We start from the raw sequence: 72089 nt of genomic DNA on the forward strand, positions 1-72089 counted from the left end.
AAACACTTTAATGGGCAACAAAACAAAACAAAAACACTTGACAGAAATGAAGAATGTCTCTGATGAATTTATTAGTAGATTGGCCATGACTGAGGAAAGACTATCTCAGCTTGAGGACATCTCAATGGAAACCTTCCAAACTCAAAGGCAAGCAGAAAAAAGACCGGGAAAGAAAGAAAGAAAGAAAGAAAGAAAGACAGAAAGACAGAAAGAGAAAGAAAGAAAGAAAGAAAGAAAGAAAGAAAGAAAGAAGAAAGAAAAAAAAAAACAGAACAGACTATCTGAGAACTCTGGGGACAAGTACAGAAGATGTAACATATGCATAATGGAAATATCAGAAATAGAAGAGAAGAAGGAACAGAAGAGATCTTTGAAACAATAATCACTGAGAATTTCCCCCAAATTTAATGGTGGACACCAAACCACAGATCCAAAAAGCTCAGAGAACACCAAGAAGAATAAATAGCAAAATACACACACACACACACACACACACACACACACACACACACCCCTTGGCATATCATTTTCCAACTAGAGAAAATCAAAGATTTTTTAAAATCCTGAAAAAATCCAGAGGGGGAAAAGATAAGAATTATATCTGACATCTCCTCAGAAACCATGCAAAGAAGGGAACAAAGTAAAATATTTAAAATGTTGAAAGAAAAAAACCCCATAATTCTGTACCCTGTGAAATTATCCCTCAGAAGTGAAGGAAAAATGCTTTCCTGGACAAACAAAAATGGAAGGAATTTGTTGCCAGTAGACCTGCCTTGCAAGAAATGTTAAAAGAAGTTTTTTAGAGAAAGAAAATGACATAGATCAGAGACTTGGATCTACATAAAGCAAGAGCGTAAGAGAAGGAGAAAGTGAAGGTGCGAAACCTTTTCTCTTTCTTATTCTTTTTTTAATTAAAAAAACTTTTTTAATGCTTATTTTTTTGAGAGACAGAGAGAGACAGAGCATGAGTGGGGGAAGCGCAGAGAGAGAGAGAGAGAGAGAGAGAGAGAGTCACAGAATATGAAGCAGGATCCAGGCTCTGAGTTGTCAGCACAGAGCCTGACATGGGGCTCGAACTCACAAACCACGAGATCATGACCTGAGCCGAAGTCAGATGCTTGACCGACTGAGCCACCCAGGCGCCCCATTTATTCTTTTTTTTAGAGTTTATTTATTTATTTTCAGAGAGACACAGAGTAAGAGCGGGGGAGGGGCAGAGAGACAGGGAGAATCCCAAGCAGGCAATCAGTGCAGAGTCCAACATGGGACAGGAGTCTGGAACCCACATAACTGTGAGATCATGACCTTGACCTGAGCTGAAACCAAGATTCGGGGACACTCAACCACCTGAGCCATCCAGGTGCCCCTCTTTTTCTTATTCTTAACTGATGTCACCGCTAACGCGCTCCATATGGCCTCACTACCCTGTCTGGAAAGTTCACTTGGGATTCCCCAGGGATTTGGGAATCCTGCACATCATCGCACTGTTAATTCCTGTATGACATGAGCCTCGGTGCCCCTGTTACTCTCGGGAGACACGGAACAACTTGGGAAATCTAGCCCTGGGCCCTCTAGGGCAACAGAGTCCAGAAAAATTCCCTACTAAGGTGGCACCCATGTCCATTTCCCATGGGGTCAGAGGCTCTTGGCAGGGGAGGCAGCAGTGCAGCGAGGCCCAGATGAAAGAAGGCCAGGAAGGAAAGGGATCAATGCTCCGCAGAGTCTCTCCCCACTGCCTTCCTCCCGCTCGCCCGCCACGCTCTTACCTCAACATCCTTTACCAGGCTGCTCCAGGGGGTATTTCTGAAAATGAAGATGCTTTTCTTCACTCACTGACTGAATGTAAGCTGAACAACTACTCTGTGCCAGGTGCCTGAAATAATAAAATCAACCACCTAGACCAGCGGGAATTATCAGGGAAGGGGTTGGAGAGAAATGGGGAGAGAGGGGAAGGAGGAGAGCGCGTTCTGCTGGGTCTCCTACGCTTCCGCCAATAATGACATCTTTTTGTAAGAAGTGTCTTCCTGTCCCTTAATTCTGCCTTCCACATGAAAGTGGATTAGAAACCTTAGCATTGCCCTTGGGCAAAGCTGGGCAGTTGGCTATGCCATCAGTAAGTCCCATATATGGCTACCAAAGTGTCCTGTGATAACAGACAACGGTCGCCCCCCACATTTCAGTGTTTATCCCTGAACTAGGCTCTAGCTGTCTCTTACTGGCTGGTGGGAAAGTCTACACCCAGCAACCTTCTTGCTCCTGTGCTCTCTCCCAATGGTAGTGTGATTCCCGGACCCATCCTTTCAGAATACGCCATAGTCCCCGTGCCGGGTGTCTTCCACTGTAGTCTATGAGAGCCAAAGGCTCAGGAATCTTGCTCACCCTTCTGCTGGCCACCAGCAGGTTTATTAACGCGCGGGCACACGCCATCTTAGAACTGACTTAATGGCGGTAGGCGTCCATTTTGACACTTCCTTCTTGTACTTTCAAAGGCAGAGTCTGAGTTGGCAAGAAAGCGCCTGCGTGCACACACACACGTGTGCACACCTACACGCGTGCCACTTCAGTATAAATTATATTTTGGGTCAGTCTCTTAGATCACCCAGAACACAGCCTAATCTACGGCTGCCACGCAGGTCACACTGAGAAGCAGTGCTCCAGGAGGAAGGACAATCTTGGCGGAAAGTGAACACACGGGGGCTCTTTGGTCCTCTGGAAGGCCGAGTCTCAGCTCTCTTGAATGCACGTCTTACCAAAGGATTCTGACAAGCTTTGCTCGGCATCCTTCTATGCCCCATTTATTATTGTAAACAGGTATGTGACATTGCCATCCTCTTCCAGACCCTATTTATAGCAACCCCATACCGAAGAGCTAAGGGATAATGATACTGCCTCGCCCTTTTGAAGAACATCTCACCAAGATCTCAGGGATTCACCAAACAATCTCACCCTGTCCTCCTCCCATTGGACAGGTGGGGAAGCTGAGGCATAGTGAAGCCAGAAGAACAGAGTCAGAAGATGAGTCAGAAACGGAGCAGGGCTGTACCTCGTTACACCTGCTTCCTCACCTGTGGCTTAACCCCTGCCATCGCAGACGTCCTGGAGAGGTGTAGCTTCTGCATGGCTTATCTGTTGAGTAAACACTGCTATGAGCTCTCAGCTATTTCCCCAGGTCTGAGGCGCTTGTGCTCTGTATGATTAAAAGGGCCTCTTGGCCAACGCGGGCTTTCCTGTGCAGGCTTCTTTGCCCTCAGTAGAAGCAGCCCGCCTCCCGGGTCGCTCTGATGCAACCCCTTTTGACGGTTCATTGGTGAGATTCCTGATTAGGAAGCCTACAAAGTCACACCCCTTTCTCCACCCCAGTTTGTAGCAGCAACACTTCTTGGGGGTGTTGGGATCATCTGTTTCACTTTTAGTTTCCATGAAGGTAAGCTTTAGTAAACCTTCTGCCCCTGCCCCACTGTCCGCTCGCCACCAGCTCTGCACCTGGAATCTCTTTCCCACGGAAGCTTTTTGTTCTACCCACGTCTGCAGATAGAATTTGGAGCGTTGACACTCCTCCCTCTACTGAGAATGAGATGTAGGTTTCAAGATCCCACAGAATTCAGGATCTTATAGAGTTAGGAGCGAAGGAGAAATGCTCCCAAGGATAAGAAAACAGAGGGACCTTTGATCCCATCAAAATAACCATTACACCAGACTCCAAAGCAACGTCTTCTGTTGCCAGCTGGCTGCGAGCATTCCTTGCCATTTTCATAGTAAGCAACTGTATGAATATATTTTTAAAAGGTAGGTGTGAGTGAGAGCAGGTTTGGTTTCCATTTTTCCTTTGATAGATAATAAGCTATGAATGCTTTCTTTAAGAATATTTGTAAATGTGCCCAGAGGTTAGTGAAAAATGAGAACATTTGATACAGCCAATAATACCAGCTTTGTGTGTTCTCCCGGAAGTTTCCTAAGCTTGAATCCTAAGCTGGAACAATTTTCTCCGATATCCTAAAAGACTGTATAAAATAAAGGGCAGAGAAACTTGGTATAACCTAGAAAAGTAATGTTTGCAAGCAAATAAAGGCACTCGTCAATTATCTGTAGATAAGTGGACCTTCAGAAAAAAATCACATTCAAAAAAAAAAAATCTCAGAGCAGTTCAAGTAGTTGACCAACCCTAACACTTGAGTAAATCCTGAGAGGACCTTCGATCATTCTTCGTGACTTACTCACTCTTCGTTCGTACACATTTCTACAAGACATAGCTGTCTGACTTCTCAGACCTTGGCCAATGGAAACTGGAAATTTTGAAAAAGGGAGATTTGAGCAAACAAGGGCCAGGCAACAGAAGTGACAGCTAGAAAAGACACAAAAATGATTTTGTTAAAGCCTAATTTAAAAATTGTTAGCCATAACCGTAGTGTGATTCATTAAGAAAAAAGTTAGATCTCATTCGTCATCCTGTGTACATACGTCCCTTTCAGGTCTATGGTTGAAAGGTGGTTCCAAGGATGGGCTGGGAGAGGGTGAAACATTCCCCAAGGTGGAATGTGACAGGTGACTTTGTCTTCAAGGAAGGATTCCCCAGTTTACCACTGTCATGCTAATAGGGTGGACGAGGCACTGGCTTCCTGCCTGATTCACAGTTTTATAGGCAGCCGCTGGCTTCTCAGACCGCTTCCCCTCCAGTAAAAAGGGGGAAGAAGCTCACAGTACTCGGTGGGGAGCCTTGGAGACCTTTGAAGGCTGGTTCCGAAACAAGGCCCGCCTTTATAATAGGGCAATTATGCTGTAGGCTGATGGGTGCAGAGACGCTGTAAAGGCACTTTTTTGGAATGGAGAGAGAATAGCAGGAGGGTGTTTATGTTTGGGGGTAATGCGACAACACCTAGAGGCACAGGAAGCCCACAGGAACCCTGCGGATGGGCCCTGGCCCAGCACAGTGCCCCAGTCCTAGCTAAGATGGAACCACCCAGAAGCACAGCTTCTGGTTGACCCCTTGCTAGTTTCTGTGCGCATCTGTACCTGCCCTGGAGAATTGGCACACCCAAGCAGCCTGCCAGACTCCCTGGTAACATGGGGCAAGCAGACAAAGCACAGGGTCAGGGCCAAGTCTCTGAGCACCCCACCTCCGCCGCTCACCCCCTGCCCACCTGCCATCCCCCTCCCACAGCCACACTGTCTTCCTGGGCTGCGTGTGAGCTTCTGGAGATACCAGTGTGAGGGTAGGAGGTGACATTTCAACAATGTCAGCGCAGGCTTCCCCAACCTCTCCTTGCTCTAATCTGCTCTGTCCAATAGGAAGCCACCTGCCTCGGGTGGCCGTTGAACACTTGCAATGTGGCTGCTGCCAACTGATGTGCTGGAACCACAGTTACTTCTCCATTCACCCACTGACGGACACCTTGGCCGCGAGTTTTGGCAACCACGAATAGAACCGTTGCGAACATTGTGCGCAGGTTTCGGTGCAGAAATACGTTTTCAACTCCTTTGGGTCAATGCCAAGGAACATGGTGGCCGGATCACAAGATAAGGGCATGTTCAGTTTTGTAGGAGACCGTCAAACCACCTTCTAAAGTGGCTTGTACTATTTTCTATTCCCCGCAGCAACGAATGAGGGCTCCTGTTACCGTACATACCCCCCACCCCCCCAGCCTGCGGTGTGGTCGGTGTGCCGGACTTCCGTCATTCTAGTAGGAGTGTCGTGTCCTCTCAATGTTTTAATTTGTATTTCCCCGATACATATGATGTGGGGCATCTTTTCACGTGCTTAGGTGTCGTCCACATATTTTCTCTGGTGAGGTGTCTGTTACGGTCTTTGGCCCACTTTTTTACTCAAGTTGTTTGTTTTCATATTGTTGAGTTTCAAGAGTTCTTCGTGTACGTTGGATCACAGTCCTCTGTGAGACATTCTTTTGCAGGTATTTTCTCCCCCTCCGTCGCTCGTCTGATGGTTCTCTCGACGGTGTCTTCCACAGAGCACAAGTGTTTAATTCCAGTGAAATCCAGCTTGCCGATTATTTCTTTCCAGAATGTGCCTTTGGTGTTGGGCTGAAAAAGTCATCACCACACCCGAGTTCATATAGGTTTTCTCCCATGTTCTCTTCTGGGAGTTTTGTACTTTTGTGTTTCACATCTATGTCTGTGATTCATTTGGAGTTGATTTTTGTGAAGGGTGTAATCTCTGTGTCTAAATTCATTTCTTTTACATGTGGATGTCCAGCTGTTCCAGCACCATTTGTTGAAGAGGACCGTTTATTTATTTATTTTTTAAATTTGTTTCACTGATTTGTAAACGTATTTTATTTACTTATATCTTTCAACTCGCGCTTTTGAGTGTAATTGTCCCTTGGAGATTTTTACTAACACACCAACCCAGGGAGTCTCCCCTTTAAGCTTTAACCAACACTTAGGTTTTCTTGCTATAATTAAAGTTAAAAATGTGTTGTTTAATCTGCCTTGCAGAGAAGCAGGAACCCCGCTGGAATTCTTAAACTGTTTTGTAATAATCTAGTTAGCTTGATACTAGAATTTTCCCTTGTGTTTATAATTCAGGTTTTTCCCTTTAACTTTATTTCATTATGTCTGATTCTATCTGTTACACGGTACTACTTAATTTCTCCGCCGTTCTTTGTGTTTTGAACTAATACATGTTTAACTACTATGTAATTATTCTGCATCTCTCTAACTATATTAGACTGCCCCTGGTCTCCCAGATCTCCACCTTCAGAGCCAGCAGGAACATCTGTGGGCTAAGCTCTGGTCTCTCGTGGGAAGGAACAGGCCTTTAGGGCTTCCTTATTAGGAAGTGGAGCCTGTCCCCCGCCAGGGTGCCTACCGCGGGCATGTCCCCAAACATAGAAGGGAGTTAAAATGGCCCCCGGCCTCCACCTGGCAGAGTGTGACTGTCCCCTGTGGTTAAGAAAGCCTTGAACAGGTATAACTTAACGCCTCCGTGACAGGATGGTGAGGGGCCGATGTGCGATCTGTGGTCTTTCTTTTTTACCTCCATCTGCCACTTCTGGGAAGGGAGAAAATGAGCCATTAAGAGCGTGTACACCTCATCGTTTAAGGGAAAGACCTGGAAACGGCACACATGACTTCTGCGCACAGGCTCACGGGAGGAACTTAGTCACATGACCACTTAGTCATAAGGAAAATGTCGTCATTGGGTGATCATGTACTCAGTTTATCCCCGTCACTGTGGAAAGAAGGGGAGAAGGGACAGCAGGACAACCAGCAGTCAGCCACAGCCATCAAGACCCATTCCCAAAGTCCAGGAGTCAGGAACCCAAGGAGTTAGACACGTTCTCAGAACATCGGCCGCTTCCTTCACCTTGCCTAGTGTCATCTTAAAAACAACAGTTGGCCTCTGAGGCTGTGGCCACTGGAAGATTATTTTTAGGAATGGCCAGTGGACATGTTCTCCACCAAGATTTTTTGAGGATTTAATTCCTTGACATATCTTAGGCATTCTGGCACACCTGATACATTTTATCTGCTTTTTCCTTTGCCTACGATGACCTTATTTTTAGGAAAACGAGGCACACGCCCCACTGACACATGGTTTGATACGGGAACAGAACACCTAAAACTGTGAACAGTCCTGAAAAAATTGGCACGTATGGTCACCCTGCCCACACTCAGATATTATGTTACTCCCGTGACAGCCCACTGAGGGGCCTTTGGGAGTCACCTTCTTTCCCAATAGAGTTGTTATCCCCATAACTCCACACACCTTCTTGGCAAGCCGTGCTTATGCAAAAACACGTGGCATGAAAGCATGAAAGAAATAATAGCTGCCTAAAATAGATTGCTATCCAATTAAAATGTTTGCAAGTCAATATGGAATGCATCCTTTCTAACACAAAGGGAAAAGGAGAGGTTTTGCAACCACAATAGTCATTAAACAATACTGTCTAGAATAAGACAGAGTCAGAAATGTTCAGCAGTAGAGGGCAAAGAAGAGACCCCGACAATTAACTGAAGAGAAAGTCTCATCGCTGGACTGGTTACAGTAAGATTTTCAAAGGTGGTAAAAATATTGATCAAACCTTCATTGGCCCTCAGCCTTCCTCAGCTAAGAAATCCTTAGCCTGTCATTCAAGGGACTTCAAAATTAAGGTCCGAATCACACTTACGAGCATAGATGCAAAAATTCTAAATTAAATATTTTTTAAATAACGCATTAGGACCAAGTAAGTTCAATTTAGGGACGCAAAATGGTTCAACATCAGGAACTCTATTATATAATTCAGTATGTTAAGAGATTAAAGGACGGAAGTCATTTGAGTATCTCAGTAAATGTTGAAAAGCTTTTGATTAAAGCAAATACCTACTGCTATTAAAAACTGGAAACAGCTACTGGGAACACAGAGCAAATGTGATACTTAGGGGTGTGAAGTAATATTTCCACAAAGACAGAGAAGAGATGGTGTTATCTTCTACTTGTGCTACCGTTCACTGGAGCCTACAAAAAGTCTTACTAAATCAGTAAAACTGGGGATGCCTGGGTGGCTCAGCCCGTTAAGCGTCCGACTTCAGCTCAGGTCATGATCTCACGGTTTGTGGGTTCGAGCCCCGTGTCGGGCCCTGTGCTGATGGCTTGGAGCCTGTTTCAGGTTCTGTGTCTCCCTCTCTCTCTGCCCCTCCCGTGCTTGCACTCTGTTTCTCCCTCTCTCTCTCAAAAATAAATAACATGAAATTTTTTTTTAAAAAATCAATAAAACTGTACAAGAAAAGTAGCATAAAGACTGAAGAAAAGGATTTGACTGTCGCTATTTGTAAACAGGTTCACTGTCTCGATACAAAGTGCAAGATAATCAAATGAGAAATGTTTAGAAATTATTAGACTAGTAAGAAATATGCAAAGTCACCACCCCAAAATTCCATTCACGATTGCCAGACACACACAAAAGTACTAATCTAGTTAGGCATAAATATTGTCGGAAGTATGCAAGATATTAATAAAATTATAAAAGTTTATCAAAGGGCGTAAAGAAAGACCAAAAGAAGCAGGAACACATTCTGGCTGCTGAATAAGAGTTGTTACTACATAGATGTCAATTTTCCCTCAAATGGATCTATACGTTCAATCCGGGCCTAATCAAATGTTAATTGAATTTTTTTGATAGCACTTGATAAATTTATCTTAAAGTTCATATATCTGGGCTATTTCTAGAAGGGCAGATAAGAAACTGATAACATCAGTTGTCTCTTGAGGGAGAACCGAATGATAAAATACGGAGGAGGAAGACTTATTCATTCCCTATTTACCCTCCCGTGCCTTTTGTTGTAAACTACCATGTGTGTTTATTCCCTCGACCACAAACCAAATAAAATTAAAATGTACGGGGAGATCTCATTTTTTTTCCAAAAACATTAAGACGTTTTGAAAAAAAAAAAAAGTATAATGATATCAAATAGGAAAACGTACAATAATAAAAGGCTTTGGTGTCGAAGTATAGATAGTTGGATACGTCAATGGAGAGAATAAAGACTTAAAAACAGAGCCCCGTGTATCTGGCAGGTCGCTTTATGATAAAGGAAGCATTTTAAACCAACGGGTAAAAGAATGGACTATTCCGTAAATATCGAACTCTTCGGTCCCTTCTCTGTTAACCTTCACGAGGTTCCTGGGAGGATTAATTGAGATGAAGTATGAAATACTACGCAAAGTGCCCGACTTAACAAATACTACTAGGAGTAGTAGTAACAGTCTTACTGTGATTAGAACTACAAACAAAAATAGTGTAAGAGCGGGGCGCCTGGGTGGCTCAGTTGGTTAAGCGTCCGACTTCAGCTCAGGTCACGATCTTGCGGTCTGTGAGTTCGAGCCCCACATCAGGCTCTGGGCTGATGGTTCAGAGCCTGGAGCCTGCTTCTGATTCTGTGTCTCCCTCCCTCTCTGCCCCTCCCCCGTTCATGCTCTGTCTCTCTCTGTCCCAAAAAAATAAATAAACGTTAAAAAAAAAAAAATTAAGAATAGTGTAAGAGCCAAACCATGTGATATGTATTATTTCCTTTTATGCACATAGGCTATTGGAAGGCCACAACAAGCCCCAAATGTTTAATGCAGCCTTGCATTTCTACCGTGATTTTTGTTTTAAGGCACTTTTCTTGCATCATCTCATTTAGTCCTCTTAACACCTGATCAACCGTGTTTTCGTTTTTCATCCCTCGAAGTATCATTAACAGGGCACAGATAGCAAATGCTCAGGCTCGGGAGGGCATGGATGTAAGGATGGGATCTAGTACCATACTGAGAAGCCCTTCCCCGTTTTTGCTTAAAGATTTCCCCAGGGAGCCTCTGAAGTTGCTTTTCTAAAGGTGGAGATGGGGTGGAGAAGGGGGTTCTGGGGCGGTCACCTAGAGCAGCATTCGGGCTGCGTCTCTACCAAATGACTGTGGGTCTTGATGGCAAAAATACTGGGGAGGGTGGGCAGGTGGGCAGCAGGCCAGACCAACCCCCCGCCCCCCAGCAAGGTTGTGATTAGCATGTGACAAGGAAGGAGGAGAATGGAGCAGGTGTTTGTCACGACTGCCCTTTTGGTGACACTCCCTTGTATCATCACCTTCTCCTATTATTCAGTTTTCCCTCTGGACACTGAGTTTCTTTGTCAGGGTCTCCAGCACTGAGTGAAGAGGAGAAAGCAGACATCTTCACGCAGGTCTTGACCTTTCCCCATGTGTAGGACTGAGTCCATTTCATACCTCTGGCTTCCTTCTCTAGGCTGCGTGTCAGCTTTCCCATAGCCTACCTCCCACCTGCTAAGCCTTCTGGCCCATGGCCCACCCATACCCAAGGACCCCTCAGACCCTGACGTCCCTCCCGCCGCTCATCGTAGTAGGGTATGAACTCACAAAGGCTCTCTGGCCACATGTGTCCCAGGGCCCAAGGAGCTCTGTGGACTGTGGGATTTCCAAAGTGTTTCCCAATCTGAAAGCTGTCGGCTATACTCAATTTACAGAGGGGTAGGGGGGTCACAAAATGACTTAAAAAATAATTGCTCTGGCATCTTTTCCTTCGCTAAATGACATTCTCGGCTCTCAGCAGGGAGTTGAACTAAACCCAAAGTAGGAAACTGATATTTTAATTTGAATTGAAACTGAACTCAAATAATAATATTGTTCTCCCTTTGAAGTTTGAACTGGATCTGACCTGGACAAAATCCAGAAAATTTCCCACCCTATTCCTCCTCTCCAAAAACAACCCACAAGACAAGCCTAGATCTTTCTGAATTCTAAACCTGCTTCATGTTTTGTTATATTTTTCCAACTGAGTAGAGGAATATGTTAAATAATTTTTTAAAAAGTGTTTTATTACCATGATGGAAGCGTGACTTTCTAAAGACAGATTCTATCTTCACTGCTGAAAGAATAATAAAAGGAGTTGGTAAGCTTCAAGAGTTTCCTTTGGTAACCAGAACACTGTTAAACACTCACGTGGAATTTGAGGTTCCGTACTGTTTTCCCAAGTTTTGTGTTTCTTTTTTTAAGTGACGAGTTCAAGCAGTTACACAGAAAATTTTTAACTCGGTGAACATTATATTTGTTGCTAGGTCCTTAAGGAATTTTGGGATGAGAGGGTAAGTCGATAGTAAATGTGGATTTCTTTTTTTTTTTTTTAATGTTTATTTTTGAGAGAGAGCGTGCATGAGCGTGGGGGAGGGGCAGAAAGGGAGACAGAGGATCCCAAGCAGACTCTACGCTGACAGCAGAGAGCCTGATGCAGGGCTCAAACTCATGAACTGTGAGAACACGACTTGAGCCGAAGTCAGACCCTTAGCCGACTGAACCACCCAGGCGCCCCGGATCTTACCTTTTTTAAATAACTCTTTATTAGAAGCTTCAACATCATTTTCTCGTATGCAGTTGTGGGGTTGTTTTTAAATGCACAAGAATAAAGGGACTATGTATGATTGAAGAAATTTCTTTTTTCTTTAGACACCTAACATAGGCCAGCTCTTAGACTGAGCTCAGTTTGACTTCGCAAATTTTTGAAATTTATTTCTTCCGTAGGTATCTTTTATCTATGGTCAGCGCCAGTGCCTTCCCTGGGGCATAGCTAATTGGGGCATTTTTCCGAAATCACAGACGGAAACTCTGAAGAGCGGTGAACAGGAAGAGAAGTGACTTCCCCCCTCTCTTCACGCGCATACCTTCTGCCTTCAGGTGGCTCTTCCTGACATTTCCTCCCACTTCTTTTTACTCACAGTGCTTTCTCGATTTCTAATACTTCCAATCTTAATTCTAACGACCAGTGCTGCTGTAAAATTCACTCCAGTGAGAGCCTACAGGGAAAGCCCAGGTGAGTAAATCTACAAGTGTTCATCTCTTGCACAGCCTCTGTGTCTCCCATCAACCTTCACCGAGACGTTGCCCCCACCCGCTGCCCACAAGCTTGTTGGGGCTGTCACTCAAGGGGCCCCACACCCAACCAAAGATGAACACGTGATCTGAAGGAAGCAAATGAGGATCTTGCCCTGTAGAAATGAGAGCTCGAGCAATGTGACACAAGGGCCCAAAATGGCAAAACAGGTTCAGCCCAAAGGGCAGGGTTGCTCATTAGTTCTTAGTCCCTGGATCTCTGGAGCTGCCCTACTTCCTGTCCCTGCTGGGGCTTTTCCCTGTGATTCTCTGGGCTGCTGATAGTCTTTCAAGACACTTCTTTTTGTCTTCAGTTATCCAGAGCTTATCTCTGTTGTTGGCAACCTAAGAGCCACAAGTGATACAAGGGTTTGCAATTATTTGAGAGCTTCCTCTGTTTCTTCATTGCTGTGTGTCATCCAAGATTCTGCTGCTGCCACATAGATCGGTGTGGATCTTTATCCTTGGCCACCAGGGTGCTGGTCTCTTAAGTCTACTTCCACCGGCTCCTTTCCAGACACCTGGCCACCCTCCTTCGCTTCTCTTGAGCACCATTTTCTTGGGGAGATGTGGAACTATATCGTTTACATTAAAATCGGCTCTCACCCGGGGATGACGGGCTACATTTCGCTGCCATTTGGAGATCAGTCGGAACTCTAGCTCTGTTTATTGACTTAAAGAAAAACCAGCTAAACCAGAATGAAATGAGCCTACCACAGTCCTTCCCACTTTGCTTTCCACCTGGGCTCCCTCTGACAACAGGTGACCTTCGGGTGAAGTTGACACAAAACAGTGAGAGACAGGATTCCCAGTGGGATGACATTTTTAAGCACAGAGCGAGGCTTTGTGAGGCAACACCGTGGAGCCCTTTCACAGGGACCGTCAGGCATCTTGTCTGGGACCCGCACTGCCCGCCTTTCCCTCCCTCTTGCCTCTTTCCCTCTTCCAGGATCTATTTCTGCCTCTCTGTACTTTTGGACGACTGAGGTCCCCTCTCTGGGAAAGGCTCAGGGACTCCTCAGAGGCCTCAGATCAGAGTCTGCACAACCCTTCTGCTTGGCTCTTAGCTAGGCCTGATAGACTTCATGGCCTTCAGCAATAATGGTGGTACTTTTTGCTTTCAATAGTTCCACAGCATCCACCCTGGCAGTCCTGAAGCTTTCAGAGCAAAATGTTCAGTGTAGCTTCGTGTAGCTTCTGGAGGGCCAGGCCTGGGTCTGGTTCCTCTCTCTCCTGCCTGAGGGAATAAACAGTTGGCTGCAGTACAGCAGAGCACGCACACGATTTAACTTTAACCCCTGACCAGCACGGGGACACAAGAATCATCTAAGCAAAGTGGAGACAAAGAACATTCCAGGGCCTTCCAGAGGAGGAAGCGTTTCCCGGCGAGGGGCTAAGAGTGTGAACGCTGCACTCAAACAGATCTGTGCATCAAGTTCAGCTCTGCTACTTCACTGTTAATTTAGGTAAATTACTTAGGTTTTCAGAGCCTTGTCTGTCACGGGGAGATAACGTGAGTACTTATCTCCTGGATCTCCAGTGATGATTAAATGAGATAGAACCAGTATGGAGACTAGTTCATAGTAAGAGCGCCAGAAACATGAGCTATTGTTATTAGTAGTAGGAAAATCATCAGGAACTCACTTCTAGGGGAGGAGCACTCGATGTGCATTTGGCCAGCGCCGGGGCCTTTCTGGGAGCAAAGGCCTCCCAGAGAGCTGGGACTAGAGACCGCAGTGCGGGGACCCCCCCATCCCCCCCACACACATCACAACAGAGACCAGCCGCAGACACATCAAACCAACAAGACTTTGCCCTTCGCCACCAACGTCACGCTACTGCACGGGCCCCGAGAGGTAGAACCAATCGCAGGGAAAAGGAAGAGGAGAGGCTGAATCCCGTAGTTGCGTGAAGTTTGTGGGCAGAAAAGAGCCCTGCTTGCTACACCTGCAAAGGTCTGTCCTCATGGAAGGGAAACAGATGCAGAACTCTTTGGCCCGTGCAACGAAGCAGCCCGCCCCCACCTCCTCGCCACCCTCCTTTGCCATCATGCTCTCCTCAAGGGAAGAACGAAGTCTGGTCAGAGGAATAGCAAGGACCTTGCTGCAAGGGTTCACCGCGATTCAGATATAACAGTCTGCACTTGATCCTGTAGGTAAAGGACTCCGTTGCTGGTGGGGATGGACAGGAAGACATGGGTTCTGCAGACATTCCTGAGTGAAAGCTGTAGGAGACGCACGGAGGGGAGAAGGTAGAAGAGACCGGGATTTTGAGCGAGATGGCTGAGAAAATGAGGACGGTGGAAACTGAGATGTCAGGGTCAGTAGCACGGACGACTACGCTCTCAGTCCAGCCGAGTTAAGGTGCTGACGGCACGTCCGCGTAGAAATATCGGGAACACTATGGAAAAAGGGATTATGAGTCCACAGGAGCGTTTCTCAAACGTTCGGTCTCAGGATTCCTTCACACGCCTAAAAATGATTGAGGGCCTGAAGAACTTTTGAGTCAGTGGGTTTTATCTATCAGGGTTCATTGTATTACAAGTGAGAACTGGGACATATAAAATATTTAGTGATTTGTTTAAAAGTAACAATGACAAACCCATGCCACCTTAACATAAATAACATTACCATATTTACCTAACCCAAAAGAAAAAAAAAAAGAATAATCGTAGCAATTGCTTCGTATTTTTGCAAATCTCTTTAGTGTCCAGCTTACAAGAAGACGGCTGGCCTCTCAGATCTGCTTCTACATTCAATTGTTGTGACAAACTGTTTAAGCTCAAGTATATGAAGGGAATCCGGATTCGTGCAGGTGTTTAGCTGCAAAAAAGGAAGGGTCTCCTCCCTCCTCAAGGATCCCGGAATCCTACTTTGAGAACTGCTGGTCTAGAGAGAGGTCAGGGCTTTAGAGGCATGTTTTGAAGGTCTCTGCCCAGAGATACAAATTGCTGATGTCCGAGTTCTGGCCAGGAGAAGAGAGAAAGAGAAAAGCGCCTAGGGCCAGCGTCTGAGCGTTGGGCACGTTTGTGCAGTTGGTCCTTAGTATTTACCAATTCTGTATCTGCAGATTTGCCTATCTGCTATTGGTGACCCCAGAATCAATACGTGTGACACTTTGGGGTCATTCCCAAACACGGTGCAGGTAAGAGAAAATTTGAGTCCCCTGATGCACATATTCCCAGCTGAGGTCACACCAGGCAAATCCGTGCTTTCTTGTTTTCTGTTCTCATCCCGTCCACACGTGTCCTTTCTGAGTCTACTTAGTGCCACTTTTTTCACCCTTTTGTGCTTTTTGTTTGTGATCGTGCTGCTTAAATAGCCCTCAAGGGTGGCGCCGAAGGGCTGTCTAGTGATCCCAAGCACAAGAAGATGGCGATGTGCCTTCTGGAGAAAATACTTGTTTTAGACGAGCTTCGTTCAGGCACGAGTTACAGTGCTGTTGGCCCTGAGTTCAGTGTTAATCGGTATATTACATATAATATAAATCAGTGTAAAATAACAGGTCACGTGTAAATCAGTATCTTAAATAAGGGGCCTCTGAACAGAATAACACATAAAACAAAGTTATTTATTGGCCAGTTGATGAAACTGCTATGACCAGGGGCTGGCAGAGACCTACACTTGAACTTCCCCAGGTGCTACAGTTCTGTATTCCCGGCAGCTTTATGGAACACAGCTACCATGAATGATGAGACCGTCTTGTACTTGGAGGAGAAGGGAAAGCAGTTGAAGGGCGTGGAGAGCCCACGGAGAGTCGTTCCCAGGGAGGAACGTTTCCAAAAGGAGGTCCTGGTCAACTCGTCAGACACGGTGGTGGAAGCAAGGTGGAAACGTTCGGCCTGTCCTGCCTCCATCGGCACTGGAGGAGGGAGGCTCATGGCCTCCCGCCTGGACAGGTGGCTCCAGGTCGTCCCCCTGCCTCTACAAATGAGGAAAGCCCTCAGGCCGACTGCAAGCAGAGGCCGCCCTCCTTCCTTGGAATGTAATGAGAGGGTAAGGGCTCCCCTGCAAAAAGAGGAGGCGAGGAAAATATGAAGTGACTGAAGACAAAGATGAACTGACTGCAGAGGCGGGTCCTGAGGTTGTGACACTTTTTCCAAGGGCAGGAACTCTTCACTTTCTCAGGGATGGACCGAAGGTGACGGTTTTCGGCCAGAATGCTTTGGGTTACAACGTAGACCTTTAGAGCCAGAAATTGCCAGAAGGGCGAACACCTTTTGACGAACTCCAGGTTGGAAAAGGCTGAAAGGAAAGGCAGGCAGAGCCGTCCCTAGTTTGAAGGTGAGCTCAGCTCCACCCCACCCCCCCCCAACACCACTTAGACTCCACGGTCATGGCACACTTCCACCACCTGGTGACCACACGCTTGAATTGCAAGGCCTGCTTTTAGAAGCCGGAGAAAAATCCCTTGGCCGAATGGAGAAAACCAATGACCTGAGCTTACAGCAAACAGCTTGCTAATTCTTTTTTACCCAAAAGTAATACTTGATCATTCCAGACCACCTGGCAGTGATTCGGTGAGTTGTTTCACCAATATCTAGCAGACGCTGAACTATCCCTGACTTGACAACGGATGTTAAACAAAAGTCAACTGGCTACTCAACGGCAGGGAAGACGTCCAAGTATCTTCTCCTTCTGGGTCCCTGGAGACTTTTAAACCAGGCCCCCAAAGAAGCTGGCACCTGGCTAGCCTCCGCCAAAGACAGAGTTTCATTTTGCTCCCCTGGTGTGATCTGAAAAGCCAAGGTGCCAAGAGCCCTGACATCCTGGTATTAGTAACTAACTCTATTTCCTTTATGAGTGTTCTCTTTGAAAATGTAGATACCCATTGTAAGGTGGGAGCTGTTAAGTCATTAACACTTTAGTGTGAATAACTGTCTTAGCCATGCTCTTGGAGGGTCCCGGGAGGGGGGGAAGGCCCAAAATGGGGAGGTTAGGGCTTCAATTAAGGTCTCTTGGATGATCCTGGGACCAACAGGGCCAGGGAGGACCCTTGGCAAGAACTTGCTTCACTCCAGCCTTCAGGAACACGGACAGAACCCAGGTTGCCAGCTTACCAGAGGAAGCAGTGTGTGATGTGACAGGGAGGACACTGGGGGAAACGCTAAGGAACACTGACGGCCTGAGGATCCCAAAGAGGGAGTCGGATCTCCTAGCTGGGGGACACTTATCTCTCTAAAGTGTTGTGTGCAAGGCTTGTGGGCCCAGTCCTCTCCACAGACAGGATTGGTTTAATCCTCAGTATTTAAAATTGGAGGATTTCACACGGAAATCTTGATTTCCAGCTTTTCCTGAAGCAAGGATAAGAATGAGGAGGAGGAGGAGGAAGAGGAGGAGGAGGAGGAGGGGTCTGGCATTTTTCTGTCACAGGAACTTGCTGGAACTGCCTAGGGGCTGCTCTGCTGGGAAGGATGTGCACACTCCATTTTGCCACAGTCCCCATAAAGCCCAACTGCCTCATTTACCTTCCTGGGCTGGCTCCTAAAAACCTTTAGGGTGCCATCTCTGCCTTCAAATATTAATGATAATAACAAAAACAGTAATAACATTATTAAAAATAATGAATGTATCAGTATGACCAGTTTTTTTTTTTAATGTTTGTTTATTTTTGAGAGAGGGAGAGTGCACACAAGCAGGGGAGTGGCAGACAGAGAAAGAGAGAGAGAGAGAGAGAGAGAGAATCCCAAACAGGCTCCAAGCTGCCAGCACAGAGTCTGACACAGGCCTTGAACTCACGTGCTGTGAGATCATGACCTGAGCTGAAACCAAGAGTCACACGCTCAATGGACTGAGCCACCCAGGCACGCCAGTAACGCCCAGTTATTTAATGCCTGCTGCAAACCAGACATTGTGCTAGTGCTATTGCCCACAAATTTCCCTAATTCTCACGGAAACACTGGTGTTTACATTCCCATGTTAGAGAGACGGAAACCAAGGGACAAGGAAGAGTGTTAGACTCACGCGTTCCTTTTCGTAAATGTGTTAGAGCGACGGCCGCCGTACGTTTTCCTAGCTATCTATTACTTATTTTGTATTTATTTGTCGTTAGTCTCCTGAGAGAGTCACTACATTCCCTTTCAACACTAGCAACCATCTGGCTCTGTCGGTAACACCAAAATTGCCACCCAACTGCTGTCCTGCCGACCTCCCCTCCGCTCTGATTCAAGATTCTGAGCAAGATCCGTCCAGCCTTCTGACCCGGCCCAGGAGATACTGGCATTTCTGTTTAGCTACCCAGACTTATTCTCTAAACTACAAATATTCACGGCTTTCCGTGGTTTGCTAATTCATGAACACCACGCTGTATTTCAGATGATCATGTGCATTTGTGCCAATAGGGGGGGAAAAGAGGTGTTTCCGCGCATGCCAGCTCATTAACAGTGGAAATCCATTTAAGCTGCTGTTTCTCTGACTATGAGGGGCGATCCCTAGGGAGGCCATGGAGAGAGCCTCAGAGGGCAGCAGATAAGGTTTTCCTTTGAAGATGAAAATAATCCTAGTCAATTATTTGGAGTCCCCACCCCTTCCCATAATAGAAACAGACCTCCATGGGCTCTTCTACACGCCATCCTGGAGCGCCATGTACCCAGAGGCATGCATTTCCTCAATCTCTATGCTTTTCTTTCCAGGGAAAAAGCAATGTAGGAGAAAATGAGCCTGTTTTCCCATCACATTAAATTAGTTTGGCCGGGGGCGCCCGGCTGGCGCAATCAGAGTGTGCGATTCTTGATCTCAGGTTTGTGAGTTCAAGCCCCAAGTTGGGTGTAGGGATTGCTTAAAAATAAAAGTATATGTATTAATTAATTAGGCCAACCAATTAGTTTGATCACATATTCTGAGTTTAACTAAAATAATAAATTACCCCAATGACACGTCTTTTGATATTCTACAAACTTCATAATGCCCTTTCCTTCCTTCCCTTTTTATTTGTGTCAGCCCCAGTGATTTTCTTTTTATCAGTTTTCATTCCTATCAAAGTTATCTACGATCATAAAGAGTCCAATACAAGACTTATCATAAAAAACAGTGATCTCTCACTCCATTTCCTGATCAGTTTTAGATCTTATTTACCCACTTCCTACTATGGAAGATAAGGGTTCAGTTCTTTTCTCTGTTTCTCTCTCTCTCCTCTCTCTCTCTCTCTCTCTCTCTCGCACATGCACGTGCACGTGCTCGCGCGCGCGCGCGCACACACACACACACACACACACACACACACACTTTGCAATTTCCCCTCCTCCCCAAATAATTGCATCAATTTTGGTTAGATAAGTATTCCATGCTGAATTCATCAAGGTCCAGGAGATGGAAACCATGCCGCCATTTGTAGAGGGAAAGCGTAATATAAGAATATAATATAAGGAAGTATAATATAGGAACTATTAACACAACATAAGGTTATCTTAGAGGAGAAAGAGAACTGTAAAGAAAGCCCTAGAGATGAGCAAGGCTACTGGAGGAAGGAACACCCCTCCCTGAGGCGGGGCTGGCAGGCCAAGGCTGAGAAGCCAACCACTGTGCTGCTGGCACGATTCGCTGGGAATCTGCTCACTGGAGTGCAGTGGAAACCTGATGGGAGGCTCTCCGTGAGGTGCTGCTGAAACTTAATGGGGGCGAACGCCACCCTGGACGTCTCGACCCCCAACCCACCTGCTGCTGGGAACCAAACAGTGGGAGCAAGAAGAAGGAAAAGTGTTCATCTTTTATGATTGGGAACGCCTTACTGACAGCTGAGCTATGCAGCATATACGGCAATCCCCTTCCCCACTTGACTTATGGGTTCCTCTTGAATTAATAATTGACTTTGTTGGGGCTCCTGGGTGGCTCAGTTGGTTAAGCGTCTGACTTCAGCTCAGGTCACGATCTCACGGTCTGTGAGTTCGAGCCCCGCGTTGGGCTCTGGGCTGATGGCTCAGAGCCTGGAGCCTGCTTCCGGTTCTGTGTCTCCCTCTCTCTGACCCTCCCCCGTTCATGCTCTGTCTCTCTCTGTCTCAAAAATAAACGTTAAAAAAATTTTTTTTAAAATAATAATTGACTTTGTTGTTTTTGCGTCCTTAATTATCATCAGTCCCCAAAACTCTCTCCCTAGTGATTTAAATCTCCCCTCCCACAGGGCAGCAAGAGTCTCAGTCCTAATTCTGGCAACCTTTGGCGCCAGGATCACAGTTAGGGGAGGGACACATGGCAGCAGAGAGCACTGTTGTGATTTGAGGACGTTTAGGCCTCTTCAGCAGGATTCCCCATAGTGGCCTTGGGGCCAGTTCATGGAGTCTTCTCTGCCAAAGGTCATCTCACAAATGCCGTGCCCTCTTCGTCGTTAACTCCCTGCCCTCCTGGCTTCTTGGCATCCCATTTATCAATTAAAACACAACTATAAATATGGCCTGAACCGTGAGGCAACACGTTGTCTTAAAGACAAGGAGGGGAACAAATGTGACATCATTCAGGCCCACACCATCCACCTCTAGCTTCTTGAAAAGGTCCCCAAACCTTTCTGAAATTTCCAAAACAGGCCTGTTCTTCGTACTAACCGTTCAGCTTCCTTAAGAACTATCATTCTAGATAAATCTACCAGGTCTTATTTAGTAGTATTGTTTTTCTCTTGTAAGTGCCAGTGTCATATCAAGAAAGTATTTCTCGTAACAAATGTATACAATTTCAACTCCCTCTCATGGAAACCGCACATAATTTTAGCCAAACAAAAAACGCCTCTAGTTAGCCTGGCTCTCACCTTTACTTAGAATCTTATTTTTATAGTGACATGATTCCTGACTTTGGAACAACTGATTCAAAAACCAATCTTCCAAATTCAACACACTTGTGGCTCGGAAACTGCTCCTTTTCAAGGTCTGACCGTGAAATACTAATAATTGCTTTTATAGTGTTAATTAAAATGTATCTTGCTGGCATCACAACATATACACAACCCATAAATTTGCGTATTAAGTCACCAATTTGTATTGTCTCTCAAAATGCTTTCATCACAAATATTTGTTTTGTGGCCATGCACACTTTTTAGTCCCTCGAAACCCAGGGCAAAGGCACAGGGTAGGGCATACGAAAGACTTTGGATTCAATGGAACTTTTAATCCTGTTGAATATTTAATCATTAAGATTATTTTACACTTGTACTTGTTATATTATTACAGTGTTACTGTTTTATAACGATAATTATTAATGTGTGATATACCAGTATTGCATGTAGCTATTAATCGTTGAGTCTGTTTTACAACATTTAGAACTCACTCTTCTGCTGTATGAAGCTTTGCCCCAAACCTTCACTCCCAGGCACAGACATTTCATGCCAGCCTTGTGCATGAAATGACACTGAGTGGCCCTATCAGATGAAGTCCAAGTGTTTTAAAGTCCAAATATCTAGATAGGTTTCTTCCACAGATAGGTTTTTGCCATGGGTTTCGAAGATCAAATAACTTTAGGATTCAAAAGAATGTGAAAGCCGTTAAGTATACGTTCAGATGAGCTGATCGTGAATGACTATACACAGAATGCTGTTCAAGCTTGAAATATTAAGGAAACTCATTGTTTCCTTAAAAAAAAGTTGGCTTTAGTTTTTGCTCTTTTACCTAATGAATCGATTTTCCAGAGAGACAAAAAATAGTTTTTCTTCAACTAGCACAGAAAGGGGAGGAGAAACAAATTTCAACAGGCCAATCTTCGCATAATGGCAAATCCAGAACTCCAGTCTCTGGTTAAAGGCTTATGTGCTTAGAGACTATTTTGAAACTGGATTCAAAGGATAAAATGTTAACCGAAGGACTTTAAGTGGGCAAAAAACAGAGTCAGACCTTACCCCAAAGTAGATTCCAGAATGATTAAAATTTGCATGTAAAATAAGGCAAATCTCTAAAAGTTTAAGAAGCAAGTGTATATAACATGTTTATGGATCCCTGGTGGGAGAGGCCTTCCTAAGCTAAACATGCCCCTAAAGCCAAAAAGCCTCAGGAATATGATGGATAGATGTGACCGCATGAAAGTCCAAAATCTTCCTGCTAGGGACCAAATGTTTGCACCCCCACAAAAGTCATATGTCGAAGCCCTAACTCTCAGTGTGATGGCATCTGGAGATGGGGCTTTGGGGAGGTAGTCAGGGTTGAATGAGGTCATGAAGGTGAGTCCTCATGATAGAATTAGTGCCCATAAGAAGAGACACCAGAGAGCTTGCTTCCTCCCTGTCATGTGAGGACACAGCAAGGAGGTGGCTGTTTGCAAGCCAGGAAGAAAGCTGTCACGGGAAATTGACCGTGCTGGCACCCTGATCTTGGACTTCTAACCTCCAAAACTCTCAGAAAATAAATTTCTGCTTTTTAAGGCACCCAGTCTATGGTCTTACGTTATGGCAGCCTGAGAAAACCAATAACACAGCCTAAGGAAAGTTTAAAAACCAGAAACATGGGGGGGCGTCTGGACGGCTCAGTCAGTTAAGCATTCAACTCTTGATTTCAGCTCAGGTCATGATCTCATGGTTTGGGAGTTCGAGCCCTGCATCAAGCCCTGCTTGGGATTCTCTCTCTCTCCCTCTTTCTCTGCCCCTCCCTTGTTCGTGCGCTCTCTCTCTCTCGCAAAATAAACAAGCATTAAAAATTTTAATTAAAAAAAAACCAGAAATGTGGGGAAAAAAATTGCAACATATGTAATAGGCAACATGGTTATACTCTAAAATTTATTTTACCAATCAGATAGAAAAATACAAATATTATTTCAGCAAAATGAGTAAAGGACACAGAGATAATTTATGAAAGAACGATAAATTGTCCATCAACAAAAGTGATGGCTTTGAAGATGGAGGAGGGGCCCACAAGCCAATGATGCAGGTGGCTTCTAGAAGCTGGATACGACAAGGAAGTAGATTCTCTACCGGAGCTCCCAGAAGGGAACACAGCCCTGCAGCATGTTGACGAGACCCATGTTGGATTTCTGAGTTCCAGACATGTAAGGTAATAAATCTGTGTTCTTTTAAGTGAACAAGTGGTAATTTGTTACAGCAGCAGTAGAAAACTAATACAGCTACTAATCAAAGAAATACGAATTAAAAGAGTGATATTTTTGCCTTTAGAGCCTTATAACTGAGAAGTGTTGCTGTAGGGGAATATAGGCACACATGCTTTTGTAGGAACGTGTTAGGATGCCCTTTTAGGGGAGAAGTCATTTGGCAGTATGTATCAGATCTTTAACATGCATACCCTGGCCTAACAATTTTCTTTTTCTTTGACTATATCCTAAAAGCACTGGGTTTCCAGCTGCCTTGAGTGGTGGATCTCTTTCTTCACACCAAAAAGAGCAGAGAGAAGTAAGCCTGTGACTGCTGAAGCAGGGTTAGGGGCTGCAGCCCTGATACTTGGCCTTTACCTCACCCCTGCAGGAGCCCCTCAGGCATTCCCATGGGCTCCATGGAACACACTTGGAGAACCACTGTCCTGGGGGAATAACTACCCAAGCAACCCAAAGACCCCAACACACAAGCATGTTTATCACAGCATTGCTTATAATCGCAAAAAAAATTAGAAACAACCTCCATGCCCCTCCAAAAAGTGGCTAACTTATTATAGTTTATTTATAAATAGTATATAAAACTATGCACCTATTTAAAATGATGACATATAAAGAAATAAAATAAATAAATAAATAAATAAAATGATGACACATATCCGTACTGAAATGTAAAGAGTTATGCAAATTATTGAGTGGGAAAATAATCTATAAATATCTCTGCATGGTAAGATTCATCTCTTATTTACACAGACATGTATAGGAAAGACGTATAAAGGACATAAGAAGATGCTCAGCATCACTCACCGTCAGGAAAATACAAATCAAAACCACAATGAGATATCACCTCCCAGCTGTCAGAATGGCTAAAATCAAAACCACAAGAAACAAGTGCCGGTGAGGATGTAGACCTAAAGGAACTCTCATGCACTGTTGGTGGGAATGCAAACTGGTATAGCCACTGTGGAAGACAGTATAAATGTTCCTTAGAAAGTTAAAAGCCAAGGGGCACCTGGGTGGCTCAGTCGGTTAAGCGTCCGACTTCAGCTCAGGTCATGATCTCACCGTTCTCGAGGTCGAGCCCCGCATCGGGCTCTGTGCTGATGGCTCAGAGCCTGGAGCCTGCTTCAGATTCTGTGTGTGTGTCTCTCTCTCTTACCCTCCCCTGCTCACATTTTGTCTCTCTCTCTCAAAATAAATATTTTTTAAAAAGTTAAAAATAGAATTACCATATGATCCAGTAATTCCACTACTGGGTATCTACCCAAACAATATAAAAGAACTAATTTGAAAAGACATATGCACCCTTATGCTTACATGATCTACAACAGCCAAATAACGGAAGCAGCCCAAGTGTCCATTTATCGAGGGACAGATAAAGAAGATGTGGTATATATACACACACACAATGGAATAATACCCAGCCATGGAAAATAATGAAATCTTGCCATCTGCAACGACATGGACGGATCTAGAGAGTTATAATGCTACGTGAAGTAAGGCAGCCAGAGAAAGACAAATACCGTAGGATTTCACTTATGTGCAATTTAAGAAACAAAACAAATGAACAAAGAAAAAAGAAATAAAACAAATAGCCTCTTACCTATAGAGATATTGTGATGAGGAGTAACATATATAATTGCTTAATCACTGCATTAAATACCTGAACCTAGGGGCGCCTGGGTGGCGCAGTCGGTTAAGCGTCCGACTTCAGCCAGGTCACGATCTCGCGGTCCGTGAGTTCGAGCCCCGCGTCAGGCTCTGGGCTGATGGCTCCGAGCCTGGAGCCTGTTTCCGATTCTGTGTCTCCCTCTCTCTCTGCCCCTCCCCCGTTCATGCTCTGTCTCTCTCTGTCCCAAAAATAAATAAAAAACGTTAAAAAAAAATTAAAAAAAAAAATAATAAATAAATACCTGAACCTAGTGCAACACTATGCATTAATTATACTGGAATTTTAAAAAATTTTCAATACATTTTTTTAAAACATAGAAAATAATATAAAAACCCAGTGACCGTAAAAAAAAAAAAGAAGAAAAGAAAAGATGTATAAAGAGATATTAGATGAAAGCATTAACAGAGGTCAATATCTGTGTGACGCAATTAGGATGAGTTTTTCTTCTTTATACCTTTATGTATTTTTAAAAATGAATACATATTACTTTTGTAATCAGAAAAAAAATCTGGTTATACACTGAAACACAATGAGCAACAAATGAATGAATGGCTAGAAATGTGTGTATGACAGAGAGAGAGAGAGAGAGAAGAGGGGAGGGAGAGAAAGTGGGGAGGGAGGGGGTGGGGTGAGACATAGATATTTTATGTGATGAGGTTTGAACAAAGCCATTAATGTTGGGTATCTCCTATTTGCCCCACTAACTCCACTTTATCCCTTTTTCCTTTCTACTCTGTGCCTGGGGAGGCTGACCGACGTGGATGCTATTGATGATCTCCTTGCACTTGGCTTCCACCTGGGTTTTCCAATGGAAGTGCACTGGCAGAGATTAGGGAGTGGGAGTGTGAGATCAAGGTATATGCCCCAAACTCTTTCCCCATATCAATGCCCCGTATTAATGCCAGCTCCTGTTTAGATGCCCTGTCCATGCAGCCGTCCCCTCCACGTCTCCCCCTCTACTCCCTTCAAGTGTGGCGGTGGTAAAGTTTCCTGCTTTGGTTAACCCCAGGGTACCGCATGATCCATTGGTTTCTGGGAATTCTACCCATAACTTTGTAAGTTACTCAATTTGAGTGTGCTGCTTCCAGCTGGGATCCTGACGTGTGTGTGTGTGTGTGTGTGTGTGTGTGTGTAATAGTTTTCTTCCAAATATCCTATAGTCATATCTAAAAGCCCTATTTTGTTCTACAAATATGCAGTCAATACGTAACATACAGCTCAGTCCACAAATACAGATATCAAAAAAAAATATTTTCATCGTTTCCTGTAGCTCAGTTTAATTTCTATTTTGCATCTCCATTCTACTGGGGTGGCAAAATTTAGGGTCACCTAGTTTGGGGCTTGCTCTTCCATTTACTCCCCCCAGTTTCATATCTAAGGAATGGGGAGCTTCCCTGGTGTGGAGGCACTGGTGGATGACATGTCACGTGGCCACACAGGCAACTGCCGGGACACCCCATGCCCCACGCTATTCTCAGTGAGCAATTCAAGAGTTTTGGTGAGCCCTCCTACTTTCATGCTATCCACATACTTCCATGTTGATTTTGAATTATTCTGGGGTGTAGGAAACTCTGGGAGGCTGCCCAAGCCCCATCCGTCAGGTCCTGTGTTACTGACACTTTTTCTCTAGTCCTGCCACTTCCTCCGTGCTCTGCCAGCCAGGGGAGCATGACACAAGTCCCATTGCTGCTTTCACTCTGACACTCTACGGTGTCTCCCCAGGTCTCAGTCTGTGGTCTCTCTGAGACCCAGCAATGCCCACCCTTAAAGTGTTTCCCTTGCAGCGTTATTTCCCCTCCAGCCAGAGAAACTTCTAGTCTCCATCGTGGGGAAGCTTTCTCATGATGTATTCTCCTAAATATTTGGTTTAATAGTTGCTCATGCTATGTAGGTTCAACTGGAAGGCTAATTGGTAATAATTAGGACATTGGTACAAAACCTCATCACATCAAAGAAGTTGAGCTTTGTGACAGGTGAGGATCTAGAGGATGCTAGCGTCATTAGATCCTCATTTTCTCTTTCACAAACTGTACACAATCATGTACATTTAAAACTTTGGGAAGAACAGGCTTAAAGCAGGCGGTACGTTTTATGAAAGGCGGTACAGTACTTTTTATGAAAGAATACTGTACCTTCCTTTTCTTTCAAAGGAGTTTAATGCAAGGTCTTCCAATTTGGGTATGTACAAAAAATTCACAAATTAGGACTTTTTAGAAGTCCCTTGCAGAGGCTAGCCCTGCAGATATAATTTTCGGCCACTAGATGTCTCTAAGTCTTAAAGTAGCACAATAATGAGGTTTGTGTCTATTTATATACGCACATCACCTACCCCCCAGTTAGAGTTTCATAATCCTCTTATGTAATGCTGGGTCGTCAGCTACAGTTGATTATCAGTTGGGAAATGGGCAGGGGGGGCGGATCCCAAAGGCTCTATGCCCCCAAGACAGGGCCGGAGCTGTTGAGAGAGGGGTCTGTGCCTGTATGACCACACAGATCCCCAAGATTCTGAAATTTGCCCATGCATTGGGCAGTGAACGCGTGGGCAGGGAAAGCAAAGAGCTGCCTGTGGTATGTGACCAGCTGGCTGGATTCACAGATTAACTCATCCTCTTTCTTACAGTTTGGAACCAGCAGAGGAGCTAGTGGGCCGAGTAATATCTCAGCCCTGCATCTCTCCCCAGGCTGTAGCACCGCTTAAAACCCTCATGCCGGCCACACCTGCCCCCCAACGCCTGACCCACCAGGGAACCCCACGGCCAGCAAATGCCACAGGATTGTCCCCAATGTCCCCCGCCCTGTCGTCAGGGCATCTCATCAGTCTGTTTTCTGTGGTGCTTTCCTGATATGTGTCTGTCTGCCAGCCTCGACAGGCACTCCCAGAGGGCACAGACCACTCCTGTTCGTCTTTGCAGCCACCCCCCCCCCCCCACCCAGCCTCACATCCAGTACTTTCTGCAATAGGTATACAGTGAATGTCTGTTGCAACCAATGCGCGGTCACAGAGGGTGTGAGAAGGCTGGTGAAATTACTCACCACTGATGAGTTTTTGAATCTTAAAAAAAAAAATCACCCAAAGCCTCTAAGGACAGAAATCACCTTTAATGAATGGCCCTCCCCTGGTTGTTTGGAGGCTGACTTAATGCGGGTCCTTAAACCTATCGTTTCAGTGCGAAGGTTAAGTGTGTGAACCCTACGGTAGGACTGTCTGGCGTAAACCTGAGCCTCCATATTTACCAGTTCTGTGGCCTTGTGGCAAGAGACACTGGCAATCTCCAGCTCGGTTGTGACTTTCATAAAATATGCATAATGACAGTGTATTTATTCATTTCATAGATTTGTTGTGAAGATTCCAGAAGTCAATTCTTATCTGTCGCTGGCAGCAGTCGCTCAATAGTGGTTAAAAGTTGGGGACCAAAGTGAGAATGCCTCCAGTTCAAACCTGTCTCTGTGTAACTTGGACACATTACATAAACTCTCCAGGCCTAAGTTTCCTGTCTGTAAAGTGGGGATAAAGCTACTTAGCTCAACAGGGGGGAGTTGGTACAGGGAGTAACTGACATAGGAAATTTACCAACACACATTAACTAATATCATCCTCGCACTTCAGCACTTACAACAGTAAGTAAACAGCCTGCGGACAGAGTGGTCAAGGGATCGGGTATCTGCCATTCACTACATTCACAATACTGTCAACTCCTAACTTTTCTTTAACTCCTCGCTTCTGTATAATTTTGTAGAGCCTGTTTATATTTATTATTTTACTTGGATCCTAAAACCCTTCCAGCTTATTTTAATCCAGAGGATGATGGTGATTAGTGAAACACATGGCTCCAGGCTCGTCACACATCAGATGACAAGGAAAAGCCAAGAATGAAGAGAGTTGGGCAGAGGGAAGGGGGTGGGGAAGAGAGGTGAGGAGTTGGGAGCTTCCTCTTAGCCAGTGGGTCCTCCTCTGTTCCAGTTAATTGGGTCGTTCAAAGCTCTTTTGAAAATGCAACAAAAGCTATGAATACTCACCCAGAAAACTATACGTGAACACAACACTTTCAAGCATTTGCACGGGGTCAGACTGAGATGTGTTGCAAGCGATAATTTCGCATCCCTTTCAAATTAATTTTTTAACAAATACTTGTTGAGTAGTTATTGCTGGCAGCAGAGAAAAACAAACTTTATATTCATAAAACTCATGTTCCTCTTTGTTTGAGATTAGAAGTTATCACATCCATGCAGTTTTCTATACTTCTGGAACCTCTTTAAAAGTTAAATAAAGGACTAATTTCTGGTAGTCAGTACAACCCCATGGAAAATTCTATTGACTGTGAACAGCGAGCAGCTGCCCGCTGGCTGAGCACCATGCAAAAATGCTCAACAGAAAGACCTCCGGTGAGGGACGTTCTCTTTGTTTGAGGCTGACAGCAAGGGCAATTCAAGTGTTTCCACTAGCCAAGTATTGCCTGTGAAAACCTTAATTAGAAGATACCATCTTTCTGATTTATTCTCATGCTGTCTGGGGCACTTTATAGATAGATACCTCAGCACCTGATGACCTACCCACCCTTTAATCCACACTTGGGTTCAGGGCTCAGGTTAAGACCCCTGGGCCGGAAGGTTGGGTTTAAATACCAACTGGGTTGTGGGGAGCTCTTCCTATATGCAAATACCTCACTCATCACCTGAAGCTCATGGTGATGGGAAGATGGGCTGGGGAGGGGAGAGAACAATAGGAAAATCGGGACCCTGACTGCAAGCCAGGAACGGAGAACTCATTACGCCTCCATGGAGGCTTTGAGAAGGGGACTCATGTCAAGCGGGGCTGCCTCCGAGCTTCCACACATGCTCTGATGTGCTGCCGTCCCCGGACGCAGGCCTGAGCCACCCTCCTCTGCCAGACTGTGCACGTGTCTCTGCTTTAAATACTAGGTCAGGGCACAAGCTGTTCAGGGCCAAGGAGGATCATGCTGGGAAAGCGGCGGGGCACACTTAGTCACGGCTCTACTGTGCGGGGTGTGGGGGGCTCCGGCACAGGAGGCAGCTGGTAGACCTCCGGCCCGGCTGGGGAGGATGGCCGAGGGGTGGGTTGGCTGAGGGCGCAGGGGGAGCTTTCGTGTCAGCTTTCAGAGCCAGGAATCCACGGGTCTAACATGATGAAGGTTTGGTTCATCCCCCAAACACAGGGTGGTGCTTGTCAGCAAGTTCACGCCACAGTGAACACTTTGTGTAGACCGTCAGGATCAACAGCCAGAGGGCCGGGGCCTCCTGGGCTGTCTGGCTTCGAGCGTCCAGGTGGTTTTGCTGATGCTGACCAACTCAGTGAGGGGGCTGGGCAGGAAAGACAGCCTCCAGGCTGCTCCCTGGCCGGTGGACAGCAATGATTTGTCAGTACTGGAATGGTGACGTGCCCTGGAGGAGAAGGCGACGCTCAGTAAAGCAGTGGCCCTCCAAGCAGGGGGAGGGGGAGGGGGCTTCCCAGCAGTGGTAGCTGCATCGGCCGGGAACTTGTATTCTCAGGCCCACTGAGTCAGAAGCCCCGGGGTCGCGGTGTGGTATACTAACCCTCCCAGGGAATTCTGATGCATGCTCGAGATGGGACCCACGGTCATGTCTCAGCTGGCCTTCCCCATGTGCCCGGGGGCTCCCGGGGCAGGCAAGGATCCAGCTGTGCAGTTGCAGTTCTCCCCACCCCCCCCTCCCCCCCGGGCTCCATCCACCATAGGTTTCACTCTTGGGGATCAGTGTCTGTTAATCTTGCACTGTCCACCACAGCCACAGGTGGCAGGACCCAGAAGTGCAGGTGGGAAGGCTGTGTGCCTGAGCAGGTGCACGCAGGCCCCGGCTCCTGGAAGGAGCTGAGGAGGCTGCGTGACCCTACTCACCCAGGTCCTTGGCAGAAGGCGTGGCCGAGGGGCTTCTGAGCGGGAGGGCAGGGTTACAAGTGCTGGGGGATAAGCCTGTTTCCCTCACCCTTTCTGGTGGCCCAACTACTCCAAGGTTAAAGGGACAGGGAAGGTGGCCTGACATTTCTGTGACTTCCCGGTGGCTGAGACAGGACTAATGTTCACTGTTAAAGACCCCAGGCTTTTCCAAGACATGGAGGCACCCTGGGCTTCTGCCTATGAGCCAGGGGAATAGTGCTGGGGGCAAAGCAGACTTTCTTAGCTCATGTCTATACGGCGCAGGCTGCAGACACACTCTCTGGGACTCAGCCCTCAGGAGCCCAGAGCCCGCAGAGAGACAGGAGGAGCACGGAGGGAGCACCCACACTTCCTCCAGAGAGAGCCCACCTCATCCTTCTGAGGGCCGGGCGTGCACTCATGATGCTAAAACAGAGAAATCAAGTGAGAGCAGAATGCAGATTCTCTGAGCAGTCTGTCTGAATCTTGACCCTCTATTTACTGGAACAGATTCCTCAGCGCAAAAAAATTCGACGGAGCATTTCCATTGGGAGAGTCCAAAATAAAAACACAACCAAAGAAACAATTCCCAAAATAAAGTTCTACACCTCACCAGTGTTTCACTCGTAATTACCCATTTGGCCAGAGGGCAACACGATCTTTGCAGAGTGGAATGGTAGAACACACAGACCCCGGAGTCAGACTATCTGGGTTTAAAGCCCAGTTTTGCCGTTTACCAGCTGTGTGACGTTAGGCAGTTTACTTAACCTTTCTGTTCTTGGTTTCGCCCTCTGTAAAATAGGGTCATTAATAACAGCTACCTATAGGGGCATTCTAAAAATGAAATGAGTTAATATACATAAAAAGTTTAGAAGAGAAGTTGGTGCATAGCTATGTGTGTGTTATAGGAGCATTAGATAGATTATGAGTGTTAAATTTCTTTTTTTTTTTTTTTAACATTTATTTATTTTTGAGAGAGAGAGAGAGAGAGCACACGGGGGAGGTGCAGAGAGAGGGGGACAGAGGATCCGAAGCCGCCTCTGAGCTGTCAGCACAGAGCCCGATGCAGGGCTCCAACCCATAAACCATGAGATCATGACCTGAGCCAAAGTCAGACCCTTAACCGACTGAGCCACCCAGGCGCCCCTTAAATTAGATTTCAAAGGAAGTTGTGGCCTTCTAATGTGTCCACAGGCTAGGCTGAACCATATTTCCCAGAATTTCCTTTGCTGTACATTTTGGCCACAAGAGAGATTCTTAAGCCAAGACTTGGGGGGGGGGGGGGCAGTGAATTGGCAACCAATTTGCAGCTCAAATTATCTGCTGGCTCTGCACCTGCCCCACTTCCCCTGCATCCTCCTTCAGCTGCTCTGACCCCCGGGCCAGGTGTGTGTTCGGCCCCGCGACCACAGGCAACCTGCACACCGCACCACCAAGGGCAGAGGTTCCGCTCTGTCCCTGGTGGGGGGTGGGGGGGGAAGCCCGGCTCGTGCTGGGGTTCCACCGTGTCCTCGCTCTTCCTGACGGCCTGCCCTCTGGACTTCCGGCTCATCGATGAGCGTTCCAAGGTGACCACAGAAAATAGAGTCGAAAGAAATTTTTTTCAATGAACAGAAAATAATTTTCTCAAGCTGAAGAACGTAAGTCCTCACTGTGAAATATTTACAATGTGCAAAGAATGCTTTCTAACTGATAAGCCCCCAGAAAGGGGGGAAAGTGGGGGGAAGGGACAACTCAGAAAAGAGCAGATCTCAAAAGCAACAAACTTCCAAAAGAATACACACGCTCGCCAGAGAAACCGCAGATTGAACTTACTTTATATCTAGCAGCCTGGAAACAATTTAGACCCCCAGCGGATGCCTGAAACTGTGTAAAGTGTCGAACCCTGTCTACACCATGTTTTTACCTATACGCTCATACCTATGATACCGCCTGATTTCTAAATTAGGCACAGTAAGAGATCGACAATAAACAGCAGTTAACTAACAATAAAATAGAGCAAGTGTAACAATATGCTGTCAGAGAAGTTATGTGAATGTGGTCTCTCAAAATGCCTTATTGTTCTGTACTCACCCTTCTTGTGATGATGGGAGATGATAAAATACCGGCGTGATGAGACGAAGTGGCGTGAGTGACACACGCGCAGTGACGTAGCGTTAGTCCACCGCTGACCTTCTGACCTTCCAGCAGCAGAAGTGTCATCTGCCTTCAGAGGGCGGTTGATCTCTGGTAACAGAAACCACGGGCAGCGGAACTGCGGATGGGGTGGCCAGGGGGGGGGCGGGCGACTGCAGATGGAACGGGTTTGTTGGCGGTGATGAAGAGCCACGGGGAGTCTCCTGCATTGTTGCTGGAGCTGCAAATGGTTATGGACGTTTGAGAAAGCTGTGTGACAACATCTATTACAATGAAAGATTTGAAGTTTCGACTCAGCAATTCCACTCCTGGGAATCTACCCCCAGAGAAGCGAACACACCCAAGGCTGATGTACAAGGATGTTAATGGCCGCATAATTTGTAATGGCAGAAACGGGGGGGGGGGGGGGGGGGAGGCAGGGTCACTGACCGGGCGTTTGGTTCATTGGCCTATTAGACAGAACAATACTTAATCATCGCAGGCCGGTGAGGCTTTGACCCTATCCTGATGGCTGCTGGGAGAGGAGACCCACCACCTTCATGGGCAGCCCATCCCGTACCTCACAGCCTCCACTTGGACACCGGCTTTTATCGAGACGTCGGCACCGGGAATGTGAGCTGGTTGCCTTTGCTTCTCTTCCCAGGCAAAGGTTTATTTTTAAATAAATCGTTCCTTTCAGAACAAGGCTTGGATCTCGCTGTTTAGTTATTTTATTCCAGAGTGGATACGGTCGTTTACCTTAACTCACCACAGGACTGTGGGTGCTGGGCACAGAGACTGTGGCCCGGGCCTTACTCAGCCACTGGTGCTCCCTCCTCCTGGAGAATTGTCAGAGGTACGTCACGGTGCCCACCGACCGCACAGACCCTCTGCTGCGTACGAAGACTGAGAAGCAAATAAAAATCCTTCTGCGAACCAGCCTGTAGTCGCCGGATCTCACCAGACTCGTCACTCTATCGCACAAGTCGAAAGAAAGGACTTCTAGTTCAACTCACTTGTCAGGGAGGGAGATGTTTATTTGATCCCAAAATGAAACCCGTGGTTCTGCTAAGAACCAACTCTGCTTTGTGAATGTTTCCAGCATCCCTGAGCTTCTTTTTTACTTGGTATTAGACAGCCTGTCTCTCCGCTCCTCCTTGGGGAGACAGTCTGGGATCCAGTCCCAAGTGTTCGAGATGCGGGCATGTGCAGTTCTAATGCAGTGACAGAATCACAGTCACTTCTTCTTCCTAGGGTCTCCCGGCCCAGAGGATAGGGAAGGGCTAGCCCGGAGCCTACTGTGGCTTCTTAGGCCAGGAAAACGTATTCTCTGTGCACTGCTTCCTCCCCTCCGCTGCCCCCCTCCCTCTGCACCCAGACTACTGGTCTAAGCTGTCTAGGCATTGCCCACTGATGAAGCTATTTCCTGGGGCGCCTCGGTGCTTCAGTCGGTTAAGCGTCCGACTCCGGCTCAGGTCATGATCTTGAGGTTTGTGGGCTCAAGCCCTGCATCAGTCTGAGCTGTCAGCGCAGAGCCTGCTTCCGATTCTTTCTTTCTCTGCCCCTCCCCCACTTGCACTCTCTCTCAAAATAAATAAATAAACCCTAAAAAAAAAAAAAAAAGAAAGAAAGCTACTTTCCTAAGATTACTCTACAGGAAGGGAAACTCGTGGAAGGAGGGGTCTCTTCATGGGAACACAGACCAAACGTGCCTGGGCCCGAGCACGCCTTTCTATGGCTGATGGAAGAATCTGGACCCCCGAGATCCCTCTTCTCTGGTTATCTGTTGTTGTCTGCAAGCTGCCCCTCCCTCTGATGAAGCGTATGACTTAATCAAGCCACGTTAATTGCCACGTCAGACAGTGGTCCTGTTAGCACAGCAAGGCTTCCTGGGGCAATAGAGCCATGCCGATGGCACCTGGTCCCTCAGCAGACAACCCTCCCTCATATACACCTGCTACCCATGGAACGTCTGGAGGTGGAGCTTATGACCCCTGGTTTATAGAAGGGCAACCTGAGGTCCGGAAAGGTTAAATGACTTATCCCAGGTCACCTGGCTCTTAAGTGACAAGACTGGGCCTGAAATCCAAAGTTATCTGACTGTAAAGCCTTATTGCTTTCCTTCCTTCCACTGCGCTGCTTTCCTGAACGAGTGTGACTGGAGAACGGCTTTTAAGGACTTAAGGGCTTTGAGGGGCAGGGAGAACCGAAATGTATTTCTTCTCAGAAGTCGGGGAGGAATATGTCCTCTGGAACTAGAAAATGAAAGTGTGAGTGAGCGAATGAGTGTATTCCCTTTATTACATATAGAACCGTCCTCCACAGCTTTCCTCTCTCCTCTCCTGTGACCCAGTTCAGCCATCCTTGGGGGGGGGGGGGGGCGGTGGTCAGCCTCCCCCTTTCTTGGGCAGTATGACGAGGGAGCCCCGAGGAGGGGTGAGAAGCCCACACACCGAGCCCCAAGACAGGTCACTGGGGCTCTCAGGGCTTCAGGCGCCTCGTCTCTAAGGTGGAGTGAGGGCCACACCTCCAGAGGAGCGGTGGGGTTCAGATGAGCTGAAGTGTCAGAGGACAGCTTGATAAGCATGAGGCGTGGCCTCCAGAGGACTTTGGGAACGATTACTGTTCCTGATTCTACACCTCCTCACAGTTGGAGACCCTGCGGTGCAATAGGGGCGGTGCTCAGGAGGGCCAGACCCACTCCCTGCCTCCCGAGTGTAAAAGCGCCCCCCCCAACCCCCGCCCCGGCCTGCCGCCCAGTGTGACCACGTGTACCTTCCACCCTTCCCATTCTGACTCTGCTCAATTACCCCTAGCAGATAGGAGTTTCACAGATGACTCAGAAGTGCAGAAATGCAAGTTTATTCTTCTGAACGTAACTTTGTGCGTACCCTTATTTCTGGGCTAAGTGACCAATTCATCGTCACCTTAACGACCTCCTTTCCCATCAGCCGGTAAGACATCCATCTCCCTTCTCAGAAATGGGGAAACTGCTCTTCATCAACCCCCCCCACGCCCCCCTCCCCCCCCTCCACCCCGTGTTCCTGACTCTGTGGTTTGTAGCAGAGGGTGGCATACTTTTTCTAAGGGCCGGATGTGAAATACTGGTTTTGTGGAACACTCCCTCTCTGTGGCAACTACTCAGCTCTGCCATTGTGGCAGGACGGCAGTCCCTGCAATGTGTAAGTGAACAGGAACGGCTGTGTTCCGAGAAACATTTACAAAAACAGGAGACAGGCCCTTGTTTGCCGCACCTTGGTTTATCCTGAACCCTAGGATCTCAGTCTGGGAAACTGCAGCTTCTCCTACTTAGAGCCAAGCTTTGGAAATCTGGAAATCGAGGACCCTTTTCTCCCTCAAGCCCTGGCCCTTGCACTCTTAAGCCAAGGCTTTTAAGGTTATTGCTTCTCTGCTGGGATTTAAGAATGCCTCCTTAAAAATCAGAGGACAAGAATCTGACGCCGTGATCTTTAAGTGTCTACCCTGTCTCCTCTGAAATCTGAGTGGTGGCAGGAGGGTCCCTGCCAGAAATGCCAGAAAATAACAATTCCTGGTCCCTCAAATCTTAGCCCACTACAGCCGTGGTTCTCAAAGTGTGGACCCCGGACCAGCAGCAGCATCCCCTGGGGGCTTGGGAGAAATGCCAATTACTTCACCCCAAACACACACCTACCGGTCAGAAACCGTGTGGGGCTGCTGACCTGTGTTTTGCCACTCCCTCCAGGTAGTCCCGAGGCAGCCTAAGGTTTAGAACCCTGCACCACAGCTCTGCGTCCCGCACTGTTTTTTTCTTGCCTTTATAAAGTCGTTCATGCTATTTCCTCCTCTCAGATGCTTCTTTGGGTCTCTGCCACCGTCCTTGAAACCATTCTACCTCTACATTTCACCTAAATATTGTGTAGTGCCTGTGACTTGTCCCAAAGTGTCTTCCTTGGTATTTACTTCTTTCCCCATTAGCTTTTTGTGTGTTAATGCTTTGCCTCTGCAATGGACCCAGAAGCATCTCACAAATAAGAATCATATCGTAAACATCTTTGCAGCTCCCACGACACCTAGCAAACTTTCTGTCTCTGGTCAGTGTCCTAGCAGGTATTTTGAAGAAGGACCTCAGAGTCCGTGATTTTTTTGAGGCGGTGCCCAAAGGGAAGGAAGGACACAGAAGGAAAAAAGGCTAAGCAAGGATATGGCTCAGGTCAATGCTAGCCATGATTGCGAGGGGCTTGAAGCACACCCATTTGAGTCAAGGGGTTGGCATCTTGTGCTCCCGACCATCAGCCATGGATGGGCCAGCCTGAGGGGTGCCACTTCCTGGGTGAGGAGGTGCCTGAGGGGTGCCACTTCCTGGGTGAGGAGGTGCCTGTTGGCCAAGGACGCTACTCCAGAGAGGGTGACAACTGAGAGCCACCTGCAACCACCAAGCATAGAGCAGCTGTGGGATGAGCACCCTGACCCAGGCAGGGGACCGGGGCAGGACTGTAACACTAGCTCCATTTTAGGCAAAACAAATGTTCAATAAAGATTTGTGATGGACTGACTCCTTCTACTGTTCCCATCTATGAAAGAGAGAATACTGTAAAAGATACCACCGTGCGAATTCTCTCTCGGGTCCTCATAAAGCATTTTACAGACATGCATTGTTAAACCAGATTCACTTTGTAAACTGAAACAGGAGTGGCCCAGAGAGTCCGTGCCTCCTACATATGGCGGCGAGCATGGCCACGGGGGTGCAGAAGAGAAAACGGACCATCTGGAATCACTGAGAAACAGGAGGAAAAGTTACAGCCCAAGTACCACAACCCTTCTTGAATAAGTACCATTTTTGTGTTTCGTCTGGAGGATGAGTCATTTCCCACTTTCTTCCCCTCAGCCTCCCCAAAGTCCAAGCTAACCAAAAAGGATCTCCAGATGGCTCACCCACGATCAGGTCTCCTTTGATTGTTCCGGGAGGTTTAATTTGTCACCACCATGAGTACGAAGACCAAATCAAGAGGCAATATGGCGGGAGAAGAGAGAGGGAGGGAGATCGTGGCCTGCCCGTGAGAGGACTGCAGAAGGGCGTGTGGATTATACAGATGGCGCGCCATTCAGGAGCCCTTCTGAGAAACGCCAACGTAGGTTGGACCAGGTGTATCACAAGTTCAGCTCGATGACTCACAGTCCTGGCCGCACGCTAGAACCCACGGATGCCCAGGCCCTGCCTGAGATACTGATGCAAGCGGTGCATTGGAGCCTGATTTCCACATTCCTTTTTTTTTTTTTTTTTTAAGCTCCCTGGAGGGGTTCAATGCGCACTTAGTGGTGAAGAGCACTGTTGTAGCATCTGCTATTCATCTGAGCTGCAGTCAAGATTTATTGCTTTTCCCCCAAGTATTTCTTATCTATCTGCCCAGTCCCGCATTTCACGCTACAGAGAAACCAAAGAAATGTGTAACTGGAAGGAACGACGGGTCTGGAGAGTCAGATGGTACGGGTCCAACTCTGCCACTCCCAGCCGCGTGACTTTGGGGAAGTCACTGGAGGCCTTTGGCTCTCGGTTTCCTCACCTCTTAGGGGTTGGGGCAAAGGCCCAGAGATACAAAAATGAGAAAGCCTGGGGTTTACTCCTTCCTCAGCTCTTAACCATCTCAGAGTGCACATCAAGAACAATGGACTGTTTCTAGAATTTACCATCTTACACTGCACAGCATCTTCCTCCCCGTTGGAGCAATGACGTGGGTTTCTTCGGCTTCTCCCGACACTCCGGTGATTTACCAGAGTCTGCTCCCCATAACTCCATGGCTCTGATTTTTCCCCCTCTGCCTCTTTGCTCATGTTAGTATCCCCTCCTCATGTAACCTCCACCTCCCCAACCACCATCCATCCCTTAAAATTTCAAGGCAAGTCCCTCCTCCCCTAAACCACTGATCACATTTGTTTCTCCCTCATCTTAGCAGCTCATTGTCTCCTCACTGCCACATACATTGCGTCCCCCTCTACGCTGCCTCCTTCAGGGTCATAAGGACAAGCGTTCCCACCCTTCTATTACACTCTACCAGTTAGGGAGCACCTACGATGTGCTGGGCACTGGCTAGGTGCTTCACTTCTATCATTTCTAATCCTCAAAGCAGCCTGTAACATAGGCTCTCCGTATCACACACATGCAGAAACTGAGGCTCCAAAAGATCACGTGAACTTATCTGAGAAGGCCCTGGTGTGGGAGTCAGCGCTCCACCCCAGATCTGTCTGGCTCCCGAGTCCATGCTGTTCCCACCACTCGACGCTGCCTCGGCAGTGGAACGTTTGTCCGATGACGGATTGAAGTATCCGCGAGTCAGGAGAAGTAACATACGCCTAAGTGACAACTTGAGGAAAAAGCAGGGAGATCGCTTTGGTTTTTTTTTCTCTAAACAGCAAACTGACACATCTACCCAACCCCAGCCTGACCATCTGCTCGGTGTATTGGCCAATAAGTTTGACAGATTGTGTCCAAGCTGACATAGCCACTAAGCTGACACAGAAATTACAGATTCCTTGCGGGGGTGACATTATGAAGCAGAAAGAGAACAGGACTAAAGTGAAGGGCCCTGGGTTCTAATCCCATCCACCTTTGCTGTTAGCTTGCTATGTGACCTTGGATCAGTCACGCGACTTCTCTGGGCGTCCATTTTTCTGAGGGGACACTACATTAGCAGTTTCAGACTCGGTTTTGAGAGGCAGAACCTTTGCAGTTGGAGCCGTTTGGGTTGAAGGATGGGAAGACAAGGGAACCCATATCCGCAGGGACCCCCACTCATCCTGCCAGGAAATCCCAGCGGTAACTCCAGGGACCTGTTTGAAATCCACTGGGCTAGAAGTTCCCCAAGACCCCTACCAGAACGTCCTGTTGATCCCCTCTCTCACTTGCTCTGGACAACCCCTTCAAGCAGTATTTTCTGCACTTAGGTGCTTACTGAATACTTTCAGTTGACAAGTGGGAACAGTCCCTGCATAATGTCCACCAGGCACTGCTGCTTCCTCCTCCTAGCCTTCTGCCTGCACCCTGTCATCGATTAGTTCTACTTGGCAACTTTGCCTTTATTTCCAATCCTCTCTGCCAAGTTCTGCTTCCATCCTAGGATGAGCTGGCCTTGAGGGCAATGATGCATATGTCCACCGGGGATTCTAAAAGAGGGGACTTCCCAAAGCATGCATTTCCGTGATTTGCATGACCCTTCTCTACCAGCAGCCCTTGGGCCACCTCCCTCGGCCCTGAACGGGAAGAGTAGTATTTACTCCCACCAGTGAAGCCTGCTGTAGACCCCATTAAAGGAGGAAGAGACGGGGTGGGGCGGGGCGGTTCCTAATCGATGATTCCTTTATTAAACTTTTATACCTTGCAAGCTGTTACAGGGCCTAAATCAAAACCAGGAGGGAACGGCTACAGGGAGAAATAAAGGGTTGTTTCCAACTCTTCTGTGTCAGGGTGAGTCTCCTCAGAAGCAGACACCAAAATGGGATCAGATGCACCAGCAATATGTTACGGGAACCGCTTCTAAAGGATAAAGGGGAGAAATCAGGAGTAAGCAGGGAGAGGTTTCAGACCACAGTGCAGGTCTGACATCTGAGACAGGAGAGCGAGAGGGAGGGATACGAGACACAATAACCTCAGACTGCAGTGCAGCTCTGAGAAAGTCTTGGCCAGGCAGTGAGGAACTCCCAAGCAAAGATGGCCCACGGGGCAGGCATTACCCAACTCCAGAATCTCTGTCATGCTCAGTCACTGGCTGGGAGCAGCCCCGTCCAAATGTGGTCTCGGCACGAATGCCATGCGGGAGACACAGGTGGAAAGCTGGAGGCTGTCCCACCTAAGCACCCCCACGGGTTCTCCCAGCAGGACAGAGGGGAACACACTTGGCTGCCACACCCTCACTGTTGGTTCAACTGATTTCACCCAAGTGACTCCCCCCCACCCACCCAAATTACAGCACCCTTGTCACGGGTGATACAGACTCTGTTGGAAGGTAGCCCATTCACTGGCTCTGGGCACAGAGATGATTAGGGTGGCAGCATTTGAGGACCCGGAAGTGCCCGATTCTCTCAAAACATCCCTACATTCACCAGACTTGCTCTCGGACATGTAAGCCATCATGTTGGCTGAAGGTCCTTTTGAAACGCAGACGTAATGATAGCATCTCCCGCACTGAAGAGCACATTTCTGCTTAAATCCACTGAAATTTGATTGGACCAGGACAGCAGCTCTGCAAGAAAGCCTAGGAAGGTATCACTTCTCCCTCGTATAGATGGGAAAATTGGCCCAAAGTCACAGTTCGTAAACGACAGAAGGCTGGCCAGCAAAGTCCTGGCCCCCTTAATTCACTCAACAAACGTTTACTGAGCACCTATTATGTTTCGAGCACTAAGAATACATCTGTGTCATGTTGACAGACAAGATCTCTGCCTTAGGGGAGAGATCTTTTGGGAGAGAGAGGCAATAAACATACACTGATTAATTTCTGATTAATTTCAGATAGGTAAGTGCTACAAAGAAAATAGAGAAACAGGACTAAAAGGGACTGAGAGAGGTGAGAAGTACCCCAGCAAAAGGCCTTGGGGGAGGCTTCTCTGAGAGGAGAGAATGGTCATGGAGAGGACCACACCCTGTGGCAGGAACAGGCTGACCTGGGGATGGTAAAGGGGGAGTGTGGAGACCGAGGGAACAGGGGCAGGAGATGGGCCCAGAGAACTGGCAGGGGCAATGTAGGTCCCGGTGAGTTTGGTTTTTATTCTAATTTCAGTGGAAGCCAATCTATGAGAGATGGTAAAACAAAGGGCAAATACTGTTAGCTGTCATATTTTCAGTAAGTTCCTGCCCTGGGGGTGGGGATCCATCATCTAGAGTGCCTCCAGGTTCAAAGACAATCACTAACCTGTTGTTAGCACACAAATCACTTCACCCAGGGGATTTGTTCCTGGGGAGAAGGGAGGAAAGGAAAAGCAATACCACCGTCCTTCCTCACTCTCCACCCCTACCCTGCAGAGCACTTAGGCTCTCTCTTGAAATCATGCTTCTTAACCTTGACTCTCATGGGAATCATTTGGAGAGTTTAAAAAGTGTGTGTGTGTGTGTGTGTGTGTGTGTGTGTGTGTGTGTGTTTAATTAAGCCTGCTCTCAGCAATTCCGATTCAACTGGTTTAGGTTGAGAGACTGAATATACAAATGGACAACAGCCAGACTTTATATGACAATAGAATTCTGACCCGCTATCTGCAGCAACCAGCCCGGGAAACCAACACAGCCTTTGTAGCAACTGGCCCCAAACACTCAGTACCTAATATCTGCCAGCTTTCCTAATTTTGGGCCCTGCTTCCAACTGAAAATCAACCAGGGAAAGTCAAATATGCACCCCTAACCAATCACATTGCATGCCCCACTTCTGGTCAGCCCCCTTCCAGCTTTCCCATTTCAACAACCCCGAATACGGCATACCTAAAAGCCTTTTTTCTCCACTCTTCTGCCTGACTTTGGGTCTCTCCCTCTCTCTCTCTTTTGAATTTTGTTATTTAAATTAACCGGTTTATTATAGGCTAGCAATGTTTCACATGGTGAAGCTTCTACTGGTCTTCCAACGCCTTCAGTCTTCTGATGGCCGACTTGACTGTGACAGCAGAAAAGGCGATATAGGTCCAGGCACCACCTGTTACGGTTTTCATGCAGAAACCACAATGCCAGATCCCCACAGCTTGTCTTTTCATTTTGGTTTTGCCACAGAAGGAGCAAGTGTACTTGGCATGCTGGCTTATTTCATTTTCCGGAGGGAGGCACCATAACGGGTCCCGCATTTACCCACAATCTGAACCTTCCTGGTGCGTTTAGCCGTGTCGCTGCAAACTAGGTCTGAGCCCAGAGAGCCTGCCTTTGAGTCTCTACCAAATGCACAGGATGGTAGTGTTTGATTCTCCTGCTAGGGCAAGCTCCAAATAAATAGCCTTTGGCCTTACTTGATTGCTCTTCACTTATTTCCAGAGGATACAGCTCAGAAATCGCTTGTTTTTAAAAGTTCTCTGAGTGGTTCTCGAGGCATCTGGGTGGCTCAGTCAGTTAAGCATCTGCCTTCGGCTCACGTCATGATCTCACAGCTCAGCTCGTGGGTTCGAGCCCCACGTTGGGCTCTGTGCTGTCAGCACAGAGACTGCTTGGGATCTCCCCTCTCTCTGCCTGCCCCTGCTTGTGCTCTCACTCTCAAAATAAATAAATAAACTTCAAATAAAAAAAAAAGTTCTCTGAGTGCTCTGATGTACAACCAAGGTTGTGAACCCTGGCTGTAAATACGTGGTTCTTTTTTTCTTCTTCCACGATTTTATTTAAATTCAAGTTAGTTAACATATTATGTAGTATTGGTTTCAGGACTAGAATTTAGTGATTCATCACTTACATGTAACACTCAGCGCTCATCACAAGTTCCCTTCTTAATGCCTGTCACTAATTTAGCCCATCCCCCCACCTCCCCTCCGGCAGTTTAGTTTGTTCTCTCCAATTAAGAGTCTTTTATGGTTTGCCTCCCTCTCTGTTTGTATCTTATTTTAGTTTTCCTCCCCTTCCCCTATGTACGTCTGTTTTGTTTCTTAAATTCTACATATGAGTGAAATCATATGGTATTTGTCTTTCTCTGAATGACTTATTTCACTTAGCATAATATACTCTAGTTTCATCCACATCATTGCAAATGGCAAGAGTTCATTCTCTTTGATGGCTGAGTAATATTCCATTGTGTGTGTGTGTGTGTGTGTGTGTGTGTGCACATGTACACCACATCTTCTTTATCCATTCACCAGTTGATGGACATTCGGGCTCTTTCCATAATTTGACTATTGTTGATAGTGCTGCTAGAAACATCCGGGTGCACGTGACCCTTGAATCAGTATTTTTGTATCCTTTGGATAAACACCTAGTAGTGCCATTGCTAGGTCATAGGCAGTTCTATTTTTAACTTTTTGAAGAACCTCCATATGGTTTTCCAGAGTGGCTACACCAGTTTGCATTCCCACCAATAGTGTAAGAGGGCTCCTCTTTCCGTATCCTCACCAACTGTTGTTATGTGTGTTGTTAGTTTTAGCCCTAAAAAAGTGGTTCTTAAAGTTTAGTCCCCAGACCAGCAAATCAGCATCATCTGGTAACTTGTTACAAATGCAAATCCTATATAACTTTTGTTATTTTCAGGCAATTTCCTTCTATGCTCAGTTTCTTGGGAGTTTTTATCATAAAAGGACATAATTCAAATACTGTTTCTGCATCTGTTGAGATCATGATGTGATTTTGAGCCTTCATTCGTTAATGTGAAGTATCACATTAATTGATTTTCGTATATTGAACCATTGCCGCAGCCCAGAAATAAATCCAACTTAAGTATGGTGCATGATCTTTTTAATGTGCTGTTAAATGCACTTTGCTGGTATTTTACTGAGGATTTTTGCATCTGTATTCATCAGAGCTAATATCATACTCAATGGTGAAAAACTGAAAGCTTTTTCTCTAAGACCAGGAAACAAAGCAATGAGGCTGGCTCTTTGCTACTTCTATTCAGTATAGTACTAGAAGTTTTAGCCAGAGCAATTAGGCAAGAAAAAGAAATAAAAGATATCCAAATAGGAAATGAAAATGTCTATTAGCAGATGACATGACATGATATATTGAAAACCCTAAAGACCACACACACACACGTTAGAATAAATGAATTCAGTAAAGTTGCAGGACACAAAATCAAGATACAAAAATCAGTTGCATTTCTATACATTAAAAATGAACTATCTGAAAAAGGAAATTAATAAAATAATTCCATTTATAATAGCAGTAAAAAGGAAAAAATACTTAGGAATAAACTTAACAAAGGAGGTAAAAGACTTCTATTTTGAAAACTATAAAACACTGACGAAAGACATTAAAGAAGATACAAGAAAGACATCCTCTGTTCATAGACTAGAAGGCTTAATATTGTTAAAACGTCCATACTATCCTAAGCAATCTACAGATTCAATGCAATCCCTATCAAAATCCCAATGGCATTTTTTACAAAAATAAACAAATACTAAAATTCATATGGAACCACAAAAGACCAAGAATTGCCAAAACAATCTTACACACAAAGAACAAAGCTGAAAGTATCACACTTCCTGACTTCAAAATATGTTACAATGTTACAATAACCAAAAAGTATGGACTGGCATAAAAACATATAGACCAATGGGACAGAATAGAGAAGCCAGAAATCACACATATATCACACGTATCCACACATATACGGTCGACTAATCTTTAACAAGAACGCCAAGAACATACAATGGAGAAATGATAGTGGTCATAGAAAGTCAGTAGTCATAGAAAGACAAATATTGCATCATTCCACTTATATGAGGTATCTGGAATGGTCAAACTCATAAAACGAGAGTAGAATTGTGGTTATTTACCAGGGGCAGGGAAGAGGGGGAAATGGGGAGTTGCTAATCAATGGGCATAAAGTCTCCACATGCAAGATGCATAAGCTCTAGAGATCTGCTCTACAACACTGTGCCTATAATTAACATATAATATGGGGCGTCTGGGTGGCTCGGTCGGTCGGTCAAGCATCTGACTCTTGCGGGGAGCCTGCCTGGGATTCTCCCTCTCTCTCTCTGCCCCTCCCCTGCTTGTGCTCTCTCTCTCTCTCTCTCTCTCAAAATAAATAAATAAACATAAAAAATTTAAAAACGTATAATACGTTATACTATGATGCTAAAATAATACTGTATTCTACGCTTAAAACTTTGTTGAGAGGGTAGATCTCATCTCATGTTAAGTGTTCTTACAACAATAAAATAACTAGAAACTTAAAAATAAAAAAGAAATGTAAACCGTAGGCAGTACAAGACATACTGAATCAGACACTTTGAGGGTGAGGCCCAGCTGTCTTTAAAGCCCTCCAGATGATTCTGGTGTGTGCAAAAGGTTGCAAACCACTGCCTAAATAAAGTTTGAACAGATATTTAACAATATCGGTTTGAAGGGTCACCGTATCAATTAGCTTCCTTAGGATGCCCATGTGTCTTCAAGTTGGAGGAATGTTATCTTTACCCACAAATAAGAACTTACTGAGCGCTTTCTGTATGCTTGGTGCTCTTCTGAGTGCCTCACGCGCATTAAATTTTATAACAGTACCCTGAGGTAGAAACCACTGTTTATTTATTTATTAAAAAAATGTTTAATGTTTTTATTTATTTTTGAGAGAGGGATAGAGAGAGTGTGAGCGGAGGAGGGGCAGATAGAGAGGGAGGCACGGAATCCGAAGCACGCTCCAGGTTCTGAGCTGTCAGCATAGAGCCCGGTGTGGGGCTCGAACTCATGGACCACAAAATCATAACCTGAGCCAAAGCCAGACACCCAACCAACTCAACCACCCAGGGCCCCCTAGAAACCATTAGTAATCCTATTCCTAGCAGAATCCAAGCCCAGGGAATCGGACACCAGAGCCGGGTACACAATGTCCCCCTTCTGGCTCAAACTCTCCGGGAGCACGTAGCTCACTGCCTGGCACAGTAAATAATAAATTCTCATTAGTTCATAAAGTGAAATGTCAAAGATATGGGTCCTGAAAGAATTCTGATAGAGTGGCATGTCCGGGGTAGAGGTGGGAGATAGCAGTGGAGGGGGGAGGAGAGAAGAGGAAGGGAAAGGATAGCCAGAAGGAAATGTGGGCCTATCAGGTGCCTGAGAGAGGATCTGAAAGGAGGGAACAGAAACAATGTCAAATGTTCATTCATTGCCAAGTTTTGGGGTGCCCAAGGTCAGCCATGGGGCCCTAATATTCTGGGGCCATGTTAAGTTACTGACCAGAAAGGAAGCAAGGTCAAGCCAGAGCCTATGGGGTGCTTTGAGGGAAGTCCAGAATGAAGGAGTACAGGTTTGATTCCTTGAGGCTCCCTATCTTTCCCTTTCTGCAATAGTCCCATCTTGGGGCTCCTTCTGAAGGCATCTCTACCCCCCACCCATGTACCATGTCTATGCCAAGAATTTTGAGCCACAGACCCTCCTTTGGCCAACATATGTAAGAAATTCTACAGGTTGAGCTACAGACAGTAGGATTGAGAAAATGAGGAAGGCTGCATCCTGCCCGCAGGGAGCTTACAGTCTAATGGGGAGGCAGACATATAAACATGAAGTCAAGAGGGCAAGCTCCAGAACAGGGTATGAACAAAGCCTTGAGACCCCAGGAAGGACTAGCGCAAAGCTTCATGAGGGAAGTAGCATAGGAACAGAGCCTTAAAGGGTGAGTAAGAGTATCTGAGACCAAATAAGATAGGGAAGGGGATTCCAAGCAGAAGGAAGAGCATGCCTAAGGCGGCGTAACGAACGCGGAGCAAACGGTAAGGAATCGAATGCTTTCATGGCTGATGCAAAAGAAGAAAGCACAGAAAGGACAGAGGGAAGGTGGAAGAACTGGTGAGAGATGTGGGGAGGAAAGGTGGGGTCAGATTAGCTGGGTCTTTAATAGCATGTAAATACCCACCGAAGCTGGCTTAAGCTAAGGAGAAAACTTTACTATAAAGAAACAGGAGGGGCGCCTGGGTGGCTCAGTCGGTTGAGTGGCCGACTTCAGCTCAGGTCATGATCTCGCGGTCTGTGAGTTCGAGCCCCGCGTCGGGCTCTGTACTGACAGCTCAGAGCCTGGAGCCTGTTTCAGATTCTGTGTCTCCCTCTCTCTGACCCTCCCCTGTTCATGCTCTGTCTCTCCCTGTCTCAAAAATAAATAAAACGTTAAAAAAAAAGAAAAGCAACAGAAAATCTCTCACGACCCAGAGGCAGGGGCACACCAGGATGCCAGGAAGAACTAAAACTTGGAGGTAGAAGGTCAGGGTGAGTCCAGGCAGTGTTCACTCTCCATCTTTTTCTCTGCTTCTCTCTCTAGACGGGCATCTCTTTCCTTCTCTCTCCCTCCAGACAAGAATTCTGCACAATCCAGTTCATGTCACAGAACACCTGTCCTGCTCATAGCTCTAGAGTTTACATGAGACAGACTCAGGCACAGAGAAAGTAATTCTGTGGTTCCAAATCCAATTTCTTGGGGACAGAACTCTGACTGGTACGGCTCCAGTCACGGGACTACCCCTGGTCCAATCTACTATGGCTAAGAGGTAAGGTCACATTTTTGCAAATATGGTGACTGGCAGCCCAACTCTGCATGGAAGAGGGAACAGTTCCCAGAGGAGGGGGAATCTGTGGCTCATTTTGGGGTGAATATCCTGGAAACTCCAGACCATGGCCTTGTACGCCACAATAAGGAGTTCAGACGTTCAGACTTTATCCTATAGGCAACTGGAGGAACTAAAAGGAATGATAAACATCGCTTCTTGGCCTTTGGGAAGACAGGCAAGACAGTGATGACGCTAAGTGGGACAAGGGCTGCAGAAGAGGAAGAATTGGGGAGGGGCGCACAGAACATGGAGTGTGGGAAAGGGAGGCTAGTTGAGAGCACATTGAATTTGAGAACTGACGAAGAAATCGATGGTTCCCGTCCCGTCTTCCTTCCCCAGGTCTCCTGAAAGAAGCTGCATTGCTAACATAGGAAAATCGGGTGGCGTCATAAAATGATTCTCCTTTTGGTTGATAATTGTGAAATCAGAAGGAAGCTGAGTGTTTGGAGTCGGTCAATGTGTATGCCAGTCAGCTGAGCAAGCTTGAGAAAATTACTCAGCCTGGGGCTCCATTTTCCCATATGTGAAATGGCATGTCCAGCTGACCTTAAAGAATTATCGTGAAGAATCAGTGTGATAAAACCTGTAGAGTCCTTACGATATGGATGGCCCTCGGGAGGTGGTCGTTAAGATCAGACTGTTTTTCTCCATCGCATGAACTGGAACTTTGCCCTGTGCCAGGCAGAAATGCGGCACCCCCCGCCTCAGGCCTGAAGCTGGCTTTCCCTGATAAACAAGCCCATCCACTCCCCACCATAAATGCCTCCGGAAATCAAATTAATCGAACCTACCTACTATTTAACTGATGAACTCGTCTCTACATAGCTGCTGAATCCTAAATGGATTCCAAATTTGGGTCTGTGCTGACCATCAACAGACTCTGATGAATTTGACTATGTCGATCAAACTGATGGTGAAGACAATAACACAGCTACCTATGTTGCCTACTGCCTGTTGAGCACCGTTCTGGGGCTGGACGGAGCATAAACTCATGAAATCCTCACCAACAACTCTATGCAGTCAGAACTCATTACTAGCGTCCTCATTTTGCAGAGGAGGAGACTGAGCTCACAGGCGTATCCAGTCACAAATACCGCATAATTCACCCTCTTGTTTTTCACTGTTCTCCAGAATACATCTCACTGCATTGCTTCCCAAGCCTGCCTCAGCCCAGCGTGACAAATGTCGAACACGACTTCAGGGAGGACTGATTCCCTCTTAAAAACAAAATAGAGCAGTCAGCTCCTTCGCCAATCTTTACGTGTATTTGAATATTCTCTTTTGAGGAGGAAAGAGACTCCTGCTAGGGAAGCAGAGGTAGTCATGGCACGTTTGAGCCATCCTGGTGCTCTATTTCCTGTCACAGTTTAGGGTGGAGGCAGGGGGCTATAAATATCTGAACACACCCATAAGGCGTCACCCCTCAGGTGGAGGCTGCCTACAGTACTTGTCTCAGGAGACCCGGTCTCAGAATTGCTTAACTCCATCAAGATTCTTAACCTTTGAGGGGTCAAGGGCCCCCTTGAGAATCCAGGGAAAGCTGCTGCCTCTGTCCTCATTAAGATGCACGAGGAGGACGTTACACAAAACCCCATGAAGTTTGGGGAGTGCAGGGATGCCCTGAAGCCCAGCCCTGAACCCCAAGTGAAGCGGCTCTGCCACAGAAGACGGACAAGCCAAGGTACTTTAATCATCCCTCCAAATTCAGTCTCAGCTTATTGACTTGTGCTGTAGCTCCCTGGAAATTTCTCTGTAACACTCAAGTTTATATGCTCACTTAGCGTGCTCTGCCCTTGAGACACTTAGGAAATTAGCTGCAGAGACCGATTCGGATGGGCAGGCACAATTTCTCACCCGACGTGGCATTGTATCGGGAATCATGCCCTGCCTTGCCAGCCTGGAGTACAGACTAATGTTGTATCTCTTTGAAAATTTCAGTTAAGGGGCTCTGAATCTTCATCTTGATTGTAATGGAAACTCTCTGTTCTTATTGAAAGGTTGTCCTACCCTAAATAATTTCTGAAACCTCTGAGTAACGGTTACATAGTCTGTGACCAATCCTTCTAGCTGCGCCCAAAGCCCACCCTACCACCTTCTGGACGGACGTTGTGCGGGTCAGTATGTGAAATGCTCCGTGCCCTTGAGCAAGCCAGTAGCTCAAGAAGGAGTTCTCTTCAAGCTCCTTAACTTGAACGGTCACCAATATTATCCCACCCTATGAAATGGCATATGTGAAATGGCATATCCAGCTGATGTGGCTGGATGGTGGCAGCGGTGATGCATGGCGGGGGGGGGGGGGTTCTTAATAGTTTCCATGGACCAGTTCTTCCAGCTAACACATTGCTTCATGTATTGCTCACGTGGTAGATGGTAAAGATGTTCCATTGAATCGAGAGCTACGGAATATAATTGCTCATAAACCCACTAGTCCAGTAACATAGGTATATAAATGCAATGTATTTATTTATGCATTAAACCATTCAAGTGGGAAATTACCTGTAATGGATTCCAAGCTAGCGTACTTTGGGTACCCTTCCTCCAGCTCCTCCCAGCAGGACAATTCTAGTCCACAGATTTAAGTAGGCAGGAGTCAGGGGTCGGGATAGGAAAGGTCTGGTCCAAAGACCTCTCCCTTCTATGCTTCCCCAGGGCCTGAGTTTAATAAACGCAGCACACATGTACCCTAAGAGAGGGTAGGTAACTAGCTGGCTAACATTCTTACTCTCTCTTGTGAATGTGTTTAACTAGACAGCTATCCTCTCAGGGGCTCACAGGTCATTCACAGCTGAGAGTAGAAAGACTAATTGGAGGGTTGAAAGGAAGACCTAAAGCAAAGTTGGGAAACCACAGCAGGATGTTCAGGGCAGCCAGAGAGCAGTGAGTATCCGGAGGGCGAGACTCCCATCAGACGGGAATGATGGAGAGAGGAGAGAGACAGGATGTCTAAGACGAATTTCACCTCATTCATAATTAGGCCCAAGGCCAGTACTTCTCTTCCCAGACTCACCCAAGACGTGCCGAAGATAATAATTTAATGCCTATTTCTACAAGGGTCAGATGAAACGTCTTTCCACAGCGCTTGATGTCACTTAGGTCCTGCCTGATTTCTTCTTCACATTGGACCTGTGATAAATGCTGATTTCCAAAGTCATTCTACAATCCCTTGCAAAACAAACCACCCCAAACTTAGTGGTGAAAACAACAACCATAGCTATCTTGAGTAACGTTTGAACCAAGTATTTGAGCCGTCTATTCTGAAGCTAGACACGAAAATTATCTGTAAACATTGAACTCAGGCCAGTAATTTCACTTTGCTTTTTTTTTTTTCTTTTCCTGCAGAGGTATGGGTTAACAATTTTGAAACTACTTTATGTATATCCTAAGATTAAGAAAATAGAACAATATATCATGGTTCATAGGAACCAGGTTGTTCACTATTGGAAAAGGAAGTCATAAATATGGAGAAGGAGAGAGTTAAAGTGAAGCTCTGTGGTGTTGGATCGGAATTAGAGAAAACAGTATAAACTTATGGTTTGAACCAATGGTTTTTAATACAAAGGGAGAGATAGAAAATAAAGTGTGGGTGTATATGTGTGTGTGTGCATGTGTGTACAGACATATACTTCCTAGATCTGGCCAGTAAGAAAGCCAAAAAGCAAGGACATTCTGGTAGCAATAGGCATCCCAGGAACCCCAATTTTGGTTTCTAAATACTCTCCCTCTGAAAGGAAAGAGGGCTCCTTAGGAAAATGGTCGATTCCAAGGCCGGGGCAGGGGCAGTACAAGATGTACCGGGAACATCTTGTGTCAAAACGGTATGAAAGTGCTCAAAGAATGACGGGAACATATCAAACATCCTAAGAGCCCCAAAGGCCACATCTAGGACAACTTAAGCATCAGAATAATTCATAATAGTAACAGATTGTAACCTATTGAATCAAATAATTAGTTAAAACTGATTTTTATAAATAAATGAGGAAGAAGGAAATCTCTTTCAGTAGAATACTAATAAATGCAGAAGAAAGGATGAAATCAAAAGTCAGCCATCACGGTTCATCAGTTGAATCATCAATGGATACTAAAGCGAGGGGATCAAAGTGTCATGAGAAACACGATATTCACATGATCTCAACATATCACTCTGTGAGATACTTATTAATTACAAAGAAAACGATAGTAACTTTATATGGACAAAACTTTCAGACACCATCATAACCCCATTCAAGTTTCACATCACCTGATCCCTTCTCCCATATTTCTGCCAAAAAATGTATAACCTGAATGTAATCACGGGGAAACACCACATAAACCCAAATTGACAGACATTCTACAAACTAAATGGCCAGTAAGTATTCTTTGCAAGTGTCAAGGTCATGAAAGACAAAGAAGGGAGAGGAACAGGATGGGTCCAGGTTAAAAGAGATTACAGAGAAAGGACAACTGGGTGCAGTGTGCAAACCAGGATTTTTTTTTTGCTAAAAAGGATGGATGTCTGGAGGGCAACTGGCAAAACATGAACAAGGTGTGGAGATCACATGATGGCATTTATTAAAATGTGACTTTTTGATATTATAATTATACTAAGTTTAAGGAAGATAGTGTTCTTGTTCTTAGGAGATACGACTGAATCGTGTAGGGGTGAAGAGATATTGTGACTTCCTCTCAAACGACTGAGAACGGCCGGGTGGTGGGGTGGGAGGAAATGTTATCATCTGGGTGAAAGGGATAGATTTGGGAGGTACTATTTTTAGATCTTTTCTGTAAGCCTGTAATTACGTCACAACAGAAAGGGTTTAAAAACAACCATTTGCTTATTCCTCCTGCTTCTGTGGATTGCCTGGGTTTAGCTGGTCAGTTTTCCTTCTGGACTTACTTGGGCTCACTTGTCTCTACAGTCAGATGTCAGCTGAAACAGGAATGTCCAAGATGCCCCTGCCCTCATCCTGTCTCATCTTCTCTGGTGACAGTGACTGGGGGGCCGGGCTCGGAGGGGCAGTGGGGTCTGGGTCTCAGCCTCAGGGCTTTTCCACATGGCCTCTCCTGCCAGGTAGCTTGACTTCCTTGCTCGGGATTTGGGGCACCCATGAGTGTGCAAGCAGCAGTCACTGTCCCCTTGAGTCATAGGGCCAGAGGAAGCCTGTGCCATTTCCACTGAATTCTGGTGATATAAGAGACCCAGGGAGCCATCCAGGCTCCATGTGGAGGGACTTCACAAAAGGGTGACGATCCAGGTGGTTCCCTAGGCCAGACCTGGAGACCAGTCATAGTAACTAACAGAGTTCGATGAGGGAAGCAGAATCAAGCAGAATTTCTATATGTGCTACAGAACAAGGGGTTTGTTAAATGAGCAAGACCTTATACAACTGAGGGACAAGTTGGAGCTTGCAGGGAACCTGAGAAGACACACACTTCAGTGGGGGAAGGACGACGCACAGAAGGCTACTAGAGAAGACCGTGGAGGTTGTCGCCTGCGTCTGGGAGTGAGTTGCTATTGGTCAGCAGAGCTAATGGTCAGGAAAATGAGTGGATCGTAGAGTCAGGAAGGGCGAGGACAAGCTCGAGTCTTCCGGCACCTCCGCTCGGTCTCTTTCAGCGTTTAAAACACCACAGTTTTCAGAGAATGTTGGTCACTATTTCCCTTCTGCCTTCCAGATCTCATACAAATTTCTCTTTGGCCAAGTCTAAGCTGGAACCACAGAGGGAAGGAGACTGTGACAAACATAGCTCTAGCTTAGCCATGTGATGTCATGTAAAACCACCATAAGAGAAAAAGAGAAAGGACCATAACTGAGGGTTTAAAACTTGGTGGGATTCTGTGAGCACACTTCTTGGAGCCAGAAAAGGACTCCCAATGGAAAGGTCATAATTAAGAACCCTCAATAAGCTTCATAAATATAATAAAAGCATAATGAAGCACACCAGTTTTCTATGGATTGCATCAAACTGTATCTCCTAGGTACCAACAGTCTCCAACAAAACCTCAATTAACCAGAAACATGGCTGAAGTTTAAAGCTTAGGCTAAATTCTTTCGAGAGGGCAAAAGCAATGCAAACTCATATCAGAGATTTATCCCAAACAGTTTTCTGGCTGGAGCGCATAATTCTTATTTTTATACTCATTGGTACTTACAAGGCACTGCTCGCTCTAAGGGCTTCGTGTGCGCGAACTCATTTAATCCTTGCCACAGCCCTGTACAATGGGCATTATGATCACCCCCATTTTATAGGTGAAGACACTGAGAGGTTAGAAGCTTGCATGCTAGTAAGTAGCAAAGCCAGGTTTGGACCCCCGGTGCAGTGCTCGAGGCTGCTCCGAGCCAGTGGTCTAAAGTGTCATACTCAGCCTCCTGTACCATCCACACTCAGGGACTGGGCAATAAGGACGTGTTTTCGGAGTAACAGCCTTGGGCAGGGTCCAATACTCTCGTTTGTAATAAACTTGTGTATTCCTCAATCAGCCAAGACTCACAGCTTGCCATGTGCCAAGCACCACGATAGGCTCTGGGATTACCACACCAAGCAAACGCCGACTCAGACCTTGGCTCGTGGAGCTTCCAGTCCTGGGGGCTCACGAGTGAGAGCATCATCGCAGGCTGCGGTAGGTATCCTTAGGACGAGTCGGCCATCAGTGACGGCATAATTGGCTGCATTTTCCCTGTACTACAGCAGGGAAGCATACATTTCCTGGAGAACTTTTTACTAAAAGCGTTAAAGTCGTTTTTAAATCTCACTTTCCCCGAAAAGCCCACTACTCCAAACATCTCTGCTCCCAGCCTGCCCCCACCTGGTCCCTCCCCTGGAGCCCCAAGGCTCAGGCAGCGCTGGGTCCGCCCACCTCCCTGCCTCCCTCTGATTGGCTAATTTTCCCTTCTCCTCCTAACGCTGCTTTCGCCTGTTGGGTTTGTTTGGCTCCCAGCCCTCCTGCCTCAGTTACAAAAAAAGGTAATTACCCAGATTAAGGGAAAACAAGTGGTTGGCTAATTATGAAGTAGCCTTCCCTGAGAACACCGAAGTCGTTTTAAAATTGTACACAGCTGTCTCCCCATTAGGTCACGCAGGCCTGGAAACTAGTCAGGGTTTTTTTAACGTTTATTTATTTTTGAGACAGAGAGAGACAGAGCATGAACGGGGAAGGGTCAGAGAGAGGGACACACAGAATCTGAAACAGGTTCACAGGCTCCGAGCTGTCAGCACAGAGCCCGACGCAGGGCTCGAACTCACGGACCACGAGATCATGACCTGAGCTGAAGTCGGCCGCTTAACGGACTGAGCCACCCAGGCGCCCCTAGTCAGGGGTTTTAAATCTCTCCAAAGGGAACCAGCGTGGGAAATGTATAATTTAAACCAAAACAACCCCTCTTGCGCCCTAAGAGCTTGAGGTGGTTGGAATGTGCCTCCGTCCTAGGGAAAATTGAAGATAGAGCCTCTGCACTGGCTCTCCACCTAAACACAAGGAAGGGGCTTCTTAGGAGCATCTTCTGGCCTTTCAGAGTAAAGAACACAGTGCTCTGTGTGGGTTATTGTTTTGTCTTGGGGGTTGAAGTCGGATGGGGTGAAAACATAGGGAAGCGAAACAAACATTGGAATGGACTTTGTGCGTTGTTTGAAGTCATTGTGTCTATTCATTTCACACACATAGAATTTCTGTGTTTTTAAATTAAAGACTTAAGCGTCTCAACTCCTTACGAATAAGCATGTGGTGAGGTCTCGAGATGTTGGTGTCACTGCAAAATTTATATGTTGAAATCCTACCCCCCACGGTGATGGTATTAGGAGGTGGAGCCACAGGAAGTAAGTGGTTCATGAGGGTGGAACCCTCATAAGCGAGACTAGTGCTCTTATGAAAGAGACCCCAGAGACCTTGCTTGCTCCTTCTGCCCTGAGAGGTTACAGTGAGAAGACAAGGGTCTCTGAGGAGACAAATGCTCAACAGACGCTGAATCTGTTGATGCCTTGATCTTGGACTTACAGCCTCCAGAATGGTGAAAAAGACATTTCCGTTGCTTATAAGCCACCTAGTCTATGGCATTTTATTATAGCAACCGGACTGAATTAAGACAACATGGAAACTCCAAAACCTGTAGTAACTCATGACTCACCAGTAACGTTGTCTCCCTAAGGCTGGAGGGCAGGGATTAATTGTCACAGACTACCAGTCTGGAGATCTCTCTTGTCCAGCAAGGGAGAGGACACAGGATTGAATACAAGAGAGGCTAATGTCTGGGAGGAGACAAAAGCCCCAAACAGGGGTTTCATCTCCGTATTTGTTGAGCTTTCAAGATCTTACACACGTGGTGAACGTAGAGAAGACAATCAGTCATCATTAACTTGTAAGAAGCAAAGGGTCTGGGGGGCAAGTGGAGCTTGTGATCAAAGTACAATAGTACATTGGCATCAGATGGAAAGTAATTTCCTGCAGGTGATAACAAGTTACTCATGATCTCATGACAATATTTCGCTAGCTAAATTTGGGCATTTTTGCCCCGTGGTGGCGGCTTTCTGCCCTAACCCATTTATGTAAGTAGAACCTATTTCCCCACAGTTAGTCACTTAGTGTTGAGTGGTACTAACTAGCCTCCGAATAGTCCCTTGTCAGTGTGGTTGTGTGGTTCCCAGTTATGATGCGATTTCATTCAATCCTCACATCTCCCTCTGGAGGAACGAAGTGACGTCACTGCTGCTTACCCATATGCCAGGTTCTCCTGTCTTTCTGGCAGGGAGGATTGTGCTTCGTTGCCCCCTTGAAATAAGTTTTGGCCACTTAACTTGCTTTGGCCAATGAAATGTGAGTGAAAAGGACACATCTCACGTTTGCATGGAAGCATGTGAATTTGTCTTCCTACAGTGATCTTGAAAGCACATGCTGATACAGGGGTGCCTTAAGACCAAAGCGTCCTGGGGGTGCCTGGGTAGCTGAGTTGGTTAAACAGCGACTCTTGGTTTTGGCTCAGGTCATGATCTTGTGCTTCCTGACTTCAAGCTCTGCATTGGGCTCTGTGCTGACTGTGCAGAACTTGCTTGGGATTCTCTCTCTCCCTCTCTCTCTGCCCTCCCCCTGCTTGCTCTCTCTGTTTCTCTCGAAATGAATAAACTTAAAAAAAAATTTTTTTTTTAAAGACCAAAGTGCCCTGGAAAGATGAACCATCCTATGGAGAACAGCAGTCCTGGAGAATGACTGTGTCCGCCGTGGACTTTTTGCATGAGTAAGAAATAAACTTTAGCAGTATTGAGCAACTGGGATCTGGGGGGGCCCTGTTACTGCAGCATAAAACAGCCTTCGATCAATGTTACATGGTAGAAATGACCCAACGCTGGTTCTTGTTACAGCCCTTGGATGGTCATGTTTTTGCCACCTCCTCGGGTGCTAGCCATCATGTAAGAAATGCAGCCTTCCTGGGGCACCCGGGTGGCTCACTCGGTTGGCCGTCCGACTTCAGCTCAGGTCATGATCTCATGGTTCGTGGGTTCGAGCCCCGCGTCGGGCTCTATGGTGACACCTCAGAGCCTGGAGCCTGCTTCGGATTCTGCGTCTCCCTGTCTCTCTGCCCCTCCCCCACACTCTCTCTCCCTCCCTCTCTCTCAAAAATAAATAAGCATTAAAAAAAAATTTTTTTTTTAAAGAAAAAGAAATGCAGCCTTCCTGGGACCACCATGCTGTGAGAATGTCAGGCTGCATGACAGGCCCTGGAGGATACGACACTACCTGGGAAGAAAGAGACCAAGGAATGTTAAATGTGCCGGACATTTGAGTACAAAGTCCTTTGGGTAGTGGGTCCTCCATCTAGAACAGAGATAAACCATTCAGCCAAGCCCTCCACACGTTCCTCACCTGCAAAACCATGAGCAAAATAAATGGTGGTTTGAAACCATTCAGTATTGGGGCATTTTGTTCCCTAGCTACAGATCACCAGAACGCTGAATAATAAATATTTTACAGTGACCAGCAATTGTTTTTTTACATTGCCCTGTCTTTAGTATATAAGTCCTATGTTGCAAGCTTCTATAGGCTATGAGTTCCAAATTAGATTAACATCAATGTCAAAATACAATCGCTCTGAGCCTCCAGCCCCTTGATTGCAACCACATAGACCCTGCTGTCATCCTTACTCTTCAGTTCCCCCCGTCACTCCGAGGAGCCCATATGTGCTCTCAAAATAGTTAGTTAGTGGCAACGACCATGGGGTGTTCAAGGCTACTTCTCTTGTGCTCCAAATCCCACTCATTCCTGTCCACTGCCTGAGACGCCACCAAAAACTGTCTCACCACCGCTGCTGCTCGCTGGCCTTGTCACACGTGCTGTCCCTGTGTGCTGTCTCTCTAGTGGCCGCGACGTAATGCACAGCCACCCACCTGCTCCCCCTCTCCTACCACGCACAAGGCCAGCAGCTTCCAGACAACTAGTGGGTGCAAAGCAGCCATCAGAAGGAACGCTGTGATCCTTCTCCCAGCTGTCTAGCCAAGATGCCCTGTTTGCACAATTCACAAGCATCCTGGAAAAAAAAATAAAAAAATAAGCAACAAACGAACGAAAACCTATACGTGTTCCTACACGCAAAAGCTTTTTAAGCATGGCAGAGAACTAAAAGATTCTTAAAGCCATCTTTCACCTTAGACTTTTGCATCTCTGCCCATGCTGGACAGCAAGATAGAGACGTGGGAGACCGCAAACTCGGGAAGGTATCCACACCAGAGGACAGGAAGCAGCCTCAGAGAAAGAGCAGACAAAGAAAACGAAAATGAAAGGCAGAGGTGGGGAGGGGAAAGGAGTGAAGGGGAAGGCATCCAGCCTGGAGCAGGATTCTCCAGCACTCAGGAACAAGGCTGTAAGTGCCAGCTTAATAATGAATGGACAGAGTCAGCTCCCCGGGGAGTCCCCGGAGCCTCTATTCCTGAGGCAGTTGAATTATTGATGGAAAATATGTGATGTTCTGGCCTGCGCTGACAGCTGGAAGACAAGCTGACAGCAATTTAAATTGATTCTGCCCCCAATAAAGTGGAGGCCACTTTCTGATTTTCAGAGATGCTCAAGGCCCCTGTGGGCGGAGATGGTGAGGGACGCCAGGTTTCCCAAGGGTCCATGCCTCTCCCTCAGGTCTGGAAGCAGCAGGAGATCCTCGCCAGAATCATGGGCTTACCCGGTGCTGTTTCTTACTTTTGTGTGAGTCCCCGGAGACCCCGGATAGCTTTTCCACCTCTCTGAGCATTTCTCAACAGTCCCATATCCCACTATGATCGCTCGGTCAAGCTGACTTCCGGTTGGAGCTGGGCTTCGCTAACAAAGCACCACAACCTGGGTGGCTCAACAACACAGCTTTACTGTCTCAGCTCGGGAGGCCGGAGATCTGAGATGGGGTTGGTGCCCTCTGAGAGAGGCGTTCTTCCAGGCCTTCGTCCTGACACTGGTGGTTTGTTGGCAATCGTCGGTGTTTCTTGACTTGTACCTGAATCGTCTCAGTCCGTACCTTCGTCTTCACATGGCATTCTCCCAGCGTGTGGGTCTGTCTCCATGTCCAAATTTCCCCTTCTCATAAGAACACAGCCATGTTGGATTAGGGCCCACCTCAGTGATCTCACCTTAACCTGGTCAGGTGTTCGATGATCCTGTTTCCAAGTTAGTGTCCCCCTATGGGTCCAAAAGATTCTATTGCTTCATTTTGCCTTATATAAGCATACCACATCAACACATTGTTCACCTTAACTTTACACGATGTTATATATCAATTAGATCTCAATAAAGATGGGAGGGGAAGAAGCAGTGGGGGAAAAAAAGTCCCTATTACCAAGCAAGGTCACATTTGCAGATCCTGGGGCTTAGGGCCTCAACATCTTTTGTGGGGGACACAATTCAACCTGTAACCAAGTCCTTTATACCAGACCTGGCTTTCTTTTCTCTGCACTGACTCCTGACCACCATCAACGTAGAAGACTCTGAAGTCACCTATCTCTTAGGCCCAACCCAGGGCATCCCGGCTCAATCCTGGAGCTCTGTGCCTCATCTGTGCCCAGCTCTGGCTTCAGAGCACCCATTCAGGTGAGTGTTCCAATCCTGAAGGCCCAGGACCTTGGGACAGTATAGTGCTAAGTGTCACCGTCATCAATCTTGCCAGCTTCTCAAGGGCTCACACCATTCCTCACAGAGGGTCAAAAGGGTGACAGTCAACATCATGGAAGTATATTTGCTACACTATTCATGTTATCTCAAAGGCTAGCAAAAATATCGGATTTTCTCCACCCCTGAGGTCACCCCCAGAGCACAGAGCAAGCCCTCAAAGGACTTGGTACTAATCCCAGCTTCCACTGAAGATCATCTGAGTGACTTTGAGCAAATCACATAACCTCTCTGGAACTTTCTTCCTTCACCTATAAAGCACATGCACTGATCTAGATATTTCTAAGCTCTCCAGCACTAAGACTCAGATCAGGAGGGCAGAAATCAGGCAGGAAGTAGTGTGATGTATGGTGATATCTATTTCCCCTAGAAGCGACATGGGGCAGGTTCATCGATGTAAACTTAGGGTCCAGCATACCACCTGGAGTATGAAAAGTGTTCGACCGATATTTGTCGACTAAATAGAAGGATCAATGAATTAATGAATGTCATGGCAATGCAATTTTTTTTTCATAATTTCTAATGTTTTTACCTGAGACAAGCTTGAGGAGCAGGATTTCCTGCAGGCATGTTGACCATCCCCCCCCCCCAACTAGACAGACACAGCTACAGCACTGGGGGGCCTCGGTATCCCCACACCAGAGAGCAGGGACCCTGGTAAGGAGACTGCCACTGAAGGCTTTTCTGGAACAAATTTTGTCTTCCCATTCTTCACATCCTCTTTTCCCAGCTACTGCTCACTTGTTCTCTTGTGGACACACCCACTCTCTCTGGCATCCACTCAATAGCTAATGCACAGGAAACGTTAACGTTTGACCATGGCCCCATCCCAGGGAAATTTCCCAAGGAAGGGTAAAAACACCAGGAGGGAGTAAAAAGTGGGGCATGGCTTCAGTGTGCTTGTGTGTAGGGGGCAGAATTCAAGAGAACAAAAAAATCCCTCTGGGATTTAAAAAAAAAAATGTGTAAGATTTTCTTTCTCTCTCTAGAACTGCTCCTCGTTGTCCTTCTGTCACCTTCCAGAAGTGGCCCCTGCTCCTCCGCTCAGCAACAGAAAAATGAGAAGGTGGCATATGTACAGGAGAGGTAGAGGCAGAGGTGAAGGAGTGGCCCAGAGAATGATGAACAGAGTTCTGGGGGGGCGGTTTCCTTTTTACCAGAAAAAGGAGAAAATTATGGACAACTGGCATCTCAGCAAAAGAGAACTTGAACACTCTAGCCTCTCCCTGCCCCGCCAAGGCCTTGCACAACTGCCTTTCAGACGCTCTGCCTTTCAGAATTGCTTCATCCGACCCTGGGTCCCATGACCCCCCTTGTTATCTGGATAACTGCCTAGGGCTGGCCAGGGGGGGACAAGGTACAGCTTCATTTGGGGAGCAGACTTTGGAAGCCAAGGGGTAGTGTGGTGCTGGGTATTGGGGATGCACAGAGGGAAGACAGGGTCTCTGCCTTCCAGCACAGGCTGTAACAGAGGTTCCACGGCCACTCTGGGACCCACGGAAATGAATTCTTAAGGCTACACGAGAGCCTCAGAAAGCTTTCACAGAGGAGATGAGGCTTTAAGGACAGATAGGCGTTTGTCAAGTAGAATAACAAGGAGGGCCTTCCAATCAAAGGGAACAGCATGTGCAAAGGCACAGAGGTGCAAAGAACCCTGGATGCTCTGTCGACCAGAAACAGTTAAGTATTGTTGGATTGCACCGCTCAGGGTGGGAAGGGGCAGGAAATGAGGTCGGGCTGAGAGCTTTGGACTATTACCTGAGGATACAAAAAAGGGACCCGGTGAGGTTTGTAATCCAGGTAGAGCACTACCCGAGACGATGCAACCTGGAAGAGAAGGAGGCGCTATAGCCTGAATGTTTGTGTCTCCCCCATCCCCCAGACTCGTATGTTGAATCCTATTGCCCAACGTGATGGTATTAGGAGGCGCTTAGGGCACAAAGGTGGAGCCCTCGTAAGTGGGATTAGTGTGAAAGACCCTACAGAGCTCCCTTGCCCCTTCCACCGAATAAAGACACAAGGAGAAATCTGCCACCCAGAAGAGGGCCCTCACCCGATCATGCCGGCACCCCGATCTAGGACTTCCAGCTTCCAGAACCGTGAGAAATGAACTTCTGTTGTTTCTAAGCTACCCAGCATATAGTATTTTATTGTAGCAACCCAACTGGACTACGACAGGAGCCAAGAAGAGAATGCAGGTCTAGAAGCGGCATGGCAAGGTGGAGGTCAGGGGCTTGGTGGTACCTGGTCACTGGACAAGTTCCTCGGTCTCTCTGGGTCTCTCCCGTGAAATGGGCATAATAGAATCTGCACTTCAAGGGGAGGTCATTAGGGGAAATCACGCAGGTGCCTGGCTTATAGGAGGCCCTCGATGCACAGAAGCCATGACTAGCTGGGCAGGGGAGACCCACTTAGTCACCCGGAGATTAAGTTCAACGATCTGTGCGCAGCCTCTCCCACCAAAAAAAAAAAAAAAAAGCACAAGAGGAAAAAAGGATCGGAGTTTACTTATCTTGGTGTTTTAAGGATGGCCACACATTCTTGGACACTCCTCCCATAGGTGGGTGGGTTCTGGGTCCCCTCCCCCTTGAGTTTCGCAGGCTCTGCGCATCCACACAATGGAATGTCGTTCAGCCTAGAAGGAGCGAAGCATTGACACATGCCACATGTGGATGGACCTTGAAGACATCATGCGACGTGGAAGAAGCCAGACAGAAACGGCCACGTGTTCTAGGATTCCACATACACGTGATTTCCAGAGTAGGCAAATCCCCAGGGACGAAAAGCAGGTTGGTGGTTACCAAGGGAAACGGAGACAACGGCTTGATGGGCTTGCGATTTGTTCTGGGGGTGATGAAAACGCTTCAGAACTCCATAGAGGTGGTATTTGCACATCACTGTAAATGCACTCAATGCCACTGGGCTGTTCGCTTCAAACACTGAGCTGTTCGTTTAAAAATGGTTGATTCCATGTTACGTGAATTTCACGCCAACCGCAAAAGGTAAATGTAGTTGCTTTTGTGGAGCGTGACAAAGTTCTTCTCATAATTCGGGGATCTTTTCTCCCCTCATCCAGGGCTTCCAGAAACATTTTGCATTTGTCAAAAATGACACTTGCCGGCCCGTCACAGGACTGAGGGAAGAATAAGAGAATAAGCCATGTTGTTGGACAAACTCAATAGCTTTCTAAGTGTTACCAAAATGCTAAAAATGATTTTTATCATATTCATTATTGGGAGGTACTCAGAATAATATTGGTTATATATATATATATATATATATATATATATATATAGTCCCAGTAGTTTTAAGTATCTTATATGTGGGGGCGCCTGGGTGGCTCAGTTGGTTAGGCGACCGATTTCGGCTCAGGTCATGATCTCACGGTCTGTGAGTTCGAGCCCCACGTCAGGCTCTGTGCTGACAGCTTAGAGCCTGAAGCCTGCTTCTCTGTGTCTCCCCCTCTCTCTGCCCCCTCCCCTGCATCTCTCTGTCTCTCAATAATAAATAAACGTTAAAAAATTATTAAAAAACAGTATCTTAAACATAGAAAAAATCCATTCTTTGTGAACACTTAGAATTTGGGGATTCCACTTAAAGTTCTGCAGAGAATTGTTCTCTTATTAGGAGCATAGGATAACATTTTGAGGAGGAGACATCCCACACGTTAATGCTTTGTGCGGACAAGGGGCTAATAGAAGCAGGGAAGGAAGGAAGTTTGCTTCTGGGGACTGCATGTTGCATTCAGCGTCTGCGGCGGTGCTAAGAAATTGTGAGTTGGGGGGAGTCACTGGGAATGCTTTCGTGAGCTGAGGGGAAATTCTAGGGAATGAGGACACCGTGGAGTTCTGAGGCCCGGCCCCATGGTTTTGTGAGGGGATACAGGCCCGGGGAGAGCAGCAGAGAGCCAAGGGCTGGTGCAAAGCTTTGAGAGGACAGTGCTGCCCTAATTCCGGAGAGCCGATGTCCTTTAAAACCTTGCCCTAGATTCGCTGATCAGTCCCTAGAGTGAGGCGAGGGCTCTCAGAGGTGGGACCAAAAGTCTTCTTTGAGGATTGCCTTGGTATTTTGGGGATCACGCAACCTAATTCATAAAGGCGGAGGTAAATGCAAGGATACAGGCTCTGGGTCCAGGAATATGCCAGCTCAGGGTCAGGGGACCTGACTCACAGCCCCAGCTAGGTCACCAACCGTTCAATGTCAGGCAAGTCACTGACCTTCTCCATTGCTCACTTCTGTCAAGCGAGGGCAGCCCCCAAAAGCCCTCACCGGCAGCCAGTGCCACGTTCGTACCGTTCCAACAAGCAGACGGCGAGGGTGTTCGGGTCATCTATAAGCTAGAAGCCTGGGGATGAGCATGTTTCACAAGCTAGAAAATACATGAAAAGGGAAGGCGTTTTTACTGGAGCTTGAAAACTCTTGGTCAGTCAACCATCACGTATGAGGCAACAGACCTTTCGCGAGACGGGTGCTGGGTGCTGAGGGTACAAAGAAACGAGGACAAGCCCCCTCCTTGGAGGAGCCTGGAACTGAGAGAGGGAGACAAGTGCCGTGACAGCTGGGGGCTGTGTCAGGGCTGTGCCTGTGCAGGGGGGCGGGGGGTGATCCTCACATGAGGGCATGTTCAGTCTGAGTCTCAAAGGACAATATTCTAGCCAAGGCTCTTTTGGCTTTAAGGAACAGACATCTCTTCAAACTAGCTAAAGTGAGAATGAAGCTTTTCCAGTCACGATTGAGGAATCTCACGGAACCCAAGCTCAGGAAGTGAGTTAGGGAGCCCCGGGTTATTGAACTCGAACAGGACGCTGGAAAGACTAGAGGCTCAGTGGCCCCCCAGCCCTCCTTCTCCTCCTTCCCCTCCTCTCTCTTTTCTCCTCTCTGTGTCTCCTCTTTTTTCTTTGCACATCAGCTTCTTCCACCCGTTCGTCAGCTTGTAAAGGACCCACAGACTTCAAGCCTAGACTCCAGATACACTTCCAGTACCGTTTTCCGTTTTGCTTTGTCTTTGTTTTATCACTGCCTGGCCACAATTTACAGAATCAGTTCAACTGCCAGAAAGAAACAGCCACCCGATTGATCCAGCTGAGCTCTTCAATCCAGGGCCCCCAAGTCACTCGCCAGCGGGTGGCTCACATTTGGGGGCTCAGTCACCCCCTGGAGTCCCACTGGCCGAGTGTCGTCGTCTTGGGGGCTCCTGCTTCCAAGGGCCGTGAGCCAGGCGGGCTACAGAGGCGTGCACGGCTGGTCTGTCACTTAATCTGGTTCTCCACCAGGGACAAGAAGAGAGTCGGAAAGGGAGGGAGGCATGCCTGGCGAGAAAGTAGCAGGCGGGAAAGCCTAGAAGAGGAGGGAGAGTTCATGGCACCTGGAGGTGCCTGGAGAGGCTCCAACGGGGGCGCCTTCATCCCGGGGTGCGATCCCAACCAGCAGCATACGCCTGAACTGGTCCAGCAGGGGCGCCCGCCGAGCCCAACGGGCACCGGCTGTGAACATCTGGGGTGACAGAAATGCCTGAAGGTCAGGCCTGCCTTGACGATAAAACCTCCTCGCGTGTGTTTTTACTGGAGGCTGCGGCCTCACTTCCTCCTTTACCCAACGCACGGCTCTACGACGGGGCCAAGCGAGAGCTCTGCGGGGCTCGGCCAGGGCCCTGTGTCACCTCCAGGTCGCCCGTGGAGCGGTCGGCGCGGCTGTGCCTTCTGGCTGCTGCCGGGGTCTGTCCCCGGGAGTTCAGAAGCCGCTCTTCCCGTTCTCAGCCTTTCCGGGAAGAAAGAGGAGGAGGAAGCTGGTGTCGGAGCCACACTGGAGGCTGCAGGGAGTTGTGCGTTGTGCGTGAGGAAGGACCACACGCGTGGGAAGATTCTGATGAGGCTTCTCGGCGTCTAGCCCCGCCTGGGGGTGAGTCACTGCCATTCTGTGTGTACAGATGACTCATCGGAGCTCCTCCCTGCCTCCTGGGGCGGGGTGGGGGGTTGGGGGGGGGGGGGAAGCCTGCCTCTCTGCAGCGGTGTGAAGAGGGGTGGGGGCGAGGGGAGAGGCAAAGGGTACCCGCGGGGCATTTCCTATGCTCCAGACACTGTGTGAGCTGCAAAGTGCATCAGCTTATTCGACCAAACACCCAGTGAGGACTCGGGTCCGATGCTCTGGCCCCACAGCCCACATTCAAATCCACGACACGAACTCTTCCATTCCTAACATCCCCAGAGCCCACCTAATTCACAGGAGGCTCTGGGGACTGTCAGAAAAAACATCCAACGCCTGGAAATGAGGCAGAAAAGGCGGACGGCACATCCTTTCCATATCATAGCGGGTAAAAGACCATCGGAGGATTATCTAGAACTGTGCCGTCCTGTACAATAACCCTGTGTGGCTATCGAGCTCCTAAAATGTGGCTGGTCTGAATTGAGATGTGCTGTTAGTGAAAACTCTACACTGGATTTCAGAGACTTAGAATGGAAAAAAAAATTGTAACATATCTGAGTAAGAATGTTATGCTGATGACATGTTGAAGCGATAATATTTTGAGTATATTGGGCGAGATAAGATACATTATTAAAATTAATTTCACCTGTTTCTCAGAACGGCTAACATGAACAACTCAGGCAACAACAGATGTTGGCGAGGATGCGGGGTAAGAGGATCTCTTTTGCATTGTGGGTGGCAATGCCAGCCGGTGCAGCCACTCTGGAAAACAGTATGGAGTTTCCTCGAAAAACTAAAAATCGAACTACCTTACGACCAAGCAATTGCACTAGTAGGCATTTATCCACAGGATACAGGTGTGCTGTTTCAAAGGGACACATGCACCCCCATGTTTATAGCAGCACTATCAACGATAGCCAAAGGATGGAAAGAGCCCAAATGTCCATCGATGGATGAATGGATAAAGACAATGTGATACACACACACACACACACACACACACACACACAATGGAGTATTACTCGGCAATCAAAAAGAATGAAATCTTGCCATTTGCAACTACGTGGATGGAACTGGAGGGTATTATGCTAAGTGAAATTAGTCTGAGAAAGACAAAAATCCTATGACTTCACTCATATGAGGACTTTAAGACACAGAACAGATGAACACAAGGGAAGGGAAGCAAAAATAATATAAAAACAGGGAGGGAGACAAAGCATAAGAGACTTTGAAATATGGAGAACAAACAGGGTTACTGCAGGGGGTTGGGGAGGGGGGATGGGCTAAATGGGGAAGGGGCACTAAGGAATCTCCTCCAGAAATCATTGTTGCACTATATGCTAACTAACTTGGACGTAAATTTTAAAAAATGTATAAAAATTGTTTTAAAAAGGATAAAAAAATTAATTTCACCTGTTTCTTTTTATTTCTTTTTTAAAATGTGGCTATTAGAAAATCTAACATTCCAGTGTGGCTTGCCTGTTGGATTAATCAGTTTCATATCTAACCAAGCAAATGTATTTGAATATATTGTTGTTAATTTGCCTCTAAATATCTTAGCTTCTCACATGTTCCTTGTACCGGTCATAATATCTTACTGGTTCCTTCATTAATCGAGTCTTCAAAACTTCTTGATACATGTTCGCTTTCCATGTATCTGAGATTTGTGATTTTTACCTTTTAGAACAGCATCAATAGAAACAGAATGCAAGCTACACATGTAACTTAAACTTTTCTAGGAGTCACATTAAAATGTAAAATTACGGGTGCCTGGCTGGCTCAGTGGGTAAGGCATGTGACTCTTGATCTCAGGGTTGTGAGTTTGAGCCCCATGTTGGGTGTGGAGCCTACTTAAATGTTTTTTTGAGTTTTTGTAAGTGAAATTAATTTTAAAAGTGTATGTTGTCTATCTCGATAATGCCCCAAATATTATCATTTCTACATGTAATCAAAATTAAAACATTATGAATGAAATGTTTTACATTCTTTTTGCATTCTCCAAAAATCTAGCACGTCTCAGTTTGGACCAGCTACATTTCAAGTTCTAGAAGTCACTCGTGGCGAGTGGCTGCTGTATTAAACAGTTGTGATATTAATATTAAACATATTAAACACAACAGAGAGGTTGTGACTCTCTCCTTAGAAGTAAAGGAATATGACCAGGAAATGAAGGCAGCTCAAGACATCTAGGGTTCATGTGTGAGCTGGAAGGCAGTTGTCTTCACAAAGACAACATAGGCCTAGGGGGAGCGGGAATATACCTGAAACTATATTCCAGTCCTCAGAGAATTCTCATCTCACCTTTGGATACTTTCTCCCATTCTGTCCATCAGCGGCATGGCCCTGAGCAAATCACCTCCATTCTCTGGTTCTCAGTTTCCTCATTTGTAGAACGAAGGGGTTGAACTTGAAGATCTCTGAGGTCCCTTCCGTCCATTGACGGGCCATCATTCTCTGAAATGTACTCGGGTAGCACATTGTGGGGAAGGCGGCTGTTGGACGTTTTCAGGTACTTTTGAGAGTCTTTTTCCTGTTCTTAGGTTTGCATTCCACAGTCTCTATAATGTGTGGTGTTGAGAGGCTGGCAACCAGATCTGGAGCTGTCTGCTTAACGAAGAAGTGGCTGCTTCCTTTGGGCAGGTTGTTGGGGGACAAGAGTTAAGACATGTAGGATTTGAGGTCCTCGTGCAGCCAATTATCTTCCTCTTTGTCCTAAAAGTGTATTTTGTGGGGTGGGAGTGGGGGGTCTCTTGCTTTGTGGAGTTCTATAGTTAATCTTAAGCAATAGGAGATAAAGGAAGTTAATTCCCTTCGGAAGATCCCCAGGAGATGTGAAGGAAATTAGAAGCCAGACTATAACAAAGAAAAGAGAAACTGCATACTGATGGCTCACTTAAGGAGCTGTAACTAAATCTCGATTTCTGTAGGTAAAAGTTACTGGAGCCTTAGATTAAGACAAGGGATTAATCTGTGGATGTTCCTTTTAGATAAATCAACGAGGGGAAACCAAACTGGATATGCCTTCCCCAACCCAGCAAAATGTATGTCCTGTGGGGACCCCACAACTAAATAGCAAAGAGAGCTTCCCCCCGTGTGATCTGAGACTGGCCCGATGCACCAACGCACCAACGAAAGAACAAACAAAGGACACAGAGAGAAGACAGAGGCAGGCCACTGCAGGTTGGTGGCTGGCAGCATTAATAAGCAAAGGGAACTTACATTTAAGGAGTGTCTTGGGTAGCAGCCTGAAGAGTAGATTCCCACACCTGCCACCTAAGTTTCCAAGTTTATATAGAAGCTTTAACTAGGTTCAGTCACGTACACCTGCAGGCATTCTCAATATCACAGCACTATCTCAAGGCTATGTCCTTGGAGCATCCTCTGGGAGTGGATAAAGGCAAGAGGAGCCCGCATTCCAGCATCAGGGGAGGGAGTGAGGAGCCCCTGATGGCCAGGGTCCAGCTCCCGGGTTAACTGGAGGTCATGTCTTCTCGAAGACCTCTCACAACAACAAGGGCAGTAGAAAATCACTCATGATTTGTGAGACGCTAGGGAGGTCCCCAAATACCTCCTCCACCACTGCCTAATGCACCTTTGGGGTGCATTAATAATTCCTTTGTGTCTTGGGGCACCTGGGTGGCTCAGTAGGTTAGGCGTCCGACTTCAGCTCAGGTCACGATCTCAGGGTTCAGGAGTTCGAACCCCGCGTTGGGCTCTGTGCTGACAGCTTGGGAGCTGCTTGGGATTCTGTGTCTCCCTCTTTCTCTGCCCCTCCCCCACTTGTGTGTATGCTCTCCCTCTCTCCCTCTCTGGGAAAAAAAAATTAATTAATTAATAAACATTGAAAAAAAAAAAGAATTCCTTTGTGTCTTGAAGGGCAGTCTAATTTCAGGAGTTCTCTCTATGACAGTGCCTAGAAGTCTGGGGACACAGGTGTCCTCGGTCTTCTCAGTTGGCACATGGAAGCCGCTCACACCTCCCGGCCCTAAAGGAAGGAACCACAGCAAGAGGTGCCCGCAGTAAACAGCTGTGTCTATCCCTTGATGCTGCAGAACACGGGGCCCTGCCCTCCCTGGAGCTTGAGGGTATTTGTGATGCCCCCCGGAATACCCAATGCCCTGCGCGTCTTCTGGCGTCTGTTCCTGCGTCTCCGTGCCCATCACTTGCCCTCTGCCTCCACGCACAGACCTTGGTTTCTCCAGACATGCCTTCCACATGCCGCTCCCCGACTGTCTGTTCATGCTTTTCCCTTCACCCGGCCTACTCTCCCCCTTCAAATCTGGGCTCCAGCTCTGCTCGGCCATCCGGGGTGTCTGATGTGGGGAAGGTCAGTTAATTCCTCTAAACGGCTTCTTCAATGTCAAGACGCAGCAACTGATACCAGCCCTGTTAACCTCATAAAGTTGGTTTTCCAGTTCCCAACTCTAAAAATGGTTTAAAATTTCAAAGCATCATACAAATGTCAAGGGTTACCAGAATACTGATGTGAAAGGAGCAGCAAACACAGGCACAGAGGGAATCTTGAGGTTTAAAGTCTGTCATGATGTTTTAGAAGGAATTTTATTCTCGGATTGCTAGCTCTGTAAAGGTGCGCCTGTGTTAAACGAGCCGCGTCACTTTCTCGTGAGGCAGGCGGGTTAAACTCGAGAAGGGCAGGACAGTCTTCGGTACTTGTTCTCTGTTCCATTTTTGTCATGAAAACCTAATAATAGTTCCTCTGGACTTTGGTGGCTAAACCCACAGCGGATTGTTTTTTCTTCCTTCCAGGCAGGGAGTCTTTGATGTGGAAAATACTGCATTCTGAAGTTCTAGAGAGAGAACATGAATAAGCAATGACTTCTTCCCTCTCCTTTTATTTAGATCTCCAGCTTGTCCACCTGAAGGACAACAGAGGCTCAAAGCAGCAATAGCGAAAGCCGTTACTTGCCTGAGACCCCCAGCCCTACCTGTGGAATCCCAGCTTCTTGCAAACCCCTTTCCTTTTCTGGGGGGATGTCTGATCCCAAGGCCCAGCGTTTGAATCCTTTTAACGGATGAGGAAACTGAGCTCAGAAGCAAGAAAGTTGTCACTGGCGCAAAACTCACAAACCAGCCGTGGAAGGCGGGGCTGAGCCCTGACTCCCCCAGGGGCCCGTGATGGATGCTGAACACCAGATAAATGCTTTTCAAAGGCTGTTTTGGTCCCTTATAATTAGACAAATGAGAGCTTAAAAGAATTCCTGGATCCTACCCCAGATACTGATACGCAGTAGGTCTTGAGTGCTGTTGGGGCGATTCTAATGGGCAGTGTTTAGGAACCATCATTGTAGAGTTTTTATTTCTTGAGGCTCATTGTCAGCATGGAACATGGCTTCCCCCCCCCCCCCCCCCCACATCCGAAACTGCTTTTTCCGAATCAGAGCTGGCAAATTTGCACTGGGTCTAATATCTCCTTCTGTCTCTGTCTCACATACGCTTGGGCCCTAGAAGTTTCGTTCGTGCCACTGCACGTCACCAGGTAAATGTGGCTCTCGTCCCAGCCTGACCAGGTCATACCTAAACGTCAGACAGATGAGCTCTACGTGCTCAAAGAGGACTCAAGTCACAACAGAATCCGGGGACCACAAACGACCATCAGAATTTCAGGTATGTGAGGGCAGATACAACATGCTGGTTGTAGGTTAAAAAGAGCAAAAAACAGATCCGTGGAGGTTAGGGAACAGAAAAGGCCACAGTTCTGTGCCTCCCTGTGAATAAGAGCCCCACCAATGCAGAAGATGGTTATTGTAATAAAGCTGACCTTGGGCTAGAAGCCAAGTGCATTTCTTTAAAGTCTTTTCCAAATTAACCGATAACTC

General features: G+C 46.8%; 1 long non-coding RNA gene and 1 pseudogene across 1 annotated transcript; one reads left to right on the forward strand and one right to left on the reverse strand.

Annotated features, from left to right (window-relative positions):
- Positions 1 to 42598: 42598 nt before the first annotated feature.
- LOC132664660 (large ribosomal subunit protein eL43 pseudogene) lies at positions 42599 to 43452 on the reverse strand (annotated as a pseudogene).
- An 11382-nt stretch (positions 43453 to 54834) lies between these two features.
- Positions 54835 to 58090, forward strand: LOC132664661 (uncharacterized). The gene is made up of 3 exons (XR_013553496.2): positions 54835 to 55163; positions 57339 to 57424; positions 57843 to 58090. It is a non-coding gene; the product is annotated as an uncharacterized LOC132664661 (long non-coding RNA).
- Positions 58091 to 72089: the final 13999 nt, after the last annotated feature.

The sequence above is a fragment of the Panthera onca genome, chromosome F2, assembly GCF_046562875.1.
Source record: "Panthera onca isolate mPanOnc1 chromosome F2, mPanOnc1 haplotype 2, whole genome shotgun sequence".
In the NCBI taxonomy this organism is placed as follows: Eukaryota; Metazoa; Chordata; class Mammalia; order Carnivora; family Felidae; genus Panthera; species Panthera onca.